The sequence below is a fragment of the Pantherophis guttatus genome, chromosome 6 (assembly GCF_059756535.1).
Source record: "Pantherophis guttatus breed Tessera chromosome 6, ASM5975653v1, whole genome shotgun sequence".
Taxonomy (NCBI): domain Eukaryota; kingdom Metazoa; phylum Chordata; class Lepidosauria; order Squamata; family Colubridae; genus Pantherophis; species Pantherophis guttatus.
The window spans coordinates 105,547,600-105,619,688 of record NC_142068.1 but is presented as its reverse complement, the minus strand read 5'-3'; the positions used below and the strand labels follow the sequence as shown (position 1 = coordinate 105,619,688).

Sequence of the window (72,089 nt, the reverse complement as noted above, 5' to 3'; positions counted from 1 at the left end):
GGCATAAAAAGGAGTCGGCTGCAGTTCCAGAAGATACGGCTTCAAGACTACCAAGGAAACCACATCCCTGTGGAAGGAGTGGGCACGTTCCAGGTCATGTATGGCTAATACCGGAAGGAGATACCCCTCACCATGATCAGCACAACCCTACCAAGCCTCCTGGGCCTGGACTGGTTCAAGGCCCTAGGAATGGGATTCACTGGCATCCACAGAGCGAGCGGCAGCACCCTGAAGGATGACCTGATGCAGGAGTTCCAGGATGTGTTTGACGACCGGCTGGGCAAGTACGTGGGGACCCCTATCTCCTTTAACCTAGACCCTAATGTAGCTCCGATCAGGCTGAAGGCTAGACTAGTGCCCTTTGCGCTCAAGCCTAAAATTGACTTGGGACTGGACAAACTGATTAAGCAAGGGGTGTTAGTTCCAGTAGATCACGCCAAGTGGGAGGCCCCTATAGTAACCCCGGTTAAGCCAGACAGGTCTGTGTGAATCTGTGCCGACTACAAATGCATGATAAATAAGGCTCTACAGCAGAGCCCTTACCCCATCCCAATCGTGCATCATTTACTCCATTCGCTAGGCCCTGGCAAGATCTTTGCAAAACTTGATCTTGCGCAGACGTACCAGCAACTGCTGGTAGATGGCACTACTGCAGAGGCACAGACCATAGTAACTCACAGAGGTGCCTTCAAGTGTACTAGGCTGCAATTTGGAGTCAGCATAGCCCCAGGACTATTCCAAAGCACTATGGAGCGTCTGTTACAAGGACTGACAGGGGTGGTGCCCTATTTTGATGATGTCCTCATTAACACAACAGATGAGAAACAACTAGGGGACAGACTCAGACTAGTGTTGGAGAAATTCAGGGGTGCTGGCCTCCGCGTAAAAAGGAAGAAGTGCATGATTGCAGTGCCCTCTGTGGAGGTTTGGGGTACCAGGTGGACAGAACGGTTATACACCCCACTGAGAGCAAGATAAGGGCTATCCAAAATGCACCTACTCCACAAAACAAATCGGAGCTATAGGCTTTCTTGAGTCTCCTTAACTTTTATGCCATATTCCTGAGAGACAAGGCAACGGTCGCTGAACCCATACACTGGCTGTTGGCCAAGAATGCACCCTGGATCTGGGGAAGGGTGAAGCTGCTGCCTTCAATGCAGTGAAAAATCTTTTGTCCATGGACAGTTTCTTAATTCAATACAATGTGACGCTACCACTTGTTCTAGTCTGCAACGCATCTCCCTTAGGTGTAGGAGCTGTCTTGGGCCATAGACTGCTGAATGGCCTAGAGGCGCCCATCGCATACTACTCCCAAACCCTGTCCAGTGCAGAACGGAATTACAGCCAGCTGGACAGGGAGGCCCTCACAGCTGTTTTGGGGGTCAAGAAATTCCGTGAGTACCTCTTTGGGTGGAATTTTGAACTCGTCACCGACCATCGACCACTTTTGGGCCTCCTGGCTGGGGATTGGCCAACCCTGGCTGCCTTGTCTCCACGCATGACACGGTGGACCATTTTCCTGGTAGCTTACTCCTACCGGCTTGTCCACCGACCGGGACAGAACTTGGGGCACGCCGATGCTCTCAGTTGCTGCCTGTTACCGGACCTCCTTGAGGACCCAACCCCAGAGGCACCAGTCCTCCTTATTGATGTTTTGGACTCAGGGCCTCTCACTTCGATCGAAGTGGTGAGAGCCTCAGCTAAGGATCACGTGCTGAGAACTGTCATGAGTTGGGTCATGAGGGGTTGGCTGGCTAAGATTGAGGGCGGGAAATTCAAAGCATTTTCAAACAAAAAGAATGAACTGTCCATGCAAGGGGGTTGTTTGTTGTGGGGAGACTGTGTTATTGTACCCTTATGCTTAAGGGAAAAAGTTTTTAAAATGTTGCATGATGGGCACCCCGGGATTGTAAGGATGAAGGGGCTGGCCAGGAGCTACATCTGGTGGCCCCAGATGGACAATGACATTACCGAGTGATTGGGAAAGTGAAACCCCTGTCAGGAATCCAGACCAGATCCCCCAAAGCACCAGTCAGAGAATAGGAAAGACCCAAAGGGTCCTGGACTAGAATCCACATAGACTTCACAGGCCCCTTTCATGGCCAAATGTTCCTGGTAATCGTTGACGCCTATTCCAAATAGCTTGAGATTGCCCTGATGCAATCCACGACCACCGAAGAGGTAATCAGAGTGCTTCAGAAACTCTTCACCACCCACGGCCTACCCAATACCCTCATATCAGACAAGGGCCCCCAATTCACGGCCACCAATTCGAGGGGTATCTAGCAGAACTGGGAATCAGGCATGCCCTTTATGCACCCTTTCATCCAGCCAGTAACGGGCTGGCTGAGAGATTCGTGAGAACAGCCAAAGAGGCACTCTCACGGCTGGACGCGGGAGATTGGCAGGCCCAAGTAGATAAGTTCCTAGCAGTCCAGCATGCTCACCATGTACTGCCACTGGGCAGAAAGCTTAGGTGTATCCTAGACCTATTACACCCCAACTATTCCCTGAAGGATTCAATGGGGGCAAACAGAAGTTGAGGGAATTCCAGATAGGGACACCAGTGTTCGCCAGGAATTATGTGGGTGGACCCCTATGGGTAGCCGGGACAATTTCAGACATCAAGGGCCCAAAATCATACACAGTAGATTTGGGCGATGGGAGGATCTGGCATAGGCACATTGACCAACCCAGGAAAAGATTGGCCACGGAACCAGAACTGTACTCAGAAATGCCAAGCTACCAAAGTTTTCCCACAACAGCTAACTCAAGCCCGAGAAGGTCGGAAGACTTATCTGGAGATCTGGGGAAGCAGCACCGCCCCAGCGAGACGCCACTCCCAGCCGAGGAGATCAACGCCCCCGAAGTAATCCAGGAGGTTCCATTGGCGGAGCAGGGAGAAACAAAAGGTCCCTCTGACCGGCTCGATGCCATGCCTCAGACTGAACTACGCAGGTCAACCAGGGTCCGGACAAGCCCTGGTCACCTGTGTGATTTTGTATGTAAATGTATCGACTAAGTGCCTTCTGGGAGGGGAAGGGTGTTATGTATATAGTTTTGGCAGGAGATTTGAACTACAATGGGTCAAATGTGATTGGTCAGCTCCTGGCCCATCAAGGTATATAAAGGGAGATGTGTTCCTGTAACTTTAGCTGAAGTCTCACTCTGAATAAAAGAGCTGTTGTCACTCACTACCTTGCTCCTGACTCTTCATTCCTACGACCCAACAACGAGTCTCTACTTTCTTAAATTGGAAGGAGAGGCAATCATTACAGATGGAGAAGAGGCTGAAGAAGCCAAGCCAAAAGGGGGGGGAGGTCAAATAAAGAGCAAAATTCAGAGCTTTGAGAAGGATGAGAAAGAGGAAAAAGCTCCCAGAATTGCAGAGGGAGGGGGTCTTAAGCCCCTTACCCAGAAAAGGCTACAATGAAGAGGGTCTCCTCAGCTGGGGGCTCTGGAGTGGCCAAGGGGGACCCCTTCATCCTCAGAGTCACAGAGGGTCCCCTCCAGGGTGAGGCTGGCTGTCTTTTCCCCCAGGGCAACCCCGAATCCCCCTCGGAAGACCCAGCCCTGCATGGCTTCTCCCCACAGGAGCCTCTCCTGGAAAGACATGGAGCCCAAGCAGAGCTGAAGAATCCCCAGGGGCTGCATCCCTGTCCCCCCCAACATTCAACCCTGGGACCTATAAACCAGGTTAGTCTCTTCTCAGGAATGCCCCAGATCCCCTCCTCCTTCCTGGCCATTCTGGGCTTTCTCCCTGGGTCTGGTCTTTGCTTTCCCCTGAGTGCCCCATGCATGGAAAGAGGTGGCTGAGCAACATGGGATATGGTCTTCCCCATTTCCAGGACTCAGAAGATGGAACCTGGAGGGGGATTTTGCAGATCTGCTTCCTTTCCCCACCACAAGGCTCCCCAGTTTCCTTCTCCCAAGAGGGGCTCCCCACTCAGCCGGGCAGAGGCCTGTCTGGCATCCCTGCAAGAGCCCCCTTGCCTGGCCTGTGCATGGGAAAGGGTGGCAGGGGAACATGGGACATGGGCTTCTGCATTCCCAGGTCTCTGAAGATAGAAGTTGGATTTTGAAGATCAGCTTTCCATCTGCAACACGAGGGTCCTAAGCTCCCCTTCCCTCCCCTCCCCTCCCCACATGGGGTGAGAGGCAGCCTTCATTTCTCCATCACTTTTCACTTGGTTTTTTTTCTAACGTCGCCCCCCCTCTCTCTTTCTCTCTCTCTCTCTCTCTCTCTCTCTCTCTCCCTCCCCTCTCTCTCAGTCTGATTTATTTTTTAACTCTGCAAAGTTCGAAAAACTAGTTTTTCACTAAAGTTGATTTTGTTCTTAGAGACTGGCTGCACTATTACATCAGCCCTTTTGTGCGATGCCTTTGAGCATTAGCTTTCAAAATAAAGTAAATTTTGGTTCCAACTCAGCTGGCAGCTATTTCAGATCTGTGACATGCTCTGGCATTAACTGTCCCCCCCCCCCGAGTTTTGTCTGTCAGATGTAAATGCCTTATTCCCTAATGTGTAAATAACGTATATATGGGATATCAGGGGTTAACTTATTCTTTGTTTCTTAATGTATTCATAATTCACCACTCCTACTCTTGGCTCCACCCTTTGTATATATAAGGAGCCACCTTCGCCATTTTCCTTTCTTCTATCTGTGAATATTCAGTGAATATAGAATGCCTACTATAATTAAAGAGAAATATATTTGAATCTCTAACTCAAAGTATTATTATTGAGTCTGATCCTAAAAATATTGCAACAAACTGGTAGCAGAGGATGGTTAATTGACTCAATAAATAACTAAAAATGTCTAAGAAAGATAGGCCCAACACCAGGGCCTACAGCAAAGAAATAGAAACTGAACAAGAAATAATCAACGAATCCACAAACGCGATTTCGAGAGAATCCGAAGAATACACCACTGAAGAAGAAGAACTAATAAATGAAAATGATGGCCAGGAAGAAATCGAAATAGAAAATAACGAACTCAGGTCAGAGATACTAAAGATTTTAAAAAGCCAGAAGAATGATGAAAGCCTCATCGCGAACCTCCAAGAAATGCTGAAGAACAGCGGAGCAGTGAGAGAGAAAAACATCGCTAAAGAGAAACCCAAAAGAAAGAAAAGAACAGCCGCCGCCATCAGAACTCCTAAGACCGAGCCAGAGACCGACTCGTCTGAAGAGGAACGGAGCAAGCGAGCTGCAATGGAGAGAACCTTCCACGACGACGTCAAAGAAGAAATGAACAACGCGCATGTGCGAAACTACGTAGACGGTCCGGAAAGACTTGAACTGGCCAGAGAACCGCGCAGACTCGTTGCGAGCATTCCCATGCCGTTTTGCAATTTTCTACACTTGCGAGACCACGGACTGCCTCAGGTTGTAAGTAATGGACAAAATAATGTGGGTAACTTACCCAGTGACTTCCCAAAACTTAGAGTTGATGGCATTAATTTACAAGAATGGTATCAACAGCTCCAGGTTGTCTTTATGAAAGAAAATTTACTATTCTTTATCACTAGTCCCCCAAGAAGACCTTGGACTTTAAAAATAGATTGTTTACACCATAAGGCATTTTTCTTAATAATATCTAGCGTGTCTCCTGCAATGTATCATAGCATCAAACCAAACCTAACTGTTTCAGAAATAATTCAATGCATGTTTAATTTGTTTCACAGCGATAGTGTAGCTACCACCACAAGAATGTCTAAGGACTTCTTTTCTTCCAGAGTAAAACCAGGGGTTTCCATAAGTGAGCATTTAATATCTTTAAACAAAATAAGAGCTGAGCTGCATTTGAGGGGGGAAGTGATTTCAGATCAAACAATGAAAAGTGTTATTATCAACTCACTTGATTCATCATGGGATAGTTTTATGTCACACTTAGACACCATCAATCTAGGATATTTGTCAATAGAAAGTCTATCTAACAAATTGATAGCAGAAGACAATTCAAGAAAAAATCGTTATAGCAATCACACAGAACACAAACCTTTTAGGGAGGTAGCTTTCCAAGAAAAATATAATGAAACCTTTAAATGCCACAATTGTGGGTCCAGAGAACACAATAGAAGAGATTGCCCCAAAATCTCAAAAGAAAGACATAGGTCAGAATATAGGAATAAATACAATTATAGACAGTCTTCCACAGACAGACATAAATATAGAAGCCCACCAAATTACAGAGAAAATAGAGGGGGCAGAGAAAATTCAAAAGAGAGAAAATCTGGTTCACTGAATGGACTAAATAAACAAGATAGCACCAAAACGCAACCAAATGAGAACAATAATTGGCTTATTGATTCTGGAGCAACTAATCACACCACTAATAACAAAAATATATTGTCTTCATTTACAGAAGATAAGTTTGTAATAAAAGTAGCTAACCAAGAAAAAGTTCAAGTACTAGGCAGAGGGAATGTGACCTTGCCTGGTCTAGGAAAAATAGAGGGGGTATTGTTAATACCAGAAATACCTCATAACATACTAAGTGTCATAAAATTAAGCAGAGATTCTGACATCAATATAGTTTTCTCAAAGGGAAAAGCAACTTTAGAGAAGAATAAAACTAATGTAGGCACTGTGATGATTAAAGGAGGCCTACCCTATCTGATAACAAAAGAAAGATGGTTACATAACATTGATTCAAATATGGAAGATTGCATTGAGGCAGATGATGAAAATATTAGTAACAGTGACAATGATGAATGTAAAATATCTCATGGTCACACAGATACACACAATGAGAAGAAACCAAAAATAGGTAAACCAATACATGACGAGTGTGCTCATATCTTACATAGGAAGTTAGGACATGCAAGTTTTCCTGTAGTACAAAAAATGATTGAACACGCAGAAGGTGTCAAAATAAAAAATTGTGAAAATTATTTGGAATGCTCAGTATGTAAATCTACTAAATTAAAAACTAATCCCAGGCCAAAAAAATCCACCAGATCAACTAACAAAATTTTTGACTTAGTACACATGGACTTAGTTGGTCCATTAACTCCATCAATCACTTATAGAAAACGTTACTTCCTAACAATAGTAGACGATTATAGTCGCTATGGTTTTGTTTACACATTAAAACACAAGGATGAAACCTTTCAAAAATTTAAGGAATTTTATAAACGCATAGAAACACAACATAATATCAGAATAAAACAAATTATGACAGATAGGGGATGTGAATTCATGTCTAAGAAATTCTCCCAATGGTTAAAGGATAGAGGAATGTTACATTACACATCTAGTCCATTTTCTGCGTTCCAAAACGGGATTGTAGAGAGAAAGAATTCCACATTACAAACCATGATTAGATGCACATTAGAGGATGCTGGTTTAGGCAAACAATTTTGGTCAGAAGCCCTACATTATTCAAATTACACTCAAAATAGAACCTGGTCCAGTATTGTGAATAAGACACCATATGAGGTGATGTATAATAGGAAACCAAAATTAGCACACATGCACATATTTGGGGTCACTGCAGACGTACACATACCCAAACAATTGAGGAGAAAGGGAGAAAACGTATCCAGAAGATTAAGATTTATGGGATATGAAACTGGCACCAAAGGGTACAGATTCATTGATAATAATAATAAATTTATAGTTTCCAGAACAGCTGTGTTCCATGAACAGGCCAACTGGTCTAAATTACATCTTAATGAAATATTTCCGAATAAATGCAAGGATACCAAATCTCGTGAGGAAGGGACGATAGAAAATCAAAATATTAACAGAAGCAAAAACAAAACCAAAACATGGACAAATAGTAAACACAAAATAAAGACAGACACATTAACAAAAAAGGAAGCAAGATATTTGCATGACTACCATAGCAAACCAGAAAGAACTATTAGGAACAACAGAAATCAAATACCAAATAAATACAAAGATTACATAATGCATATGGATGGTGAACAAATAACACCTAATACATATGAGGAAGTATTAAAACTACCTCGTGAAGAAAAAGAAAAATGGGAACTAGCTATGAAAAAAGAGATGGAGAGCTTACAAGGATTAAATGTATTCACACCTGCGATTGCACCCAAAGATAAAACAATTATTGGTACCAGGTGGATTTATAAAATTAAGAATCTAGAAGGAGGCAATACCTTATACAAAGCTAGATTGGTTGCACAAGGTTATGCACAAAAATATCCGGAGGACTATACTGACACATACTCCCCCACAGTAAGAACAGAGAGTGTTAAAACAGCTCTAGTAGTAGCATCCACACTCAATCTTGATGTATTCCAATATGACATACAGACTGCGTACCTACACGCAAAACTAGATAAGGAGATATACGTAAGAGCACCTCACAGTCAATACACTAATAAAAATGAAATTTGGCTATTGAACAAGAGCTTATACGGATTAAAGCAATCTGGCAAAAGATGGTACGATTGCTTGGTAAAAGTACTTAAAACCATGGATTTCAACGCTACCACTGCTGATAACTGTTTCTTTGTCAAAAAGAGTGATGATCACGTTGAGTTTGTATTGATTTACGTAGATGATATTTTATATATAGGAAAACACACAGAGAGAAGAGAAATCTTTGTAAACAAGTTAAATGAACATTTCTCGTTGAAATCTCTAGGTAAAATAAACAAATACCTTGGTGTACAAATTAACAAAACTAGAAAGGGTTTCAAACTTACTCAGAAAGATAAGATTATTGAACTTCTAAACAAATGTAATTTAAACAATGCCAAACCCTGTGACACTCCTATGCAAACTGATTTCCTTAGAAATACTGATGAATCTTCCCCTGAATTCAAGGATAATACATTCTATAGATCAGTAATAGGTTCACTTCTTTATATATCTAATTGGACCAGACCAGATATTGCATTACCACTCAATTTATTATCAAGGCACGTTAGTAAACCAACAATGTATCACTGGGAAGCTGTCAAAAGAATTTTAAGATATCTGAAAAGTACATTGGACTTTTGTCTAGTATTAGAACCTAGTGATAACAAAGAACCAAGACTTACATGTTACGCAGATGCGGATTGGGCTGGAGATACATCATGCAGAAAAAGTACCTCTGGTTATATTTTTCTGTTAAATGACTGTCCAGTTTACTGGTACACTGGTAAACAAGAATTGGTAGCCACTTCAACCACAGAAGCGGAGTATGTTTGTTTATCCAAAGCTGCAAATAACCTTGTATGGTTTAATGATTTAATTTCAGATGTTTGGAAAAAACCTGCTTTGCCTTTTGTTATGCATGAAGACAATAAAGCGGCCATTGAAATATCTAGATCCGATGCCATTGGACAAAGATCCAGGCATATAGATATAAAATTTAAGCATGTGAGACAATTGTCCCAAGATGGATTTATCAAAGCAGTACATTGCGATACCTCTGAACAATTGGCTGACATATTGACGAAGCCTTTACCTTCTAAACAGCACAAATACTTAACTTCCAGATTGTATGTATTATATTGTCCTGAATCTGAATGTAATTGGTGTTGTATAGCGAACCGGCATTTAGAGGGGGATTTGTCAGATGTAAATGCCTTATTCCCTAATGTGTAAATAATGTATATATGGGATATCAGGGGTTAACTTATTCTTTGTTTCTTAATGTATTCATAATTCACCACTCCTACTCTTGGCTCCACCCTTTGTATATATAAGGAGCCACCTTCGCCATTTTCCTTGCTTCTATCTGTGAATATTCAGTGAATATAGAATGCCTACTATAATTAAAGAGAAATATATTTGAATCTCTAACTCAAAGTATTATTATTGAGTCTGATCCTAAAAATATTGCAACATTGTCTTTCATCACTATGCAAACAAATATCAGATTTATTTGTTATTTCAGCCTCAGGCGCCATGTATTCCCTGCATGGAGCTCCCAAATCTCTCAATTCTAGATTTAATTTAATTTAATTTATTTAATTTAATAGATGGATTTAATTCCATCTCTGCCCCTGTTATTATGAAACACATGAGGATTATTTCCCTTTCATTTCCCTCCAGAGAATTTCCCAACAATCTCCAAGTCCAAGAACTACTTGAATTATCCAGGGATTCCTCCTGAGGGAGAATTATGGTAAAAGTTTCAGCTCTGCTGTTGGTTGAATCCTCCAGAGGAGACTCCAGGCAGAGAAATATGGAGTTTTGGGACAGGCAGGGTCCATCTCTCTCCTTTCCAGATGAAGCTGAGTGTTTCTCTGTGTTGAGAAAAAGCAACTGGATGTTCCACCTTGTGAGAGTCCTTTCATTCTTCGAATTCTTCTTTAGAAACAGGAAAGAGATTCATTGATTCATGCCATGAATTATGGACCTCCTGCTTCTGCTTCTGATGCTGCTTTTGTCCCATCCAGTCTCTGGGAAGCTGAGAATGAAATGCCCGTTGAGTTTGGAGAACCAGGATGGAAAACCATGGAGCTACTACAGACCAGGAGACCATCTAATCAGTATAATCATCACTGGAAAGGAAATATTGCATACAAAGTTCCTTTTCAACGTGGCTCCTTCTCTTCAGTTTGTTTTCCATGATTTGTAAGTCATTCAGGGTGATGGGGTTGCACTCCCTCCATTCTAACACTCTCCTTCTTTTCTGTTTTTTATTTTTCATTTATTCCTATATTGGGGAAAATGTCTAATTTCCTGAATGATTTTGATTTCCATGGCTTTTCTCTTTGGTCTGATTTTGTGAAAGAGACTCAAAAAGGGCCTGAAAAAAAGGTGAAAGGGCTGCAGATTATTTTCCTCCCTCAGTTCAATCCTTAATTTATCACTTGAATAATGAATTTTATTTAAAGTAGTTGTGGAATCAGTTGTAGCTGCCGTATCTCAGCTCATTTCCATATTTGTGTAACTGATCATTGCTTTTGAATCAAAGTTGGTTTAAGGCTCAATAGGCTTCTGGAGGATTATATATATTATATATAACAAAAGTTTTTGTTTGTTGCTGTTGATTATAATAACACCTTTTCTACAATAGGAATTCTTATGGTTTTTTATATGGCTTTCTATTCATGTTCAACATTCAAATGTTGAACAAGGATTCCCATCTCCTGCACAATCTCACACTTGGCTACAACATCCATGACAACTATTGGAGCACTTTCCTCACTTCAGATGCCTTACTGGACATGTTCTCCACTGGAGAAGCCAATGTCCCCAACTACGGCTGTGGAAGGAAGGAGAACCACCCACATAGTGGCTTGCCAATAGAGATTGCTCGGGCCTTTCATCGCCCTGTTCCAGATTAAAGCTCACACATCTTTTCAATTTTGAATCATATTTACAATTATAATTACACCTCCTCTTTCCTTGGGTAATCTCAGTCTCATCATTTGATTCTGGCTGAGGTCCATCATCACTATCAGAAACAGTGACCTGGTTGCTGACATTAGAATCCTCAGCTCTCACAATAGGAGAGTAGTAGGGCAGACCATTAATCTTTAAAACTTCCCCAACTACACTTTTATCATTGGTGACTATAGCAGTACCTTATGTAAACAATACTTCTATCTTTGTGTTTTCACTTATTTTTATGGCGCTAAGCTAGTTGTAATCAATCTCAGGTACATACAGAACACCACTAACCTCCCCAAGCCCGGGGGTGAAAACCTTCCCAATACCAGTGACTCTGGCCCTTATGCCATTGGCAACCTTGACCATAAACTTATGGTCTTTTAATTCAATAAATATTTTTTGGAAACTTACAATATGTTTACTTGCCCCGCTGTCCAACAGCCACAGTTGTTCAAGTTGTTTCTTTGAAAGTTTTGACTCAGCAGTCTCAACCACATCAGCAAAATTATTGGTGAAGTTAAATTTGTCCGTTTTGTCACTTTTCCTTGGCCATCTGTCCCTTCCTTGGCTGGAAGGGTTGTTTTGTGGCTTTCTATGTGGGGTAGGTGATCTCGTTCTGTACCTGTCACCTGAAGGTGCCCTTTGACATGCCCTGGCATTGGCATTACATGGGCAGTCTCTTTTGTAATGGTCCCTGGATCCACAGTTAAAACACTCCCCAACAGAGTTGACCCTGTCAGGGCTATTAGATCTCCTTGATGGCCTCTCCTTCCTGTGGAAGGCTGCCCTGTCCTTCCTCAGATTGTCTTCTGCAATAAGTTTACCAGACAGGACTTCCAGGGACATACCCTCATAGCTGGTATTATCCAATTGGAAAATAAAATTATTCCAGCTAGAGTCTAAATAATTAATTATAATACTGATTAAGCTCTGTTCAGACACAGGCTCCCCCCTTAAAATTAGCTCCTCCCTCATTTTGTTGAGCTCACAAAGATGCTCATTCATATCCACCCCTGCCCTCAATTTAGCAGAACGGAATTCTCTGGAAATCCTGCTGGTTGTATTTGAATTTTTACAATAGAATAAATTAAACATTTTTTCCCAAACTTCACATATACTTAAATTATGTGGAATACTTTGATATAATGCTGGGTCAATTGACAGTAACAATATGCAAAAAGCTTTGTGGTGCAATAAATCAATTTCCAGAGTCCAGGGTTTAGGGGGAGGTTCTAACAATAATGACAGCACATTCTCTTTCATTAGAATCACCTGAACCCCTTTTACCCATTCCTTCAGACTTTTCCCATTAAAGTTTTAAACCCAGACGGCAAAATGCTTGCATTTGCAGGCATTGAAACAGATAGCTGCTGCTGTCCATGGTGCTGTAGGTTTTGAAAAGGGCAACACGGCATCAGTATTGAAGCAGCAGGCTTGAATCCTATTGGCTGGCTGTTTGACAGTTGCCCCTCCCTAGTGGGAGGAGTTGAAACACCGAACTGTGGAAGCGCGCAGCTCATTCTCGTTGGGACACCAAGGAGTGAGGAGCTCCTCTGATGCTTCTCCATAGAAGGTCTCAGGCCTGCCTCTGGGATCTCAGCCTCGGCTGGAGTAGTCCTGGAAATGGCTCTGAAGGCTGGAGACACCACAGGAGAGTCCGCCATGTTGGAAACAGGTAAGGAGCGGCCAGCGGCCATTGAAAGGGTGTCGGGATGGGCCGCTGTCGCACGGTAGGTGGGCAGAAGCTGGAAAGTGGCCCCGAAGGCTGCTGTTAGTGTCTCGATCACATTTGCGATCTCAAGCTCGGTAGGCGAGGTTCTTGACTTTGTTGCTTGGGTCGCCGTGACCGGGAAAGTTGCCTGGACGCGGGCCCATTTGGCCGGTGTAAGTGGCATGTTTGGCACAGTTGGGACCAGCGATGCCGCTGCTGCCAGGGGAGCTAGCCCTTCAATTGGCTGGTCGCTTTGGGTCACCACAGCGATAGGCGCTGGCAAGTGGGTGACCTCGATGCTTACGCCTGCACGTCATTGCGGGCTGTCGGTAGCTGTCAGGGTGAGAGTTGGTGCCATGTTAAATTGGCCATCCTGAATTAGGAGCTGGCCGGGCGCCATGCTATTTGGCGGGAAACTTGAAGATGGCAGTCTGTAGTTTCCCGCCCTCGCCTCACTAGTGGTAAAAGGGATTGCGGGACAGGACTGGGTGGCTCTTACCGATCCAGCGCTGTCCTGGATCTCAGTCCCATCCCTCACCGCTGTCGCCGTGATCGTGATCCGCAGTAGGGCAGTGGGGTCGGCAACCGGGTCTTCGCTTGCTGCCAGCAAATAAAATGCTTGAAGTATTGCTGACCTCATTTCGTCCCTCTCTGCCAGGGTCATGGTCGAGGCTAGAAGGGGCGTCCCTCTGGTCTCAGCTTCTGCAGGCAGAGAGTGTTTGCTCATGGCGGCGAGTAGGTCGTGAACTGGGATACTCGCTTTGGGGTCTGTCATCCCTCTGTACGATTGATGCCTAGGGTGCTTCAGCCAAAGTTGTCCTGGCCTCGGGTTCCATTGGTCAACGTTGGGATGCCATGCGCCTGGTGAAGGCTCGGGTTACGATTCTTGCCTTCCGCGTAGACCTGATTGTTGGCATGTATGTTTAGTATATTGTAATGTGGACAAGGTTTGAACCATCCTCTGCTACCAATTATTATAGAGGGTTTTTATTTAAATAAAACAAAGTCTATTAAAAGAATATCAGTAATCAGTTTCCTTTTGCAGTATCCGGTCAGCTCTTTCTGCAATTGCTCTGTGCGATTGGAGTCAGGGTCTTCCTTCCTCAGAAGCTGGAACCTCCCCAGCAATGCTCCAGATGACCATGTGTCTCAGTCAAACTGGCTGCTTCCGTCTCCTACAAAAGGCTGACAGAAAAGGGAGTCTGGCTTCAGACCATACAGTTAGACTTATCTGCCCCCGGCCATTCAGTGGGGCTAGAGCAACAACAGCACAATAGATACATGTTGTGGCATGACGTTTATAAATTTGGAGAAGACCCTGAGACCATCTAGCCCAACCCCTCCTCTCAGCAGGAATCCCAGTTAAAGCTTCTCTGATTGATGGCTGCTCAGTCTTTGCATTCAGACTATCCATGAAGAGCTCAAACTTTTATCATATATTTTTTCTCTCCTTCAGCTAAAATCTCCTCTCTTGTAACTGAATTCATTTTTCTGTGTCTGACACTCTGGAATAATATTGAGCAGATCTTGTGTTCGTATGTAACATGTGTCAGTGATTGGAAGATGGCTGCATCCTCCCTTCCACAACCAAGAGATTGTATCAATTGGAAAAGGGGCTCCCAGACTACTCCTGATCTTCAGCTCTTCTCCTTGTTCTCTTTCCTCAAGGCTAAGAGCAGCTCCTTTTATCTCTTCCTTGGCTTTCTCCTTCCCTGAAGTTCACACATAGATTTTGTGCAAATTCTCCTCCAAGAGTGGTGCCTGCAAGGGGACCTGGTCCTTGAGTTGGGGTCTCCCCTAACCACAACATTCACTTCCTGAGTTGCATTTGCCTTCTTTCCATGAACATCTCCCTGCTGACTCAGATTCTGTTTCCAGTTAACTACGATTTTGAGATCATTTTCACAAACATAAATATCAAGTTTGGTATCCCTCATCTTTCTTCCAGTCCACCATTCATGTTCTTACAGGAGACTCTATTGTTAGTCAAGTCCTAGTTGCTAAAAATCAGTTATTTTTCTACTGCTTTTTAGTTACGCACCATTCTCTGTGTGCTAATGATAAATATTGTTTCTGGAAACTTGATATTCCTCTCATTAAATTTTATTTTATTCAAAAAGGTAAAATACAAACTTCCAAAATTAAACTATAACAAAGACAAAACAAAATTAGATGAAATATTTTTTAAAAAATTGTGCACTAAAACCAGATAAAACCACATACGCATATATTGTTCCCCAGTTGAAAACTGACAGATGTACATTTCCCCGCCTAACAAAATAGGCCCACAATTATAAACTTCTACTGATATATTTGCAACCACTTGATTTGTCATCTGTCTGCTGTATATAAAAAATGTAGTTAACAGGCAATCAAAAAAAAAAAAATTTCAAAATTTCAAAACTGTCTGTTATCTGCAATTACATTTAATTCTCAGACAATTTGCAGGGGCTTATTATCTACCACAGACCATCACAATCATTATCTCTGATCCATCCTGAATCTGTTCATGATTCAATATCTTTGTTTGATGCTTAATAATATTTCATTTCCTTAAAACTTTAATTAGGATCTTTCCCAGCAACTGCTTTCCATTCCCCAGAGTCACAGGACCTCCTATAAAGTGAAACTCAATGACTCTTAACACTTGTTTTCCAGTTAAATATGACAAGTCCATTCCCCAATCTCCCTCAGCCTTCTTGAAAGAATCCATTTCTTCAGTCATCCGTTCTGCCCACTTTGAGTCTTCACAGTCCATGGCCTCTCCAGCCATCTCCAAGCAGCCTGCCTTCAAACCAGACTCTTTCTTCAGGGATGCCAGAAGCAAATTAACTTCCAGTCCATCCATCCAATCCATCTGATTCAACAATTGTTGCTTGCTTCCGATTATCGGCTTTAAGTTGATTTAAAACCATTGTTATTTTATCAAACTTTTAAAATGAAGTTTCAAATAAGGTTTTTAAGTAGAAAAACTTTATATTCTTTAAATTAAATCACATCAAATTAGCTTATTCTAAGATCTACATCTTAGATCAAATCTTGCATGAAGGGGATTTATCAACCTGACTGTATTAATGATAACATAGAAAAATTGATGTCCAATAGCAAAAAGTTATCCCTAACCTTACAACTGCCAAAACATCTTAGGGAGAGATTTACGCGAGTGAGATTCAAACAGCTGGACGCAATGGTCAGATATGGGAGATTCCACTCTATACCTTATAATGGAGGTCTCTGCATTTGCAGAGTGGCAGAGGCAGAAGACCTGGCTCACATCCTGTTTGATTGCTGCCTGCATAAGAGGGTGAGAGGCAGGTACCTTGGTCCATATACCAAACGAAGGACCCATTGGGAATCCCATATCAAAACCACTCACCTTATCTGCAGCCATAATTTGAAATCAACGTTTAATACAGCTCAGTACTTGAGCAAAATGGCTCGGTTGAGATCGGCATTTGTGGGACAGATTGGGGTACAATGAAGGGGTGATATTGAAATATAATTTTATCATATTTTATTTATCCATATACAGCATTATTGTATTCTATTCCAATCTCATTTTAAATTGTTTTTATTGGATTTTAGTAATAATTTGTGTTTGGAACTCTGCACTTTGATTTGGCCCATGGACTAATCAATCAAGTAAACAAACATAACCTTCAGGTGTCGTAGGAAAAATTTAAAAAGATTAAAAATTATTTGAGTATCATTTTGAAGACAGTTTTTATCCGCTTAGTTATCATACCATCCGCCCCTCAGTTTTCTAATCACATCACACAATTGTTTGTGAGTCCGTTACTGAAATCCAGTGATATCACCAGAGTTCCCATAATCTATTTAGGAAGTGGAATGATGGGTGAGAATGACTTTTGGGATGAGGGGAAGAGAGGCTGCCTAGGGAAGGATCAGAGAAGAGGGGAGAATCCAGGGGTGAAATTCACTTACCTTCCCTAATTCGCAAATGTGTGTGCACTACCACAGAGCCCTCATTAGAGCCTCCCCCAGACTCCAGGACTGGCCCATGTCCCTCCCCAACCTCCTCACTGTCCGAATCTGCTGCCAGCTCCACTGGCCACTGGTGGGCCACAACAGCTATACGGATTCTTGCTTCGGCTTCTGTCAATCCTGTCTCCAGGCGCAGAAAAGCATTTGAGACACAACGTGGCATCTGGAGAATTGATCTGGTGAATTTGGATTGAACTACTTCTAATGATGTAAAACATGAAGCTGACGGTCCGAGCAACGTCCCATAAAGGAGCTGCGCTAGCGACTTGGGCACAAAAAGCTTAATAGCAGCAGGGACATAGTAGCCTCCCTTTGTGCGGAAAGAGTTAATAATGGTGCTGGCTGATCTTTGGCCCAGGGCAGCTGCATGTTTCTTGAACCCTTGGCCTGAATGGCCACCCCCAGGGATTTGAAGGTGCTTCTCTGCTCTATTTTGTGGCCATTTAGATACCATGAATCAAGTTTTGGCCTTTTTGATCTTTGTTTTCTCATCATTTATGCCCAGTTGATTGTAATTACAGTACTGGAGAAGGGCTCGCAAGGCTCTTTTCAGGCCTTCTGGTGTCCTGGAGAGGATCACAGGGGCATCTGCATAGAGCAGGAGGGCGATGCTTTGGTCGCCTATTTTTTGGGGGTGGGGGTGATTTGGTTTGTTTAGACATTTTACCATGCCGGTTATGTAAAAGTTGAAAAGCAGGGGGGCCAAAATGCCCCCGTTTAACCCCCTTTTGAGTTCTAACAGACTTCGAGAGGGACCTCTGCATATCACACCTCACCTCGAGGGATGTTGTAGTATGTAGGGCAGGTAACAGATGAAGAAGCCTGTGGTCAATTGAGGCAGCTTCCAGCTTCTCCCATAGCTTAGTTCTGGGAACTGTATCAAAGGCTGCCTTGAGATCTATGAAGCAGGCGTGGAATGATGCAGGTCTATTTGATATGTATTTTTCAATTAGTTGATGAAGAACTAAGCACTGATCGGTAGTGCCTCTCCCCTCTCTAAACCCGGCTCCCTCTTCAGCGATCCAATTCTCAAGAGCCAGCCACTCTCCATCTGGAGGTATTTTCCATCAGGGTGACCAGGGAGAAGATTAGCTTGACAACTTTCTTCTTGATCAACCCATGCTTTCTGGGAATCAACCTCTTGTTTTCAAAGAGTTTGTGAATCATCTTTTTTTTTCTCTCTTCATTTTATTTGTCATCTGCTCTAGAATGTTTCCTATAATTGATCAATTGTATCAATGATATTTTCTCTCTATTTTGTCAGTATATGATGGACAATTTTTTCTCAAACTTTCTCATTCATTTATGAATATAATGGCCGTATTTCTATCCTATTTAAGCATATTTGGAGATGAGACAATTGTGGAAGAAAGATTCAAAGTGGGATAAGAAACAAAGTTCTCTGTTTTTCAAATTCCTGGATATTCCCATTCTAGTTTCATCCCTTTCTGGAGAAGAATGAATTTTGGAATATTTCCAGCATTAGATTGTACTTGGACCGAAATGGAGAGTTAACAGCAGGTCTGGCCATCAAAATCATCTTGGTTCTCCCCAATGAGGATACCAAGAAAGAGTTTCTGGCATATTCTCTAAAACAGATATTTTCTATCATCCAAGATGCTCTTTCACGGCTAAAGTTGCTCAATAAGGTGGGAGAAATTTTGGTGTCTTTTCTCTGTTTTCCAAAGCCTGAGGTCCCATTTCAAGTGGGCAAAGCAGGGGTGAAATGCTACCAGTTCACTCTTGTTGAATAATGGGTGCAGACAGAGGACACTGCTCGGCATTTAAGCAGTTTATTTAGCTCCCGTACAGCAATGGCAATCCCAGCCGCGGCAGCCCCTTTTAAACGGAGCTGTCCGTGGCTTCAGCCACTGATGTGCCCTCAAGTTTCCCGCTCCCGTATCTCGCTGCTGATTGGTTCCTGTGCTTGTACATTCAATACTTAACAACTCTGGTTTAGGCAAACCGGTAGTGATAAAAACTATCAGTTCGGGCAAACTGGTAGTAAAAAATACTTTTAAAAGGTAAAAAAAGGTTCCAATGATCGCGCAGCACAGCTGTGATCATCGGAACCTTTTTTTAAAAAAACTTTTTAAAGCATTTTTTTACTACCTATTCGCCCGAACTGGTAGTAAAGAAAATGCTTTAAAAAAGTAAAAAAAAAAAGTTGGCCAAGCCCACCCAGTCACATGACCCACCAAGCCACGCCCACCAAACCACGCCCACAGAACCGGTAACAATGAATTTTACATTTCACCACTGGGGCAAAGCCTAGAGTCTCCAGGGTGGTTGGCCTCCCATGCCAGGTGGTGTCATCTCATGGAAGCTCTTCAAGAGACGGGACCTAAGTGGAGTGGCTTTGCCATGTTTTATGGAAACCTTTCAAGATCTTACTGGTCAGAGATTTCTTTCTTCATCACAGTTTTACTCTACATTAAAAAATCTAATGGAATAAAAGCTTCCTAAAATTTTTACAGTAAACTTTGTTCTCAGTTTTAATAAGAATATATCATCATACTTTAAAAAAATCAATTCCATCTCTCTAGACTTTATTAAATAGAAAATTACTTTATTATCATGTTAAATTCTGAAAGCAAAAGGGAGGAACTAAAGGAAGAATGCTAATTGTACCTCCTGCATTTGTTTGGAAGTAATCAGAGGTTTCATATTTACCTCAGTGAAGATCAGAGGCTATTTGTCTCCATCCATTTCTACCTCCATTTTCCATGGACGGAGAGTCCTAACATCTTTTCTTTGGCATTCCTGTTCTTCTGCTCAGTCTCTGCCTCAGTCCAAATGCGTGGAAAGTTGTCATCCTGGATTTGTCAAGAGGGCTCGAGAAGGAGAGCCAGTTTGCTGCTATAATTGCGTTCCTTGTCCAGAGGGGACCTTCTCTACTCAGGAAGGTGGGTCACGCTGAGGAAAATGGGAGGCTTTGTGGAACTGGATCCATCCAGAACCTTTTCATGAAAGTGCAAGTTAAAAGACAGATCGAAGCTCACCTGGATTTTTTATTTATAACCTGCACAATTTCTTATCTAAACGGAAGTAAATCAAAAAGACTTGGAAGGAGGGGCTGGGAAAGAGATGGGAGGAGGAGGTGGCAGACTGGACAAGCTTTACTAACAGCAGAGGAAACATCTCTTCTGCTTTTTAATTTGGATGTGTGCTGCTAAGTTCACCTTTCTAGGAACATCTGAGTCAGGGGTGAAATGAAATTTTTTTCCGTACCGGTTCTGTGGGCGTGGCTTGGTGGGTGTGGCAGGAGAAGGATATTGCAAAATCTCCATTCCCAACCCACTCAGGGACCAGCCATAGGTGATATTTGCTGGTCCTTCGAACTACTCAAAACTTCCGCTACCGGTTCTCCAGAACCTGCTGGATTTCACCCCTGATCTTAGTTCTTTGAAACTTGATGAATTGTTTTAGGTCCACCTTCTGAAGGATGTTGCAATCCACTGTATATTGGATTCTCCCCTTGAGGATCACTGAGAAGGTGTCAATGGGCCATAATGTGGTGCTGTAGATAGTTATGGGGGGAACTCATTACACAAATATTTTGCCAGTCATGTAGATCAATCAATCAATCAATCAATCAATCAATCAATCAATCAATCAGAATAGAACAGAGCTGGAAGGGACCTTGGAGGTCTTCTAGTCCTACCCCCTGCTCAAGCAGGAGAACCTAGACCATTTAAGACAAGTGACTGTCCAGTCTCTTCTTAAAAACCTTCAGTGTTGAAGAACCAAAAACTCTGGAGGCCAGCTCTTTCCACTGGTTAATTATTCTCAATGATAGGTAGTTTCTCCTTAATTCCATTTTGCTTCCAGATGTTACAAGATACTGTAGGTATCCTCCAAGTCCAGGATATTAAGTGCCATGTGGCAGGACTCAGGATGTTTGCCTAAAACGATTATATGATTCATTATTTACCTATAATAATGTAGGTTCCTAAGAAGATTCTACACATTACACTGGAAATAATTAACACCGTAGAATTTCGCTCAATTTAATATATCTGGCTACATTTTTTAAAAAAATCCTTCTTATACTCTTTTTAATGAAATCTTTAATAAATACTTCTTGGAAAATGCCGCTGGTATCAGCTGTTGTCCAAAAAAGGCATTTCTTGTAAGATAATTTTTTTTTCTTCATTTTATTAGATTTCTATACCGCCCTACTCCCGAAGGACTCAGGGCAGTGCACAGCCAAACAATAAAAACACATACAATACAAAATTTAAAAAATAGAATAAAATCAAATTAAATAATTTTGGCCCCGACAAATTTAAAACCCCAAACTTTTAAAACCAATTTAAAATTGAATATATAAAATACTAAAAGATATTTAAAATTTTAAAAATCTTTTATAAAAGAGGGAGAAAATTAGGCCAGGCCGGCCTGGTGAAATAGTAAGGTCTTTAAGGCGCGGCGGAAGGTGCGCAGATCCGGGATCCTCCGTATCTCTGGGGGGAGCTCGTTCCAGATAGTAGGTGCCCCCACAGAGAAGGCTCTCCCCCTGGGGGCCGCCAGTCGGCATTGTTTGGCTGACGGCACCCGGAGGAGCCCCTCTCTATGGGAGCGTACCGGCCGGTGGGAGGCTATTGGTGGTAGTAGGCGGTCCCGCAAGTACCCGGGTCCTAAGCCATGGAGCGCTTTAAAGGTGGTAACCAGAATCTTGAAGCGCACCCGGAAGACCACCGGGAGCCAGTGCAGCTCGCGCAGGAGGGGTGTTACATGGGAATGCCATGTCGCTCCCATTACCACCCGCGCGGCCGCACTCTGCGCCAGTTGGAGCCTCCGGGTGCTCCTCAAGGGGAGCCCCATGTAGAGAGCGTTGCAATAGTCCAGGCGGGAAGTGACAAGGGCATGAGTGACTGTGCGTAACGAGTCCTGATCCAGAAAGGGACGCAACTGGCGAATCAGGCGAACCTGATGAAAAATCCTCCCGGTCATGGCCATCAAGTGCTCTTCTAAAGACAGCCGTGAATCCAGGAGGACGCCCAAGTTACGAGCCCTCTCCGTGGGGGCCAATGATTCGTCCCCAATAGTCAGTGATGGCGTCAACTGACTATATCGGGACGTCGGAAACCACAGCCACTCAGTCTTGGATGGGTTGAGCCTGAGCCTGTTCCTCCCCATCCAGATCCGTACGGCCCCCAGGCACCGGGACATCACTTCAAGGGCATCGTTGGGGTGATCCGGGGTGGAGATGTACAGCTGGGTGTCGTCAGCATATTGATGGTACTCCACCCCGAAACTACAGATGATCTCGCCCAGCGGCTTCACATAAATGTTGAACAGGAGAAACGAGAGGACTGACCCTTGCGGCACCCCACATATGAGGGGCCTCAGGGTCGACCTCTGTCCCCCTGTCAACACAGACTGCGACCGGTCAGAGAGAAAGGAGGAGAACCACCGCAACACAGTGCCTCCCACCCCCAACTCTTCCAACCAGTGCAGCATGATACCATGGTCGATGGTATCAAAAGCCGCTGAGAGATCTAACAGGACCAGGACAGAGGAGCACCCCCTGTCCCGAGCCCTCCAGAGATCATCAACCAACGCGACCAATGCCGTTTCCGTGCTGTACCCGGGCCTGAAGCCCAACTGGAACGGATCCAGATACGTCGTTTCATCCAGGTGCTGGGGGAGCTGTTGCGCAACCGCACTCTCAACAACCTTCGCAACAAAGCGAAGGTTGGAGACTGGACGATAATTTACCAATATTGCCGGGTCCAGGGAAGCTTCTTGAGGAGAGGCCACACCACCGCCTCTTTCAAGGCGGCGGGAAAGTCACCCTCACTCAGCGAAGCATTTATAATCCCCTGGAGCCAGCCTCGTGTCACTTCCCGGGAAGCCAGTACTAACCAGGAAGGACACTGGTCCAATAAACAAGTGGTCGTGTTCAATCTACCCAGAATCCTGTCCACGTCCTCAGGGGTCACAGGATCAAACTCATCCCAGATAACTTTCTCAAGACCTGCCCCTGTCTCTCCCCCTGAGACTACCCAGTCGGAGTCCAAATCTTCCTGAATCTGAGTGATTTTGTCATACAGATACTGAACAAAATCCTCAGCTCTACCCTCCAAGGGGTCCTCCCACGCTTCCTGGTGGAGCAGGGAGCGGGTCACCCTAAAGAGGGCGGCCGGGCGATTTTATTTTATTTTTTATTTTATATTGGATTTCTATACCGCCCTTCTCCCTAAGGACTCAGGGCGGTGTACAGCCAGATTAAAAAAAAACATGCAGAACAAATATTAAAAACAATTAAAAGATATATTATTTGATGACGCAATAAGAGCAGCAAAATAACTACATTTTGCTGCTTTTATCGCCACTAAGTAATTCCTAATGTGGGATCTTACTAGTGTCCGGTCAGATTCAGAAAGACTGGCCCTCCAACTACTCTCTAGGCGTCTTTTCCAGTGCTTCAATTCCCTCAGCTCCTCAGTAAACCAAGGAGCCAATTGAGATCGGCGCCGGGTCAGAGGCCGCAAAGGCACGACCAGAGCACCAGCAGCCACCCTATCCCAGGCGGCCACCAGGTCTCCAGTCGAGGTGTGTGCCAGAACCTCAGGAAATGGCCCAAGCTCCGTCTGGAATCTGTCAGGTTCCATCAGGCGCCTGGGGCGGAACCATCTTACCGGCTCCGCCTCCCTGTGGCGGGGTGCAGAGGTTCGAAAGTCGAGATGAAGGAGAGAGTGATCTGACCATGACAAGGGTTCAGTAACTATATCCCCTATATCAAGATCCCTCAACCACTGTCCAGAGACAAAAACCAGATCCAGCGTGTTTCCCCCTGTGTGGGTAGGCCCATGAATTAACTGGGTCAGGTCCATAGCTGTCATGGAAGCCATGAACTCCCGAGCCATCTCTGACATCTCACCCACGGATGGCAGGTTGAAATCCCCCATGACCATAAGCTTAGGGGTATCAACCGCCACCGCGGCGATGACGTTGAGTAGCTCGGGCAGGGCTGTTGCCACGTGGCAGGGAGCCAGGTACGTGATCAGCAAACCCATCTGAACCCCATGACCCCATTTCACAAAAAGGGATTCACAAAAGGACAAAATATTAATGAAAGTTGCTTTTTTGTTTTCTCAGATACAAAAAAATGCACCAAGTGCCCAGATGATAAATATCCAAATGAGGACAGAGTCCAATGTATCCCCAAAGTTATAACCTTCCTGTTTTATGAAGAGCTTCTGGGCATCATCCTGGTCTCTTTTGCCCTACTCTTCTTCCTAACAACAGGCCTTGTTTTAATCATCTTCATTAAATACCGAGAAACTCCCATTGTCAAAGCCAACAACCGGGACCTCTCCTACATCCTCCTAGTCTCCCTCCTGCTTTGTTTCTTGTCTCCTTCTCTCTTCATTGGTCAACCAAGGAAAGCCACCTGCCTTCTCCGACAAACGGTTTTCAGCATCATCTTCTCAGTTGCTGTTTCTTCTCTCTTGGCCAAAACCATCACGGTGGTGCTGGCTTTCCTGGCCACAAAACCAGGAAACCGAGCTAAGAGATGGTTGGGGAAGAGCTTGGCCAACTCCATCATCCTGTCTTGTTCCGCTGTCCAAATTATCATCTGCTCCATCTGGTTGGGAGTTTCTCTCCCCTTCCCTGACTCTGACCTCCACTCCCAGCCTGGAGAGATCATCCTGCAATGCAACGAAGGGGCCGTTGTCATGTTCTACGTCACCCTCAGCTACATGGGCTTCCTGGCTGCCATCTGCTTCACGGTGGCTTTCCTGGCCAGGAATCTGCCTGGGGCCTTCAACGAAGCCAAGCTGATCACCTTCAGCATGCTGGTCTTCTGCAGTGTCTGGGTGACTTTTGTGCCTACCTACCTGAGCACCAAAGGGAAATCCATGGTGGCTGTGCAGGTCTTCTCCATCCTGGCCTCCAGTGCTGGTCTGCTGGTCTGCATCTTCATCCCCAAGTGCTAAATTATCCTCATGAGGCCAGACCTGAACACAAAGGAGCATCTTACAGCCGGAATCACTGTGAAAGCATGAGATGTAATCTATTAGAATATTTAAAGAATAGTAAAAGTTCCTTTTATTTGAAAGAAGGCAGTGATTATCTCCACTTAAATAGTATGTTTTGAAATGGGAAATGGTTGAATGACTGGAATTATTGCATTATTCATCCCAATAAATCTGACTAAAGAGAAATCTGTGAAAGTCATTCAGAGGAATTTAATATTTTGTAGCTCCCAAGAACCAGACATCTTATACTTTGAGCAAATATTCCTATAGTCAGTGGCTGAAAATATAGATGTGTAGAGTGAGAAAGTAGGAAAAGAGGTAAGATGGAACCTGTAGGATCTATCCTCCAAGAGTTATATGATCATCTTCATGAGAACAGACCATGTGGGATAGGAAACAAACTTTTCTGCTTTTAAAATTCCTGGATGTTCCCACTCTAGTTCCATCCTTTCCTGGAGAAGAATGAGTTTCACAATATTACCGCCACAAAACTCTATGTGGACCAAAATGGAGAACTAACAGCGGATCTGGTCTTTTGGGGCTTAATCTTTCTCCCCAAGGAGGATCCCAGGGAAGAGGTTCTGGGTTTTTTTGAAAGGCGGAGACTTAATATGGTGGCACGACAACTACCCTGATACCTGGATGATGTTGTCTATTTGGATCCGTACCAGTCGGGCTTCAGGCCACGATACAGCACAGAAACGGCATTGGTCGCATTGGTTGATGATCTCTGGAGGGCTCGGGACAGAGGTTGTTCCTCTGTCCTGGTCCTATTAGATCTCTCAGTGGCTTTTGATACCATCGACCATGGTATCTTACTGCACCGGCTGGAGGGGTTAGGAATAGGGGGCACCATGCTTCCGTGGTTCTCCTCCTTCCTCTCTGACTGTTCACAGTTTGTGTTGGCAGGGGGGCAGAGGTCGACCTCAAGGCACCTTATTTGTGGGGTGCCTCAAGGGTCAATTCTCTCACCCCTTCTGTTCAACATTTATGTAAAACCGCTAGGCGAAATCATCCGTAGTTTTGGGGTGAGTGTTCATCAGTATGCTGATGACACGCAGCTATACATCTCCACCCCGGACCACCCCAAAGATGCCCTTGCTGTGATGTCCCATTGCCTGGAGGCCGTGCGGATCTGGATGGGGAGAAACAAGCTCAGACTCAACCCCTCCAAGACCGAGTGGCTGTGGCTTCCGGCATCCCGGTATAGTCAGCTGGTACCATCACTGACAATTGGGGATGAGACCTTACACCCCACAGAGTGGGCTCGCAACTTGGGTGTCCTCCTGGATTCACGGCTATCTTTAGAAGAGCACATGACGGCTGTGGCCAGGGGGATCTTTTATCAGGTTCGCCTGATCCACCAGTTGCATCCCTTTCTGGATCGGGACGCCTTGTGCACAGTCACTCATGCCCTAGTCACCTCCTGTATGGACTACTGTAATGCTCTCTACATGGGGTTCCCCTTGAAGAGCACCTAGAGGCTCCAGCTGGTCCAGAATGTAGCCGCGTGGGTGATTATGGGCGCAACTCATTATGCCCATGTAACACCTCTCCTGCGCGAGCTGCACTGGCTCCCGGTGGTCTTCCAGGTGTGATTCAAGGTGTTAGTCATCACCTTTAAAGCGCTCCATGGCTTAGGACCTGGGTACTTACAAGACCGTCTTTTGCCACCAATAGCCTCCCACCGACCAGTTCGTTCTCACAGGGAGGGACTACTCAGGGTACCGTCAGTCAAATTATGCCGACTGCCGACTCACAGGGGGAGAGCCTTCTCTGTGAGGGCTCCAACCCTTTGGAATGAACTGCCCCCGAAGATACGGAATATCCCTGATCTCCGTGCTTTCCGCCGTGCCCTCAAGACCCTGATGTTCCAACAGGTGGGGCTAAACATATGAACATGTGAATGATTTTTTAAAATGTTATATAATTCTGGGTTTTATTTAATTGGCCAAACTAAGTAATAATTTTAATTAGCAATTTTATGATGTCTGTATGTCTATATTTTTCTTGGTTGTATACCGCCTTGAGTCCTATGGGAGAAAGGCGGTATAGAAATATTATAAATAAATAAATAAATAAATAAATAAGAAAAAAAATGCCCTTTCACGGCTAAAGTTGCTCAACAAGGTGGGGGAAAGTGGTGGGTTTTGTATCAAGGATAATTGGTGTCTTCTAATTGTAATTCCTCAACAAGAAAGGACCTTTTCTGGGATACTAATCTGGGCCTTAGAAATATCCCTTTGGGACACAGGCTTCATTCTCATGTCCCATGGGCTCTACTGACCTACCCAGTTTGAGGGACACATTCTCCAGTCCTCCCCTCCACCTCACCTCACTCCAGTTCTAGAAACTAGGCAGTCAGTTTCAGTCTCAGTTCAAATCAGTTGAAGAAATGAATACACAAATCAAGAAAAACATCTCTTTTCAAGTTGATAGTCCTAATTTGTACATAATTTTTTTCTTTGTACCTCAATGGAGAGACGGCTTTGGGCTCCTTTCAAAGGGGAGCAGCTTTGTAATGTTTTATGTAGTCCAGAAGAAAATGTTCCACATCCTACCGGTTTGAGGTTCTTCACACTTTTATTCTGTTTTAGGGAGCGTGGCAGCCTATGGTTAAGATGCTGGGCTTCTCAACCAGAAGGTCAGCAGTTTGAGACCCAAGCACCACATGATGGGGTGAGATCCCATTGCTTGCCCCAGCTCCTGCCAACCTAGCAGCTTGAAAGCATGAAAATGCCAGTAGAGAAATAGGTACCACTTTGGTGGGAAAGTAACATTGTGGCCTACAGGCCTTCTGGCCACATGATCACAGAAGCCTTGTCTTGGACAATGCTGGCTCCCTTGGCTAAGAAACAGAGATGATGAACACCCCCTCCCCCGCCCAGAGTTGGACATGACTGGATAGAGGAAATCTTTACCTTTTTAATAGCAGAATAACAGAGTTGGGAGGGACCTTGGAGTTCTTCTAGTCCTGCCCCCGGCTCACGTAGGAGACCCTATGCCAGTGATGGCTAACCTGCTGAAAGTGCAGGCACGTGACAGTGTGCGTGTGTGCCAACACCCATAATGCAATGAGCCCCCCGTGCATGTGTGCATGACCCCCCATGCTTCTCCCTGCTCATGCGCATGTGACCCCCCCCCACTCCCCCGGCCCTCTGCGTATGTGTGCGTGACCCCCCTGCCCCCCGTTTTGGGCCTAACAGGCCTCCCTGCAGCCTCCTGGGCCCAAATACGGGCTGTGGAGGGCACACCGCACCCCCCCACACACACTCCGCCCCATCCCCCGTACATGCATGCATGACCCCATCCGCCACGCATGCATGCGACCCTCTGCGCATCCCCAAAATCAGCTGGCTAGCAGGACACATACATGCATGCATGGTGGAGCTGAGCTGAGCAATGGCTCGCATGCCCGCAGAGAGGGCTCTACACGCCAGCTGTGGCACGCATGCCATAGGTTCGCCATCACGGCCCTATACTATTCCAGACAAGTGGCTGTCCGTCTCTTCTTAAACACCTCCAGTGATGGAGCATTCACAACCTCTGAAGGCAAGCAGAGCCACTGGTTAATTGTTCTCACTGTCAGGAAATGTCTCCTTCGTTCTAAGTTGCTTCTCTCCTTGATTAGTTTTCATCCTTTCATTCGTGTCCTGCCTTCTGGTGCTTTGGAAAATAAGTTGATCCCCTCTTCTTTATGGCAGCCCCTCAAATATTGAAACATTGCTATCATTTCACCCATTCAATTTCATTTTTATTTTTTTTTGATTGGGTATTGAACTCTGGCAATTCCTTGGTGCTTCAGGATTTTTGACAGATGTGTTTCAATGTCTGCCAGCTCCTTCAGAACCCTGGGATAGAGTCTGTCAGGTCCCAGGGATTTGAACTCGTCTAGAGCGGACAGGTGTTCTCTCACCATTTTCTTGCTTATTTTAATTTGAATTCCTAGTCTGTCTTTTACAGTTCTGTTTTTGGTAGGTTGGGTGGTTTTTTCTTTTTGTGTGAAAACAGATGCAAAGAAAGGATTAAGCATTTCTGCTTTCTCCCTGCTGACTGTCACTTCCTTGTCATCTTCTCCCATTAGTGGACCGATTGTTTCCTTGACTTTTTTCTTGTTTTTTTATGTTGGAAGAAACTCTTTTTAAAATTATTTTTGCCTTTTCCCCCTCCCAAGTCTTAGTTCAGAACTAAGTCATTCTGACTTTGTCTTTGCGGATTTGGGCTATTTGCTGGTATTCTGCCTTAATTATGTGTCCCTCTTTCCAATTTTTATACTTATCCTTTTTATCTTTTGATTTATCAGAGAGTTCATTGTGCATTTATACTGGTTTCTTCTTGGATTTGTTATTTTTCTTTTCCAGTGATATTGTGCTGGACTGGGCTTTTATGATTGTATTTTTCAGAGTTTCCCAAGCTTCTTGAATTATTTTTCCCTTGATTTTCATCCATGGAATCCTTCTAAAGCTGTCTTTATGTTTGTTGAAATAGTCTTAAGACACTGGTTGGATTATGTTCTATTGCTGGTTTCTGCATGATGTTTAATTCTAATATGACATGGTCCCTCTCCCCCAAAGTTCCTGGAACTCCAACCTCCTCTGTCATTTTTCCTCTGTTAGTAAGCATTAGATGAGTATAGCTGTCCCTCTCGATCCCTCCTCTACCTTTTGGATGACAAAGTAGTTAGCTCGGTCGGTCACGAACCTGATTGACCTCTCAATTGATGCAGAGTTTGTCTCCCAGTTGATGTTAGGATAGTTAAGTCTCCCATTACTGCTGTGGTGTGTTTCCTACATACATTTGCTTAACTGGTTAGCAGAAAGTCCATCCCTTTCTTCTGCTTGGTTAGGTGGCCTTTACTGTACACCTATGGCAAATTTATACCCCTAAACCAAATTCAACTAGCCATAAACAGAAAGATCTTCTTGAAGGATCTTGGAGGGAGAGGTTCAAATGTATGCTCAAATGTAGGTCTGTCCTTCCACGCCTGTTGCTGTCGCCTAGTTCTAGTTCTCCAACCGAAAATACCTTGTCTTGGATAACCTGGTGGGGGTTAGAAACATCCCTTTCTGACACAGGGCTCGCGGCCTCCTACTCGCCTCTCACCTCCTGCAGCAAAAGACATTTGACTTTGGGTTTGAGGGAGGGTTGCTGCAACTCTGTGTAGGCATCAAAGCATTCCTATGCCCCAAAGGGATTGATTTGTAGATGTATGCTGGAGATTGTTGCAGATGGGCTGACGTGCACACCTCCCAACAACAGCCACAGAACTGCCTCTGAAAGACACACACATAGTTTCACTGAGGTGCATTGATGCAGAAGTTTAACATTAACCGTTGCCTTTTCCGAGGGACCCCTTCTCATGGCCTCACCTCCACCTCCTCTCACTACAGTCTGAGAAACGAGGCAGCCGGTTTGAGTCACGGTTCACTAACATAGCAGCCATATAAATTGAATGAATGAATGAATGAATGAATGAATGAATGAGAGAAAGAGAAAGAGAAAGAAAGGAAGGAAGGAAGGAAGGAAGGAAGAAAGAAAGAAAGAAAGAAAGAAAGAAAGAAAGAAAGAAAGAAAGAAAGAAAGGAGTTCTTTCAAAAAGGATGAGTGGCTTTCCAATCTTGTATGAACCCCAGATGAAACCTTTGCTGATTCTACTACTCGGAGGTTTCATTCTTAATCATAATTATTCTCTATTTTCATAAATCTGATACACTAAAACTTTACTAAATCTGAAATTCCAAAATTTAATATGAATAAACCATAATATTTTAAAATGGTGGAAATATGAAGGATGGAGGAATGCATGTGAATAGGGCTATGAGGAGGAACCAACCAGTTGTCATTGAATAATGAATCTTTTTTCAATCCCATTCCTCCAGACTTTATTAAATAGAAAAGCCCTTTTTTGGTGATGTGATATGCCAAAAGCAAAAGGCAGAAAACTAAAGGAAGATCTGCAGGGGTGAGTTCTACTACCGGTTCTGTGGGCGTGGCTTATTTTGTGGGCGTAGGTTGATGGTCATGTGACTGGGTAGGTGTGGCCAACTCAATGTCACTCACATCAAGCGGTGCCTCGCCTGACCCCTCCCCTCCCAGCCATTCCTTGTCACACCCAGCCTCAACGTATCTCTAGTTCTGTAAAAACGTTGTTCACCTTTTTTTCAACTTTATTATCTACATACTATAGATGCACTTTCCTGGACCACTGAAAGGAGGAAAAGGCTCACATGCTTTGCCCAAGAGCGTGATAGGCAGCAGGCTTTTAAGGGGCTGCCAGACAGAATGTTAGGTGTTTTGTGCCAGCCATGGCAGTCTCTTCAAAGGCCATCAGATGGGGGCAAAGAGGCACCTTTGATCCCACTGGTGGGTCAAGGGGCTCCGGCCCCTGCAGCCCCATTGGGGAAAGTTAATGGCCCTCCGGCCCCCTCACACACCTTTTAAAGGAGGGGCCAGGGGCCCCTATAAGAACCCCTGCACAGGGGCTGCTCTTCCCTTTTTTTGCCCCCTTTTACTCTTTCCCTTTTGCCTGCTCTTGTTCTAGTCTCCTATGGGACTGACCCACGGGCTCAATCCAGGCATGGATGCCTCCATGCCTGGGACCTTATTTTACTCCACTTTTACTTCTAAATAAAGACTTAATTTGATTGCATCCTTGCGTGCTGACCTTTTCTTGGAAATGCCCTCAATGAACCATCATTCTTCGTGAGATCCCTCACAAAGTGGTAGCTGAGGATGGTTTGAGGCAATGCTTCCAAGCCAGCAGAAGCAAGATGCCAGGAGGTTCCAGCAAGAACCCCCAAGAGATGGATGGCAGGACTTCCCCGGTCATGACCAGGAGTCTCCAAGCAAGGTTGGCAGCCCTGCATCCAGTCCCTGATGCAAGCTTCGATCCAGAGGAGGGTACAGATGATCTCTATGCCCCCAAAGGACCCAGCGGAATGCAAGGGACCCCTTCGCATGCTTCCTCGCAGCTGCAAGCCACAGAGGAAGGCATGGAAGACCAGCAGTCCACCCAGGACTACCAGGACACCGGGGATGCGGCCAGGGACCAGGCCACCCCCAGCGTAGACCAGCTCACTGGTGAGGAATGCAGAGAGCTGCTAAGATTGCTCCTAGCAACCCGAGGGATGCCAAGAGCCCAGCCACGTGGGACACCAGCGCAGGGGGCCTCTGGACACCGGGTAAGTCCTTCCCCAGTGCCCAGGAGGCTCCCCAACATGGCACCGGCCACCCTGGGGGCCCCTGGGGCCCCGGAGCTTTTGGTGGGAAAATTCCTGCCAAATCGTGACCTGCAGCTTCCGGGGCCAACCAGAAGCAACATGGCGGCCCCCAGGCCACCTACTCCAGCGAGGCTTGGTAGGCCTCAGCTAGGCCACGAGGTCCAGCAATGGATGGCAGCCAGGCAAAGCAGCATGCAAACTGCTCACCCCCACCCCCCCACAGGCAAGCCTCAAAGTCTGCCCAGCCGCTCCTGCTGCAGCGGGCATCAGGGCTGCAATCCAAGTCCTGGTCGCAGCCCTGGAGGCCACGATGACTGAGGCCTCAACCTCGGGGGCAGCCAGCCTCCCTCAACACCCCCAGGGGACCAGCGAGGGGGGCGTGTCCAGTCCGGAGCCCCCCAGCCAGGGCCCAGGCCTCTAGAGAGCCCCAGAAGAACCCCTGGGGACTCCAGCCTTTCCAACACCCCCACCGAGGCAACGGAGGACTCACCTTGATGACTTCAGGAGGCCTCCAGCCGAGCCTCCCACCTCCCAAGATGGATGCCTCCTCTGGAGTCTTCAGGGCCAGCGGTGGGCCCCTCCAGGCGATCCTCAGCATTTTCAGGCTTTTCCAGCCCCATCCTGCAGCCTTCGCCCCCTGGTAAGTGTTCCAGTACCAGGGGGGCTTCCAGAAGACTCTTCAGAGCCCCACAGGCCTGGGCCCAGGCCTGGCTCTGAAGCACAAAGGGAGAGGTCCGCCCCCATCGGCTCCTGGGCTGGAATGAGTTCTGAGCACGCTCAGTTGGCCCCATCTGAAAAGGAGAAAAATAATCAGAGAAAAATACCTACACTGGCCAGCAGAGGGATCCCTCTCTCATTTACTTCAATGGAGCCAAAGCAAAGATACCTTGGACAGCAAAATATTTCAGCATTTTCTGCCCCAGCTGTGTCTGTTCTCCCAAATAATTTCCAGAAATTACATTTAGCAGGGGAAAATTATAATATATGGAACAAAGAGATTCAGGTATGTCTCTTAAAAGAGAGGACCCTAGAAATGGTTTTAGACCCCCCACCTTTCCCTTGGGGACCTCAAGAAGAGTGGTACCACAGGAGAGCCTATACCACTCTACTGAGCTCACTGGATGCTAGATTGTACCCTAGTATTCCAGATGGGCTCACAGCTGGTGAAATTTGGGGGTTGTTATATAGCCCATTTAATAGTGATAGCTTGGGCTCCACCACAAGGCACTCAGGGCAGAACTGGTGCTCAGGGACTACCCCGTGACTGAGGCCAACATGATCGCTGTCATTCTGGCATCCCTGGACAAAAGTTGGGGCAATTTTATTGTCTCACTAGAGGGAACCAGAAAGGAAGCCATGACTCTGTCCTACCTCACAGGGAGGCTCAATGAGGAAGACAGGAGGCGTAGAGATGCGGGAGAGTACACCAGGGCCACAACTCATCGTGTCAACAGAAGGCACCAGAGTTCAGAGCAGGTTAATGCTCTAGCCAAGTGTTTCATCTGTGGCTCTGAGGAGCATCTGAAGAAGGACTGCCCCCATTACCAGCAAGGACCTAAGCATGGCTCCAATCAAGGAAGGGGCAGGGGGCAGAGAAGGGGGCCTGGCAGGGGCAAAGGTGGTGCTAAGGGCAATTTTGTGAATACTAGCTATTTCACCCCCGCCACAAAGGCTGATGGCCCTACTGGCCTCTGGTTACTGGACCCTGGGGCTTCATCTCACATTGCTAACTTGAGGCAAGCTTTAAGAGGTTAAGGAGAATTAACTCCTCTGTTAAGGTTGCAAATGGTAACAATGCTTTGGTTGTTGGGGAGGGCACTGTCTCTGTACCAGGGCTGGGCAATGTCGAAGGTGTATTACACGCTCCCTCTATAGCCAATAACCTGTTAAGCATAACCAAGCTATGTGATGATGGCAGGGTGGAGGTATTGTTTCGCAAAGGGGGAGGTCATGTCACTCGAGACAAAAGGGTCATTGGGAATGTTACCATTATAAATGGTTTGCCATATTTCTCCCCCGAGTACCCAGCCACAGGAGACAGCTCACAGGGTGCCACCCCAGGAGGGGCCTGTGCGCAGAGAGAGAGAAAGGCTCCACAGCCAGCTCCCAGGCTGTCAAAGATGCACAAGACTGAGGCAGTTGTGCCTACGCCGCCTCAACCATGGCCTTCCAAGGCCAATGCGGGCAAGAAACCCGAGCCTCAGCAGGCACCTAAGGCAGGTAAGCCCAAAGAAGGGCCTAAGGTGCCAGCACCGCCCAAGGCAACCAGAGCCAAGGGGGTGTCAGTGGGAAAGCCGCTGCATACTAAATGTGCCCACCTCTTACATCGGAGGTTAGGCCATGCGAGCTTCCCAGTGGTTAAAAAGATGGGGGAATTTGTTGAGGGGGTTCACCTCCAGGACTGTGAGGTGTTTCTGGACTGCACCATCTGTAAGAGGGCAAAGAGGAAGGCCGCCCCAATACCTAAGGTGTCACTGCGTAAAACTCAATACCCATATCAATTAATACATGTTGATTTGGTTGGGCCATTTACACCGTCCCTAGGAAAAAGGCAGTATTTCCTCACTGCCGTCGATGATTTCTCGAGGTATGGCCATGTGTATACCCTCACAGAAAAGTCTGAAGCCTTTGATGCCATAAAATCATTGTACAACTATGTGGAAACTCAGTACAAGACAAAGATCGTGCAGCTGCACAGCGACCGTGGGGCTGAGTTCATGTCCCGAAAATTCCAGGACTGGATAAGGCACAAGGGCATACACCATTTTCATACAGCGCCTTTTACACCTGCGCAGAACGGTGTGTCAGAAAAACGCAATGGCATTCTGCAGACCATGGTGCGCAGCCTGATTGCGGATGCTGGGGTTGCAGAATTGTACTGGGCAGAGGCGGTACACTATGCCAACTACACCCTGAACCGCACCTGGAGCAGCGTTGTGAACCAGACCCCATATTTTCTGGTCCACGGTAGGAAGCCAAATTTGGGACACTTGCATGTGTTTGGCTCCTATGTTTGGGTGCACATCTCCAAGCAGCTGCGAAAGAAGGGGAGATCCGTCTCCCAGAGACTGAGGTTCTTGGGCTATGCCCCTGGCTCCAAGGCCTACCGATTCCTGGGAGAAGGGGGCAGGATTGTGACCTCCCAATCTGCGTCCTTCGAAGAGGACTCCAATTGGACCCAGATCCACTCAAATGATCTGGGTCCATACATTAACCGGCCCAGCAAAGCTGCACCAACCATGACACCGCCTGAGACAACCACAGATCCTGCCACCGACGAGAGCGAGGAACAGGATGAAGAGGTCAGCCTACCTGGTCCAGATGAGGAGGATGAGCCGTCCAGTCCTGAGGGGGAAGACACGCCATCTTCACCTGACTCTTCACCTCCAGCAACGCTCCAGAGGCCCATGATGCCCAACACCTGGGACTGAGGGCCTCCACATCCCGGTTGTGAACAGCCAGTTGGTGAGGAACCTGCAGAGGAAAAGGGTGGTGAGTGGCAGGAGGTCAGAAGGTCAAAGCAGTCCAACAAGGGGGTCCCACCTAAGAGAACTGACATTGGGCACGTTGCATCCGTCAACAGCGTTGTGGTCACCCCAAAGACTTTCTCTGACATCCAGGAGCTGCCCGTTGAAGAACAGGAGAAGCGGCAGCTTGCGATGGAACAGGAGATGGAGAGCCTGAGAAAACTCAAGGTCTTCACCCCCCGGGCAACCACCCAAGGAGAAGAAGGTCATTGGCACAAGGTGGGTTTTCAAGGCCAAACCACTTGCCAATGGCCGCTACCTTTACAAGGCCCGCTTGGTAGCACAGGGGTTCGCCCAACACTACATGGAGGACTACATTGAGACCTACTCTCCAACTGTCCGGGCAGAAAGTGTCAAGGCTGCCCTCGTAACTGCAGCCGCTCTGGGGAAGGAAGTCTACCAATTCGACATCCAGACGGCCTACCTCCACGCCAACTTGGACCGGCAGATTTACATGAGGGCCCCTCCTGGTTACCAGCAGGAGGGGGGAAACACATGGCTACTCCAAAAGGGATTATATGGCCTCAAGCAGTCGGGAAAACTCTGGTACGACTGCCTCAAAAAGGGTTTAGAGCGAATTGGCTTCAGGGCATCCCATGCTGATGAGTGCATTTTTACACGTGACACCAAAGGTGATATAGAATGGGTGTTGGTTTACGTGGATGACCTCCTATACGTAGGGCCTGGCAAGGATAGGTGTGACGAATTTGCCAAGGCCCTGGGGGAAAAGTTTACCCTGAAGTTCTTGGGGCGGGTTGACAGGTACCTGGGTGTACATATCTTGGCCACTAAAAAGGGATTTTCATTATCCCAGAAAGAAAAAATTGAGGAATTGTTGGCCAAATTTAAAATGGTGGAGTCTAACCCAACGCGTAGCCCCATGCAAAGTGATTACTACGGCCAAAATCACAAAGACAGCCCTGACTTCACAGACAACTAATTATATACATCTGTGATTGGCTCCTTGCTATACATTAGCAATTGGAGCAGGCCTGACATAGCTTTAGCTGTAAATCTATTGTCCAGGCACATGGAAAACACAAAGGAATTCCACTGGAATGCTGTCAAGAGGGTACTCAGGTACCTCAGGGGCACGGCCGATGCCCTCCTTATGCTGGAGCCAGAGAAGGGGAAGGCAGCCCAGCTCTCCGCTTACTTGGACGCAGATTGGGCTGGTGACACTAAGAGTAGACGGAGCACCTCTGGTTTCCTCATACTGCTAAATGGCTGTCCTATCCATTGGCATGTTAGGCAGCAAAAATTTGTTTCTTGCTCCACGGCCGAGGCAGAATATGCCAGCCTATCGGACGCTGCAAATGACTTAATTTGGTTCAATGCTCTGGTAACAAGCATCTGGGCACCTCCTACTCTGCCCATCCAAATTCAGGAAGACAATACGGCCACAATTGGAATCTCCGGGGCATACGCGGTGGGCTCTAGGTCCCGCCACATAGACATCCGCTACAAGAATGTCAGGCAGCTTGCCAGAATGGGGTTTGTACAAATCAAACATTGTAACACTACCGACCAGTTAGCTGACCTGTTTACAAAACCTGTGCCTATTGACCGACACAACCTTCTGTGCAAGCGTTTGTGTTTGATCCTGTAAACAATGCATCTGTATTTCTATGACACCTGCTCGCCCTCTCACACACATTCACCGTCACCTGTCATTGGCTGGCAAGAAGGGGAATTGTTAGGTGTTTTGTGCCAGCCATGGCAGTCTCTTCAAAGGTCACCAGATGGGGGCAAAGAGGCACCTTTGATCCCACTGGTGGGTCAAGGGGCTCCGGCCCCTGCAGCCCCATTGGGGAAAGTTAATGGCCCTCTGGCCCCCTCACACACCTTATAAGGGGCCCCTATAAGAACCCCTGCACAGGGGCTGCTCCCTCCTTTTTTTGTCCCTTTTGCTTTTACCCTTTTGCATTTCCCTTTTTCCCTGCTCTTGTTCTAGTATCCTATGGGACTGACCCATGGGCTCAATCCAGGCATGGATGCCTCCATGCCTGGGACCTTATGTTACTCTACTTTTACTTCTAAATAAAAACTTAATTTGATTGCATCCTTGTGTGCTGACCTTTTCTTGGAAGCGCCCTCAACGAACCATCATTCTTCGTGAGATCCCTCACACAGAATGTATTTTCCAAAGCACCAGAAGGCAAAACAAGAAGCAACGGATGGAGACTGAACAAAGAGAGAAGCAACCTAAAACTAAGGAGAAACTTCCTGACAGTGAGAACCAATAGAGGTGCAGAAATATTTCAGTCATAATTTCACATATAAACTAGCCATTTGTGTAATGCAACCTGCCTATTCAAAACAGTCATTGCTATTATGGCTGATGTTTGACAGCAAGCCTAAAAGTCAAAGATCACAAGAGTGGTTCTTTCTCTGTATGTATACAAAACATCACATACCAGGAATAGCATATTAAGATGGAGTGGTGGATTTCAATCTTTTTAACTACTGGTTCTGTGGATGTGGCTTGGTGGGTGTGGTGTGACAGGGGAAGGTCATTGCAAAATCCCCATTCCCTCCCCACCCCACTAACCTGCTTTGGGAAGGAATCAAACTCCCCCCCTCTTCATTTCCCCAAATAAAATGTTACTCATAAGAAAAGGAAGGAAAAATCAAGCTGCTAAGAAGGAACCTGCCTGATCCTCATTCCACATTCCTGCCAGCTGCATAAAGGAAACTTTGTACGAAGAAAACAGCTACCGGTGCTTAGAGATAATAGAAAGTGGAAGCTGGAAGTTCAGCTCCATTTACAAGCAGGCAGAAAACTCATTCAAGATAGGATATTTCACAATTGAAATTGCCCAAACCTTTTTAGAAATACAAAGCCCATGTTGCACAAACCCCAAAACTTCAAAAACATAGAACCATATAAGAATCCCTCCTCCTTATCCAGTTTGTTGTTCAGCTGACCCAGAAATGAACTGCTGAATGTTACTTCGCTTCTGCAAGCAAAAACTTCCCTCCAGCAGCTGCTTCTTGGTTTGTCAATTTAAAGCAACGGCATCTTGATTTTTTTTTCTCTTCTTTCTCAAGTGAGCCCTGATTTTTTCCTTCTAGCCGATCAGCTGGGAGTCAGGAGGCAGCGACTAGATTGGGGGCGGGGCCAGGCAGAGGTGGTATTTACCAGTTCTCCGAACTACTCAAAATTTTCACTACCGGTTCTTGTGAACTGAGAACCGGTAGCAATCCACCACTGCAGTGGAGGCATCGGACCTCCTCCCAGCCCTGGGACACAGCGGGTTTCTCTGTTTCTTTGGGAAAGATTCCTTCCCCAATCAGAGTCCGCCTGAGCCCCATCATCCACTTCCCTCCCTGTCTAGGATCAGCTGAGTTCCTCCATTCAGACAATAGGAAAAAGGGAGTTTGCACAGAACCTCTGGGTCAGCCTCCATTCTACAACAGAGGCAAATTCCCCCTCAGTTCCTGGATACCTCCAGACATCACTCGGCTGAGCTCACAGCAGGGCCAGGGCGGCTGAGAAATTGGGACGGAAGGGACCACAAACCTTTCCAGCCACAAGAGACACTTGGACACAGACTGTGGTCTGACAGAAGCTCCTACAGTGTGCCTTTATGTGGCAGTGGGAAGGGTTATGGGATCAATCTCACAACACTCACCCTGTAGGGCTGCCCCATCTGTTGTCCCTGGTGGCAGATGGAAGATGGTGAATCCCACTCCTGACACCAGTTTCTGTGGAATCAAACACAGGAGCCAAAAACTCCAATAATCCAGGCTCACTGCAGTTGTTATTTATTCAGTGTCCACTGGAGGAATTTCTCCCCAGAAAATAGTGGGAGGAAATCTTTCAGACAGAAGGATGCACTCATATTTATACATTCCAGGAAAGGAGGAGAAAAGGACAATCGTACATATGCATATTTTATTTAATAGATGATGTGAGCATGAATATTCAGAATTAGCAAGACTCAAGTTACCTCCCCAGCCTTCTATTGTTGCTACCCTCAAGAAAGAGTTATTGTGTAAACAAAAAGAAATGTCTCAGTTGCGTTGCCACAGCAGTTTGGGTGAAATGTACTGAGAAATGAGGGCATCAACGTTGCTCCATACATTCCTTCTATATTTCTGTCTTGCTAACATGCTCTGATTTCTCCAAGAAATTTGTCTCCTCACAATCTTCCACACACCCTTTATTTATTTCAAGAAAAATAGTTGGCCCACTCATGCATGGAGAACAGCTTGGACCATTTTCTATGTTTGGACTGTGGAACATGTTAAAAGTTGAAATTCCTCAGTCTCACATTTACACATTTCTTCTGGCTGTAAGCTGCTCTTTTGTGAAGAATTCAATAATTTCCAAATTTGAAAAATATACATATGATTTTGACTCCTTTATACTATCTAAATGGAAAAAATATCTTCTTTCAAATAAAAGAAACTTTTAACAATTCTTCCAATATCATAATGGTGTTATATCTCATGTTTTTACATTTGTTCTGGCTGTGAGCTGCTCCTTTGTGTTGAGGTCAGGCCTCAGAAGGATAATGTAGCACTTGGGGATGAAGATGCAGACCAGCAGACCAGCACTGGAGGCCAGGATGGAGAAGACCTGCACAGCCACCATGGATTTCCCTTTGGTGCTCAGGTAGGTGGGCACAAAAGTCACCCAGACACTGCAGAAGACCAGCATGCTGAAGGTGATCAGCTTGGCTTCGTTGAAGGCCCCAGGCAGATTCCTGGCCAGGAAAGCCACCGTGAAGCAGATGGCAGCCAGGAAGCCCATGTAGCTGAGGGTGACGTAGAACATGACAACGGCCCCTTCGTTGCATTGCAGGATGATCTCTCCAGGCTGGGAGTGGAGGTCAGAGTCAGGGAAGGGGGGAGAAACTCCCAACCAGATGGAGCAGATGATAATTTGGACAGCAGAACAAGACAGGATGATGGAGTTGGCCAAGCTCTTCCCCAACCATCTCTTCACACAGTTTCCTGGTTTTGTGGCCAGGAAGGCCAGCACCACCGTGATGGTTTTGGCCAAGAGAGAAGAAACGGCAACTGAGAAGATGAGGCTGAAAACCATTTGTCGGAGAAGGCAGGTGGCTTTCCTTGGTTGACCAATGAAGAGAAGAGGAGATAAGAAGCAAAGCAGGAGAGAGACCAGGAGGATGTAGGAGAGGTCCCGGTTGTTGGCTTTGACAATGGGAGTTTCTCGGTATTTAATAAAGATGATTAAAACAAGGCCTGAGTTTAGGAAGAAGAGTAGAGCAAAAGAAACCAGGATGATGCCCAGATGTTCTTCATAAGACAGGAAGGTTATGACTTTGGAGATACATTGGACTCTGGCTTCATTTGGATATTTATCATCTGGACACTTGATGCATTTTTCTGTATCTGAGATAGCAAAAAAGCAATATTTCTTTAATATTCTGTCCTTTTCTCTTGCAAGAAAAACCTTCTTTGGATAACAGCTGATACCACAGACATTTCCCAAGAAGAATTTCTTTACTATTTCATTAAAAAGAGCATAAGAAGGATTTTTTTAAATTAAAAAATATAGCTAGTTATATGAAGTTGAGGGAAGTCCTAGGATGTTAATTATTTGTGTAATGTGTAGACTCTTCATAGGAAACTACATTATTAGAAGTAAATATTGAATCATATAATCGTTTTAGGCAAACATCCTGAGTCCTGCCACACGGCAGTTAATATCCTGGACTTGGAGGATACCTACAGTATCTTGTAACATCTGGAAGCAACCTGGAATTAAGGAGAAACTTATGAGTGAGAGCAATTAACCAGTGGAACAGCTGGCCTCCAGAAGTTGTGGGTGCTTCAACATTGGAGGTTTTTAAGAAGAGACTGGACAGTCACTTGTCTGAAATGGTTTAGGGTCTCCTGCTTGAACAGGGGGTAGGACTAGAAGACCTCTCAGGTTCCTTCTAGCTCTATTCTGATTGATTGATTGATCTATATGATTGGAAGATTATTTGTGTAATGAGTTCCCCCTATAACTATCCACAGCATCAGATTATGGACCAGTGACACCTTCTCAGTGATCCTCAAGGGGAGGATCCAATATACAGTGGATTGAAAGGTCTTTCAGAAGGTGGACCTGAAACAATTCATCTAGTTTCAAAGAACTCAGATGTTCCTAGAAAGGTAAACTTAGCAGCACACATCCAAACTAAAAAGCAGAAGAGATATTTCCTCTGCTGTTAGTAAAGCTTACCCAGTCTGCCACCCCCTCCTCCCATCTCTTCCAAGCTCCTCCTTCCAAGTCTTCTTGATTTACATCCGTTTAGATAAGAAATCGTGCAGGTTAAAAATAAAAAAAACAGGTGAGCTTCAATCTGTTTTTGAATTTGGTTCCAGTTCCACAAAGCCTCCCATTTTCCTCAGTGTGACCCACCTTCCTGAGTGGAGAAGGTCCCCTCCGGACAAGGAACACAGTCATAGCAGCAAACTGGCTCACCTTCTCGAGCCCTCTTGACAAATCCAGGATGACAACTTTCCACACATTTGGACTGTGGCAGGGACTGAGCAGAAGAAAAGGAATGCCAAAGAAAAGATGTTAGGACTCTCTGTCCATGGAAAATGGAGGTAGAAATGGATGGAGACAAGTAGCCTCTGGTCTTCACAGAGGTAAATACGAAACCTCTGACAGATGCAAGAGGTACAATTAGCAGATTCTTCATTTATTTCCTCACTTTTGCTTTTGGAATTTAACATTATAATAAGATACTTTTCTATTTAATGTAGTCCAGAGGGATGGAGGTGAAAAAATTCCATCAGCCGAGGGCCCAGGGGAGGGGCGGGGGGTGGCGGTTATTATTAACGAAGGTCTTAGTCGAGGGAGACCACTGTGCCACAGATTGCCGGATGTGAATCCCTCTTTGTGAGATGGGGTCATGGGGTTCAGATGGGCTTGTTGCTTGCGTACCTGGCTCCCTGCCGTGCAGCAATGGCCCTGCCCGAGCTCCTCGACGTAATAGCCATGGTGGCAGTTGATACACCCAGGCTTATGGTCATGGGTGATTTCAACTTGCCGTCCATCGGTGAAACGTCTGAGACGGCTCGGGAGTTCATGGCTTCCATGACGGCCATGGACCTGACCCAACTAGTTCATGGCCCCACCCACAGGGGGGGACACACTCTGGACTTGATTTTTGTCTCTGGCCAGTGGTTGAGTGATCTTATTATAGGGGATATAGACATGGAACCCTTGTCATGGTCAGATCACTTGCTCCTTCGCCTGGACCTTCGAACCGCTACACCCCGCTGCAGGGAGGCGGAGCCAATAAGATGGGTCCGCCCCAGGTGCCTGATGGATCCTGATAGGTTCCAGATGGAGCTTGGGCCATTTCCTGAGGATCTAGCACATGACTCAGCTGAGGACCTGGTAGCCGCCTGGGATCGGGCGGCTGGTGGGGCCTTGGACCGAGTCATGCCTTTGCAGCCTCTGACCCGGTGCCGATCCCGCGCAGCTCCTTGGTTTACTGAGGAGCTGAGGGAAATGAAGCACCAGAAAAGACGCCTGGAGAGCGGTTGGAGGGCCAGTCTCGCTGAATCTGATCGAACACTGGTAAGGTCGCATATTAAGACCTACCTAGTGGCGATAAAGATGGCAAAGTTTAATTACTTTTCCGCCTCTATTGCATCATCAGGGAATCGTCCGGCCGCCCTGTTTAGGGTGACCTGCTCCCTGCTCCATCCGGGAGTGCGGGAGGATCCCCTGGAAGGCAGGGCGGAGGATTTCGGACAATACCTGTATGACAAAATCATTCAGATCTGGGGGGATTTGGACTCTGACTGGGTAGATCAGGGCAGGGTGACGAGGAATAGTCTTGAGAATGTTATTTGGGAGGAGTTTGATGCTGTGACTCCCGATGATGTGGACAGGATTTTGGGGAGACTTAGTACGGCCACATGTTTACTGGACCCGTGTCCCTCCTGGTTGGTACTGGCTTCCCGGGAGGTTACACGAGGCTGGCTCCAGGGTGTTATCAACGCTTCGTTGAGTGAGGGTTACTTCCCCACTGCCTTGAAAGAGGCGGTGGTGAGGCCTCTCCTCAAGAAGCCGTCCCTGGATCCGGCAATATTGGCCAACTATCGTCCTGTCTCCAACCTTCGCTTCATGGCGAAGGTTGTTGAGAGTGTGGTCGCACGACAGTTTCCACAATTCCTGGAGGAAACATCTTATCTAGATCCGTTCCAGTCGGGTTTCAGGTCTGGGCACAGCACGGAAACGGCATTGGTCGCGTTGGTTGATGATCTCTGGAGGGCTCAGGACAGGGGTTGCTCCTCTGTTCTGGTCCTGTTAGACCTCTCAGCGGCTTTTGATACCATTGACCATGGTATCATGCTGCACCGGCTGGAAGAGTTGGGGGTGGGAGGCACCGTATTGCGGTGGTTCTCCTCCTTTCTCTCCGACCGGTTGCAGTTTGTGTTGGCAGGGGGGCAGAGGTCGACCTCGAGGCCTCTCGTCTGTGGAGTGCCGCAGGGATCGGTCCTCTCGCCCCTTCTGTTCAACATTTATGTGAAGCCGCTGGGCGAGATCATCCGTGGCTTCGGGGTGAGATACCATCAGTACGCTGATGACACCCAGCTGTACATCTCCATCCCAGGCCACCCCAACGATGCCCTTGAAGTGATGTCTCAGTGCCTGGGGGCTGTGCGGATCTGGATGGGGAGGAACAGGCTCAAGCTCAACCCTTCCAAGACTGAGTGGCTGTGGCTCCCGGCATCCCAATATAGTCAGTTGACTCCATCACTGACTATTGGGGGCGAGTCCTTGGCCCCCACAGAAAGGGCTCGCAATCTGGGAGTCCTCCTGGATATGCAGCTGTCCTTGGAGGAACATCTGATGGCTGTAACCAGGGGGACCTTTTGTCAGGTTCGCCTGATTCGCCAGTTGCGGCCCTTTCTTGATCGGGATTCCCTGTGCACAGTCACTCACGCCCTCGTCACCTCTCGCCTTGACTACTGCAATGCTCTCTACATGAGGCTCCCCTTGAGGGGCACCCGGAGGCTCCAGGTGGTCCAGAACGCAGCAGCGCTGGTAGTGATGGGAGCAGCATGGTGCTCCCATGTAACACCGCTCCTGCGCGAGCTGCACTGGCTCCCGGTGGTCTTCCGAGTGCGCTTCAAGGTGTTGGTTATCACCTTTAAAGCGCTCCATGGCATAGGGCCTAGCTATCTTCGAGACCGCCTGCTCCTACCAACGACCTCCCAGCGACCCGTGCGCTCCCACAGAGAGGGCCTCCTCAGGGTGCCATCAGCCAAACAATGTAGGCTGGTGACCCCCCAGGGGGAGAGCCTTCTCTGTGGGGGCACCTACCCTCTGGAATCAGCTGCCCCCAGAGATAAGGAGAATCCAAGACCTCAGTGCCTTCCGCCGTGCCCTTAAAACCCACTTTTTCCAGCAAGCTGGGCTGGCTTAGGAAGAAATTTTTTAAAATTTTTAAATGTTTAATTGGTTTGTGGTTTTTTAAATTTTGGGCCAAATTTATATAGATTTTAATTGTTTTTAATATTTGTATTTCATGTTTTTAATTCTGGCTGTGCACCGCCCTGAGTCCTCAGGGAGAAGGGCGGTATATAAATTGAAAAAAAAAATAAAAAAATAAAAAAAGTTTAAATATGATGATATATTCTTATTAAAACTGATAATAAAGTTTACTGTAAAAGATTTAGGAAATGTTGTTCTATTAGGTTTTTTAATATGAAATTAAACTGTGATGAAGAAAGAAACCTCTGACCAATAAGATCTTGAAAGATTTTCCTAAAACATTGCAAAGCCATTCCACTTAGGTCCCGTCTGTTGAAGAGCTTCCATTAGATGACACCACCTGGCATGGGAGGCCAACCACCCTGGAGACTCGAGGCTTGGCCCACTTGAAATGGGACCTCAGGCTTTGGAAAACAGAGAAAAGACACCAACATTTCTCTCACCTTATTGAGCAACTTTAGCAGTGAAAGAGTATCTTGGTCAATAAAAAGTCTCTGTCTTACAAAATACGCCAGAGTCTCTATCCTGGGAGACTTCTTGGGGAGAACCAAGAAACTGTCAATCATCAGATCTGCCGTTATCTCTCCATTTTGGTCCAAGTACAGTTTAATGCTGGAAATATTGCAAAACTCGTTCTTCTCCACAAAGGGATGAAACTAGAATGAGAACATCCAGGAATTTGAAAAACAGAAAACTTTCTTATTCCACATTGAATCTTTCTTCTACAATTGTCTAAACTCCAAATATGCTTAAATAGGATACAAATACTGCCATTATCTTCATAAGTGAATGAAAAAGTTTGAGAAAGATTTGTCAATCATATACTGACAAAATATAGAGATAATTGACACAATTGGTCAATTATAGGGAACATTCTAGAGCAGATGACAAATAAAATGATCAGAGAGAAAAGTAGTTGATTCATAAACTCTTTGAAAACAATAGGTTGATTCCCAGAAAGCATGGGATTATCCAGAAGAAAGTTGTCAGGCTAATCTTCTCCCTGGTCATCCTGATGGAAAACACCTCCAGATGTGCTAATTCTAATTAATTGTAATGCAACATTAACAAAATTTTGCAGATCTGAAAGAACAAATCTCCCACCAACTCTTTTCTCAGCCTGAAAAGTTAGCCAGGATCCTTTCTGAATTTCTTTCTCTCCCATTATGCAGCTGCAGGATTCTCCCCTCTTCTCTGATCCTTCCCTAGGCAGCCTCTCTTCCCCTCATCCCAAAAGTCATTCTCACACATCATTGCACTTCCTAAATAGATTATGGGAACTCTGGTGATATCACTGGATTTCAGTAAAGGACTCACAAACAATTGTGTGATGTGATTAGAAAACTGAGGGGCGGATGGTATCATAACTAAGCGGATAAAAACTCTCTTCAAAATGATACTCAAATAGTTTTTAATACTTTTTAATCTTTCCTGTGAAACCTGAAGGTGATGGATAACAATTTGCCTTTGGTCATCAATTTTTCTATGTTGACATTAATACAGTAATTAATACGATCTTAGAGTAAGCTAATTTGATGTGATTTAAAGAATATAAAGTCTTTCAACTTACAAGCCTTATTTGAAACTTCATTTAAAAAATTTGATAAAAGTTTATCAAAGGCGATAATCAGAAGCAAGCTACAATTGTTGAATCGGATGGATTGGATGGTTGGATGGACTGGAACTGAATTTGCTGCTGGCATCCCTGAAGGAGGAGTCTGGTTTGAAGGCAGGCTGCTTGGAGATGGCTGGAGAGGCCATGGACCCTGAAGACTCAAAGTGGGCAGAACGGATGACTGATGAAATGGATTATTTCAAGAAGATTGAGGGAGATTGTGGAATGGACTTGTCATACTTAACTGGAAAAAGAAGTCTTAAGAGTCTTTGTGTTTCAATTTACAGGAGGTCCTGTGACTTTGGGGAATGGAAAGCAGTTGTTGGGAAAGATCCTAATTAAAATGTTTAAGGAAATGCATTATTATTAAGAATCAAACAATGATGTTTAAACCTGGACAGATTCTGGATGGATCAGAGATGATGATTGTGGTGGTCTGTGGTAGATAAGAAGCTCCTGTAAATTTTCTGTGAGTTAAATAGAATAGCAGATAACAGATAATTTTGAAGTTTTGAAATGTAACTTTATTGTTGGATTGCCTGTTAACTACGTTTTTTATATACAGCAGATAGATGACAAGTCAAGTAGTTGCAAATAGATGTGTAGTTTATAACTGTGGGCCTATTTTGCAATGGGGAGAAACTATTATTGCTGTATTGTATTCAACTGGGGGGACAATATGCATGTTTTTGTCTGTTTTTAATGCACAATTTAAAAAAATGTTTCATCTAATTTTGTTTTGTCTTTGTAATACTTTTATTTTTTGAAGCTTATATTTTACCTTTTTGAATAAAATAAAATTTAATAAGAGGAATATCAAGTTTCCAGAAACAATATTTATGATTAGGACACAGAGAAGGGTACATGAGTAAAAAACAGTAGAAAAAATCTGATTTTTAGCAACTAAGACTTGAGTAACAATAGAGTCTCATATAAGAACATGAATGGTGGACTGGAAGAAAGATGAGGGATACCAAACTTGATATTTATGTTTGTGGAAATGATCTCAAAATTGTAGTTAACTGGAAACAGAATCTGAGTCAGCAGGGAAATGTTCATGGAAAGAAGGCAAATGCAGCCATAAGAATCTCAGGAAGTGAACACTCGGGTTTGGGGAGACCCCAACTCAAGGACCACGTCCCCTTGCAGGCACCACTCTTGGAGGAGAATTTGCAAAAAATCTATGTGAACTTCAGGGAAGGACAATGAATCTAAGGAAGAGATCAAAGGAGCTGCTCTTAGCCTTGAGGAAAGAGAACAAGGAGAAGAGCTGAAGATCAGGAGGAGTCTGGGAGCCCCTTTTCTAACTGACACAATCTCTCAGTTGGAGAAGAGAGGATGCAGCCCTCTTCCAATCACTGACACACGTTACACACAAGCATAAGATCTGCTCACTATTATTCCAGAGTGTCAAACACAGAAAAATGAATTCAGTTACAAGAGAAGAGATTTTGGCTGAAGGAGAGAAAAAAATATGATAAAAGTTTGAGCTGTTTTAGAGCTGAGCTGGTAAAGCAGAAAAGTTCAGTCTCTTCTTCATGGATTGTCTGAATGCAAAGACTGAGCAGCCATCAGTCAGAGAAGCTTTAACTGGGATTCGTGCAGAGAGGAGGGGTTGGGCTAGATGGTCTCAGTGTCCCCTTCAAATTTATAAAGGTTGTCATGCCACAACATGTATCTATTGTGCTGTTGTTGCTCTAGCCCCACCTAGTGGCCGGGGGCAGATAAGCTTAACTTCTTATCTCTCTTTTCTGTCAGCCTTTGGAGGAGACGGAAGCAGCAGGTTTGACCGAGACACATGGTCATCCGGAGGCCTCTGTCCCTCACACGGAGCATCCCTGGAGAGGTTCCAGCTGCTTCTTTGTTGGCTGTTAGTTAATGCTGCCTATCTCCTATTTATCTTTGATTCTCACTCTTTGCATCTCCTCAGTTTCTCCGTGCCCTTTTCTCCCAATGAAACACCCAGATCCACCCCAGGCTCCCTTTCACTGGAGGAGAATAGGGGGGTTTAGCTGCCTGTTGAGCTGCACACAAACCCACCTGCAGTGGGGACGGAACAAAGGGGAAATTCCACCATGCTCATCACAAACCCACAAATACGGGAATTCATTTAAAAAAAATACAGCATTTTCAAATTAGCAGAGTTTAATATTAAAATGCCATGGTATCTACTCTTTGGAACCATTAATCCCTGAGTAATTGAATTGGACAGATCTGTTGAGTTGGTTCCCCTCCTTCTCCTCTGGATTCCTCCTCCAAAGGATCTAAGATTAATGGATCCATATCAGGACCCCCATACCTGCCATGGCTGCAGCCTTGGAAACCCCAAAGTCTTTTCACTCTCCTTCCTTCTCCTCCTCGATCTGGAGGAATAAGCGGCATTCAAGGCCTGGGCCAGAGTCTTCATCATACTGTAAAAGTGATCGTCATTTGGTATCCTTTTTCTGTTCCTTTTCTTCTGGGTCTCCAGTGGGGTTTTCTGGGTGCATCTTCTGCGGCCTTTGACAGAAAAGATGTTCTTTGAAAGAGAACAGAGAAAATAAAAATCTTGAAACTTTTCTTCCACAAAAAAATAGGGTTCAAAGGCAGAATCTTCTGGCCTATTTTTAAACACATAACCAAAGTTCCAAATACTATGGATGTATTTGAGAAGTCTGCGCTTTTTTAGTGTATACAATATAAAATTTGTGAGGATCCAGACTTTCCCTTCAATGGGTCTTGGCAGACGCATAAACGTTAAATGGAAAGGAATAATTCTGTCCCAAATGGAATCAAGTTCCATGAAATGAACAAAGACATTGACTTGTCTCCACTTAGAGAGGGCCTCCCTGGGGGCTGTTTTGTATCCAGTTGTTGAGAACAGTTGTGATATAACCACACAAATTCCACTCCTGACAAGCATAGGAGTAAAAATCCTCATGAAATTCTCTCCCTTCTCTGTGTTTGAAGCAAAGAGGCCAATCAGGGTCCATCTGAAATGGAGGAGCAGGTGAACAAGTGCTGGGTAGTTGAATCCTTCTTTGGGATTCATCTGGTGGAAAAAGGGTAATTTCCTTTTATCACTCAGAGCCTCTGAAACAATTGTATGACTGATCTGAAAAAGCAATGAAGAATGCCGTTATATTTGGGGTCAGATCAAGTCCAAAATATTAGATTTTAATAAATCCAACCTGGTTCTCATGAATGTATTAGAATAGTTTGTTAATCAGACATTGTTTAAAATATTAAAGTTTGTCTTAACTTTTAATAAAATATTAAGATTTGTCAATTGCATAATCCAAGTTTGGTCTTTAATTGAAGTTTTGTCTGTTCCAAGAGCCACAATTTTCAGAGTCTGTCAGTTTCCCTAGATTAAATTTTATGCCAATGCCCATATTTTCTGAATTTAGACAAAGGAGAAATTGTGTAAATTCCCAAATCAGCTCTGAGGGCAGCAGCTGGAGTCCTTTTACCCACCCCAAGATCCTCCTCAGAGGCTGAGATTGGGTTGGTTCTGCTGGTGGTTTCTCTCTGAAGCCCCAAACATCAGATTGATGGAAGAACATGGGGGAAAACTGGGCCTCTGATACTTTAATCATTGGGGCTGAGGAAGCTGGAGAGCTGTGAGGTTTTCATTTAAGCCCCACTTTCACTCCTGCCCTTTCTCTAACTGAGCTCCTTTTAAATTGGCTTTTAAATTGGGTTTTAAATGTTTTTTAGATAAATTGGATGTCTTAATTTGTTCTTTGAGCCTAAATTATTTAATCTGTTTTTAATAGTTTTTTAGCTTTTGTATGTCTTTGTATTTTATTTTGGCTGTTCACCGCCCTGAGTCCTTCGGGAGTAGGGCGGTATACAAATATGATAAAATAAAATAAAAAATAAATAAATGATGAGGGAGCCAAGATTCAGTCTCAGAGAAAACAACCCCAGGTAAGGAAAGGTGTTACTTGCTCTATTGGCTGACCATTTATGGCTATTATGTCATTTCCCAAAGACCATAACTTTTGAACTTGATTTTGTCAGATGTAAATGCCTTATTCCCTAATGTGTAAATAATGTATATATGGGATATCAGGGGTTAACTTATTCTTTGTTTCTTAATGTATTCATAATTCACCACTCCTACTCTTGGCTCCACCCTTTGTATATATAAGGAGCCACCTTCGCCATTTTCCTTGCTTCTATCTGTGAATATTCAGTGAATATAGAATGCCTACTATAATTAAAGAGAAATATATTTGAATCTCTAACTCTAAATATTATTATTGAGTCTGATCCTAAAAATATTGCAACAAACTGGTAGCAGAGGATGGTTTATTGACTCAATAAATAACTAAAAATGTCTAAGAAAGATAGGCCCAACACCAGGGCCTACAACAAAGAAATAGAAACTGAACAAGAAATAATCAACGAATCCACAAACGCGATTTCGAGAGAATCCGAAGAATACACCACTGAAGAAGAAGAACTAATAAATGAAAATGATGGCCAGGAAGAAATCGAAATAGAAAATAACGAACTCAGGTCAGAGATACTAAAGATTTTAAAAAGCCAGAAGAATGATGAAAGCCTCATCGCGAACCTCCTAGAAATGCTGAAGAACAGCGGAGCAGCGAGAGAGAAAAACATCGCTAAAGAGAAACCCAAAGACCAAAAAACTGTGAGTGATGTGACTACAGAGAAAGTCGTTATGAAAAAGAAAAGATGTGATCCCGCGCGAAATTTTGAATGGCAGCCATCTTGGTTTCAACAAGCCTCCAAAGTGAGCGAAGCAGAGCCAATCAAAATGCTCAGTTCAAAATTTCTGGCGCCAAAAACGTTATCAGACAACGAAAGTGAAAAGGAGGATTCAAACTCTTCGGAAGAGCCAGAATCAGAAAATGAAAACGACTTAACGAAATCCCAAGTAAAGTCAGCAATGAAGACGCTTTTTGCCGCATTCGGGCCAAAATTAAAAATTTCCAAAGCGCCAACGAAGAAGCAAGCGAACAAGCCGATGCTTCAAGACCTGCACGCTCCCATCCTGACTTCGAGAACGACGACGCCCGAGCCCAGAGAGCCATGTCGATTCCGCCCTACACCGCAGACCGAAGCAAGTGCCAATGCACCCAAAAGAAAGAAAAGAACAGCCGCCGCCATCAGAACTCCTAAGACCGAGCCAGAAACCGACTCGTCTGAAGAGGAACGGAGCGAGCGAGCTGCAATGGAGAGAACCTTCCACGACGACGTCAAAGAAGAAATGAACAACGCGCATGTGCGAAACTACGTAGACGGTCCGGAAAGACTTGAACTGGCCAGAGAACCGCGCAGACTCGTTGCGAGCATTCCCATGCCGTTTTGCAATTTTCTACACTTGCGAGACCACGGACTGCCTCAGGTTGTAAGTAATGGACAAAATAATGTGGGTAACTTACCCAGTGACTTCCCAAAACTTAGAGTTGATGGCATTAATTTACAAGAATGGTATCAACAGCTCCAGGTTGTATTTATGAAAGAAAATTTACTATTCTTTATCACTAGTCCCCCAAGAAGACCTTGGACTTTAAAAATAGATTGTTTACACCATAAGGCATTTTTCTTAATAATATCTAGTGTGTCCCCTGCAATGTATCATAGCATCAAACCAAACCTAACTGTTTCAGAAATAATTCAATGCATGTTTAATTTGTTTCACAGCAATAGTGTAGCTACCACCACAAGAATGTCTAAGGACTTCTTTTCTTCCAGAGTAAAACCAGGGGTTTCCATAAGTGAGCATTTAATATCTTTAAACAAAATAAGAGCTGAGCTGCATTTGAGGGGGGAAGTGATTTCAGATCAAACAATGAAAAGTGTTATTATCAACTCACTTGATTCATCATGGGATAGTTTTATGTCACACTTAGACACCATCAATCTAGGATATTTGTCAATAGAAAGTCTATCTAACAAATTGATAGCAGAAGACAATTCAAGAAAAAATCGTTATAGCAATCACACAGAACACAAACCTTTTAGGAAGGTAGCTTTCCAAGAAAAATATAATGAAACCTTTAAATGCCACAATTGTGGGTCCAGAGAACACAATAGAAGAGATTGCCCCAAAATCTCAAAAGAAAGACATAGGTCAGAATATAGGAATAAATACAATTATAGACAGTCTTCCACAGACAGACATAAATATAGAAGCCCACCAAATTACAGAGAAAATAGAGGGGGCAGAGAAAATTCAAAAGAGAGAAAATCTGGTTCACTGAATGGACTAAATAAACAAGATAGCACCAAAACGCAACCAAATGAGAACAATAATTGGCTTGTTGATTCTGGAGCAACTAATCACACCACTAATAACAAAAATATATTGTCTTCATTTACAGAAGATAAGTTTGTAATAAAAGTAGCTAACCAAGAAAAAGTTCAAGTACTAGGCAGAGGGAATGTGACCTTGCCTGGTCTAGGAAAAATAGAGGGGGTATTGTTAATACCAGAAATACCTCATAACATACTAAGTGTCATAAAATTAAGCAGAGATTCTGACATCAATATAATTTTCTCAAAGGGAAAAGCAACTTTAGAGAAGAATAAAACTAATGTAGGCACTGTGATGATTAAAGGAGGCCTACCCTATCTGATAACAAAAGAAAGATGGTTACATAACATTGATTCAAATATGGAAGATTGCATTGAGGCAGATGATGAAAATATTAGTAACAGTGACAATGATGAATGTAAAATATCTCATGATCACACAGATACACACAATGAGAAGAAACCAAAAATAGGTAAACCAATACATGACGAGTGTGCTCATATCTTACATAGGAAGTTAGGACATGCAAGTTTTCCTGTAGTACAAAAAATGATTGAACACGCAGAAGGTGTCAAAATAAAAAATTGTGAAAATTATTTGGAATGCTCAGTATGTAAATCTACTAAATTAAAAACTAGTCCCAGGCCAAAAAAATCCACCAGATCAACTAACAAAATTTTTGACTTAGTACACATGGACTTAGTTGGTCCATTAACTCCATCAATCACTTATAGAAAACGTTACTTCCTAACAATAGTAGACGATTATAGTCGCTATGGTTTTGTTTACACATTAAAACACAAGGATGAAACCTTTCAAAAATTTAAGGAATTTTATAAACGCATAGAAACACAACATAATATCAGAATAAAACAAATTATGACAGATAGGGGATGTGAATTCATGTCTAAGGAATTCTCCCAATGGTTAAAGGATAGAGGAATGTTACATTACACATCTAGTCCATTTTCTGCGTTCCAAAACGGGATTGCAGAGAGAAAGAATTCCACATTACAAACCATGATTAGATGCACATTAGAGGATGCTGGTTTAGGCAAACAATTTTGGTCAGAAGCCCTACATTATTCAAATTACACTCAAAATAGAACCTGGTCCAGTATTGTGAATAAGACACCATATGAGGTGATGTATAATAGGAAACCAAAATTAGCACACATGCACATATTTGGGGTCACTGCAGACGTACACATACCCAAACAATTGAGGAGAAAGGGAGAAAACGTATCCAGAAGATTAAGATTTATGGGATATGAAACTGGCACCAAAGGGTACAGATTCATTGATAATAATAATAAATTTATAGTTTCCAGAACAGCTGTGTTCCATGAACAGGCCAACTGGTCTAAATTACATCTTAATGAAATATTTCCGAATAAGTGCAAGGATACCAAATCTCGTGAGGAAGGGACGATAGAAAATCAAAATATTAACAGAAGCAAAAACAAAACCAAAACATGGACAAATAGTAAACACAAAATAAAGACAGACACATTAACAAAAAAGGAAGCAAGATATTTGCATGACTACCATAGCAAACCAGAAAGAACTATTAGGAACAACAGAAATCAAATACCAAATAAATACAAAGATTACATAATGCATATGGATGGTGAACAAATAACACCTAATACATATGAGGAAGTATTAAAACTACCTCGTGAAGAAAAAGAAAAATGGGAACTAGCTATGAAAAAAGAGATGGAGAGCTTACAAGGATTAAATGTATTCACACCTGCGATTGCACCCAAAGATAAAACAATTATTGGTACCAGGTGGATTTATAAAATTAAGAATCTAGAAGGAGGCAATACCTTATACAAAGCTAGATTGGTTGCACAAGGTTATGCACAAAAATATCCGGAGGACTATACTGACACATACTCCCCCACAGTAAGAACAGAGAGTGTTAAAACAGCTCTAGTAGTAGCATCCACACTCAATCTTGATGTATTCCAATATGACATACAGACTGCGTACCTACACGCAAAACTAGATAAGGAGATATACGTAAGAGCACCTCACAGTCAATACACTAATAAAAATGAAATTTGGCTATTGAACAAGAGCTTATACGGATTAAAGCAATCTGGCAAAAGATGGTACGATTGCTTGGTAAAAGTACTTAAAACCATGGATTTCAACGCTACCACTGCTGATAACTGTTTCTTTGTCAAAAAGAGTGATGATCACGTTGAGTTTGTATTGATTTACGTAGATGATATTTTATATATAGGAAAACACAGAGAGAGAAGAGAAATCTTTGTAAACAAGTTAAATGAACATTTCTCGTTGAAATCTCTAGGTAAAATAAACAAATACCTTGGTGTACAAATTAACAAAACTAGAAAGGGTTTCAAACTTACTCAGAAAGATAAGATTATTGAACTTCTAAACAAATGTAATTTAAACAATGCCAAACCCTGTGACACTCCTATGCAAACTGATTTCCTTAGAAATACTGATGAATCTTCCCCTGAATTCAAGGATAATACATTCTATAGATCAGTAATAGGTTCACTTCTTTATATATCTAATTGGACCAGACCAGATATTGCATTACCACTCAATTTATTATCAAGGCACGTTAGTAAACCAACAATGTATCACTGGGAAGCTGTCAAAAGAATTTTAAGATATCTGAAAAGTACATTGGACTTTTGTCTAGTATTAGAACCTAGTGATAACAAAGAACCAAGACTTACATGTTACGCAGATGCGGATTGGGCTGGAGATACATCATGCAGAAAAAGTACCTCTGGTTATATTTTTCTGTTAAATGACTGTCCAGTTTACTGGTACACTGGTAAACAAGAATTGGTAGCCACTTCAACCACAGAAGCGGAGTATGTTTGTTTATCCAAAGCTGCAAATAACCTTGTATGGTTTAATGATTTAATTTCAGATGTTTGGAAAAAACCTGCTTTGCCTTTTGTTATGCATGAAGACAATAAAGCGGCCATTGAAATATCTAGATCCGATGCCATTGGACAAAGATCCAGGCATATAGATATAAAATTTAAGCATGTGAGACAATTGTCCCAAGATGGATTTATCAAAGCAGTACATTGCGATACCTCTGAACAATTGGCTGACATATTGACGAAGCCTTTACCTTCTAAACAGCACAAATACTTAACTTCCAGATTGTATGTATTATATTGTCCTGAATCTGAATGTAATTGGTGTTGTATAGCGAACCGGCATTTAGAGGGGGATTTGTCAGATGTAAATGCCTTATTCCCTAATGTGTAAATAATGTATATATGGGATATCAGGGGTTAACTTATTCTTTGTTTCTTAATGTATTCATAATTCACCACTCCTACTCTTGGCTCCACCCTTTGTATATATAAGGAGCCACCTTCGCCATTTTCCTTGCTTCTATCTGTGAATATTCAGTGAATATAGAATGCCTACTATAATTAAAGAGAAATATATTTGAATCTCTAACTCTAAATATTATTATTGAGTCTGATCCTAAAAATATTGCAACAGATTTATTAATTATCAGATAATTATTATGACAAAACAATTCAAGTCTTCTTCACAGGGTATACAATCCAATGTGTAAGTATGATAATATCACATTATCAGTGTAAATCAGTGTATTCCAATAGGAATTTAGCAGGCTAAACATGCGTACCTATAACAGAACTTATAACAAAATAAAAGGGTTGGAAGGGACCTTGGAGGTCTTCCAGTCCAACCCCCTGTTCAAGCAGTAAACCAGGCATAATAGCAGTAACTGTGAGAGGGATCCTGGAGTCTTAGCGGACAACCAATTAAATATGAGTCAAGAGTGTGCAGCAGCAGCCAAAAAAGCCAATGCAATCCTAAATCTCATTAACAGAGGGATATTAGTTAATTAATTAATAGAGGGATATTAATAGAGGGATATGTAGCGGACAAAAAAGCTCTACAGAAAATCATTAAAACTGCCCAGAATATTATCGGACCAGCTACCAGCCCTGGACAACATCTTCGAATCTCGCTGTTTGAGGAAGTTGCATAACATTCTCAGAGCCTCTTCCCATCCTGCTTACAATCTTTTTGGACTGTTGCCTTCTGGCAGAAGGTACAGAACAATTAAAACTCAGACCACACGTTTTCTGAATAGTTTTTATCCCAGAGCTATAATTGCACTCAACAATGAACAATGAGTTGTTGGACAGTATTACTTAGTCTGTTGTGTAGATGTTTGGGTGGTTTGGGGGGGGAATAGTGGTGGGTGGGACCTGGTCTTTGGGTGTCAAGTAAATTTCGTTGTATGTGTATACTGTGTATACACAAAACATGACAATAAAGTTTATTTATTTATTTTTTATTTTATATAATCAAGATTAAGAGAGGTATTAATTCCACCCTCTAAAGCCTTAGTAAGACCACACCTAGAATCCTGCATCCAGTTTTGGTCACCACACTATAAAAAAGATGTTGAGACTCTAGAAAAACTGCAGAGAAGAGCAACCAAGAGGATTAGGGGACTGGAGGCTAAAACATACAATGAATGTTTGCAGGAACTGGGCATGGCTAGTCTATTGAAGAGAAGGATCAGGGGAGACATGATAGCAGTCTTCCAATATTTGAGGGGCTGCCACAGAGAGGAGGGGGTCAAGCTATTTTCCAAAGCACCCAAAGACTGGGCAAAGGCCGGACAAAGGCCAGACAAAGGCCGGACAAGGGATAATGGATGGAAACTGAACAAGGAGAGATTCAACCTGGAAATAAAGAGATAAAGTTGCCTTCAGAAGTTGTGGGAGCTTCATCACTGGAAGCTTTCAAGAAGAGACTGGACCGTCATCTGTCAGAAATGGTATAGGGTCTTCTTGGATTAGATGACCTACAAGGTCCCTTCCAACTCTGTTAATGCGTATCTATCTATACTATTCCAGACAAGTGGCTGTCCAGTCTCTTCTTCAAAGCCTCCAGTGATGGACCACCCACAATTTCTGAAGGGTAGAAGTTCCATTCCTCACCATTAGGAAATTTCTCCTTAGTTCTAGGTTGTTTTTCTCCTTGATTAGTTTCCATCCATTATTTCTTCTTGCCTTCTAATACTTTGGAAAATAGGTGGACCTCCTTTTCTCAGTGGCAGCCCCCCAAATATTGGTACATTGCTATGATGTCACCCCTTGTCTTTTTCACTAGACTAGACATACTGAATTCCTGCAACTGTTCCTCATATGTTTTAGTCTCCAGGCCCTTAATCATCTTTTCTGCACTCTTTCCAAAGTCTCTACATCATTTTTAAAATATGAAGACTAAAACTGGATGCACTATTCCAAGTTTGGTCTTGCCAAGGCATTATAAAGCAGTACCAATAATTCATGTAATCTTGATTTTATCCCTGTTAATGCAATTTAGGACTGAATTAGCTTTTTTTAGCTGCTGACACAGATTGCTGGCTCATATTTAAGTGATTGTCCACTAGGACTCCAAGTTCCTCTCACAGTTACTGCTATGGAGCCAGGTTTCACCTCATCTGTAAGTGGACATTTGGTTTTTCTAGCCTAAGTATAAAACCTTACTTTTCTCTTCATTAAATTTCATTTTGTTAGATAGCCCCCGGGTTCAAGTCTATCTAGATCCATCTGGATCTTCAGCCTATCTTCTGGGCTGTTGGCTATTCCTGCCGCTTTAGTGTTGTCTTCAAATTTGATGATTTCCCCATTTCTCCCCTCATCCAAATCATTGATGAAGGTGTTGAAGAGAACTGGGCCTAAAATGGAGCCTTGGGGTCCCCCACTGCTTGTTTCCCTCCATGCAGATGTAGTTCCATTGAGGACCACAGGCTGAGCCCATCTGGATGTGATGCTGTCTATCCCACATATTTTCAGCTTCCTGAGAAATAGGTTGTGGTTTCCTTTGTCAAAGCCTTTCTGAAATCCAAGTACTGTATACTACATGCACTGCATTTCATTGGTCCACTAATTTAGTCATTTTTGTCAAAGAATGAAATAAAGTTTATTTATGATCTGTTTTTTGACCCTGCATTAGTCCTAGTAAGTCATTCATATCTCGACTGAAGAACAAGGGTTCAAATATGCATCTTTCCCTTCCCCCTTGGTAAGCATAGATCCTTCTTCTCATGGCTTCATTGAGCCCAAACCTCCCTCTCAAACAAGGGCTTGGATCAGGGCCAACAGGCTGAGCTCCATTTTGAGGGCCATCCATTTTCTCCATCAGATTTCTTTGTTTATTGAGTCAAATGTTGCACTAACATCTAGAAAGCAGCATATCTTGTTTTACTTCACATATAGATTAGATATTTCAGGACAAATTTGTTGCCAATATTAGATTATTAATTTATGCATTCAAATTTGAAATTTGAAATTGGTTTTAAATTGAAATGTTTTAAATTATGGGCCAAATTATTTAATTATTTTAAATCTATTTTAACTTTTGTGTGTAAAGTGTTTTACTTTGGCTGTTCACTGCCCTGAGTCTGAAAGGAGAAGGGCGGTATAGAAATCTGAAAAATAAATAAATGCATAATTTCTTATAATATCTATATTGCTTTTAATTCTACCTAAAATCTTCTGTTTCTTCTGCAAGGAATGCATTTTTCTCAAGTTTAACTAAGAGGATCATGGCATAAATTTTAGCCACAATATCTGCTAGTCTATTTGTCCTATAATTGCTTGAATAATTTTCATTCCACATTTTAACTAGATAAAATGCTACTATTGCAAACTTCAATCCAACTGGATAGGGCAGGCATTATTTATCTGTGAAAATGAAGATGTCAATAGAGGCCCCAACAACCAGGGATATTTTTTGATCAGTTAAATAGTTGGTAGAATATCTTCTCCAGGTAATGTATTGCTTGCATTTCAGGCCTTTTATGATTAATCTCAACATGAACATAATGGGGTAAAATATTGACATTTTTGCTAATATGGAGAAAAGCAGCTCTTGAATTCCATGGAGAAGACATGATTGCATCTATTGCTGACACACCACCACCCACCCCTCACTTTACCAGAAGGAGAAAAACACACACAAACCTGTGGGACTTTGTAGGTGTCTCCTAATGTTGACATTTGGATGGAGATCTCCCTCTTGGTTCCATCAAGAAGAGCCAGGAGGTTCTCCTTCCTTCCACAGCTGTAGTTGGGGACATTGGCTTCTCCAGTGGAGAGCATGTCCAGCAAGGCATCTGAAGTGTAGAAAGTGCTCAAATAGTTGTTATGGATGTTGTAGCCCAGTGTGAGATTGTGCAAGAGATGGGAATTCTTGTTGGCCAGTTGAATGTTGAAAATGAATACTAAGCAAAAAAAAGAAGTCCTATTGAAAAAAAAGTTATTATAATCAACAGCCACAACAAATAGTTTTGTTATATATAATATATATAATCCTCCAGAAGCCTACTGAGCCTTAAACTAGCATTGATCCAAAAGCAATGATCAGTTCCACATATATGGAAATGGGCTGAGGTACAGCAACTACAACTGATTCCACCACTACTTTAAATAAAATCCATTATCCAAGTGATAAATTAAAGACTGAACAGAGAGAGGAAAATAATCTGCAGCCTTTTCAGCTTTTTTTCAGACCCCTTTTTGGGTCTCTTTCACAAAATCAGACCGAAGAGAGAAGCCATGGAAATCAAAATCATTCAGGAAATTACACATATTCCCCAATATAGGAATAAATGAAAAATAAAAAAACAGAAAAGAAGGAGAGTGTTAGAATGGAGAGACTGCAATTCCATCACCCTGAATGACTTACGAATCATAGAAAGCAAACTGAAGAGAAGGAGCCACGTTGAAAGGCAACTTTGTATGCAATATTTCATTTCCACTGATGACTATACTGATTAGATGGTCTCCTGGTCTGTAGTAGCTCCATGGTTTCCCATCCTGGTTCTCCAAACTCAATGGGCATTTCATTCTCAGCTTCCCAGAGACTGAATGGGACAAAAGCAGCATCAGAAGCAGAAGCAGGAGGTCCATAATTGATGGTGTGAATCAATGAATCCCTTTCCTGTTTCTAAAGAAGAATTAGAAGAATCAAAGGACTCTCACAAGGTGGAACATCCAGTTGCTTTTTCTCAACACAAAGAAACACTCAGCTTCACCTGGAAAGGAGAGAGATGTAGATTCAAGAGCACAGACTCTGCCTGTCCCAAACCTCCATATTTCTCTGCCCAAAGTCTCCCCTGGAGGATTCGGCCAAACAGCAGAGCTGAAACTTTTATCATAATTCTCCCTCTCAGGAGGGATCCCTGGGTAATTCAAGTAGTTCTTGCAGTCAAAGATTGTTTGGAAATTCTCTGGAGGGAAATGAAAGAGAAATAATCCCCATGTGATTCAAAATAACAGGGGCAGAGATGGAATTAAATTGGTCATCTAGAATTGAGAGTTTTGGGGGCTCCATGTAGGGAATACATGGTACCTGTGGCTGAAGAAATAAATAAATCTGATATTTGTTCGTATAGTGATGAAAGACAAAACTCTGTGGGCCAGTTAATGCCAGAGCCTGCCACAGATCTGAAATAGCTGCCAGCTGAGTTGGAGCCAAAATTTACTTTATTTTGAAAGCTAATGCTCAAGGGCACTGCACAAAAGGGCTGATGCAATAGTGCAGCCAATCTCTAAGACCCACAGAGAAATCCCAGGATGGCCAGGGAAGAGGAGGAGATCTGGGGCATTCCTGGGAAGATACTAACCTGGTTTCTAGGTCCCAGGGTTGAATGTTGGGGGGATGCAGCCCCCAGGGTTTCTCCAGCCTCACTTGGGCTCCGTGTCTTTCCAGGAAAGGCTCCTGTGGGGGAGTAGCCATGCAGGGCTGGGTCTTCCAAGGGGGATCCGGAGTTGCCCGGGAGGAAAAGACAGCCAGCCTCACCCTGGAGGGGACCCTCCATGACTCTGAGGAAGATGGGGGTCCCCCGTCACCCCTCCAGTGTCCCCTGCTGAGGAGGCCCTCTTCATAGCAGCCTTTTCTGGGGAAGGGGCTTAAGCCCCCCTCCCTCTGCAATTCTGGGAGCTTTTGCCCCTTTCTCATCCCCTCCCCCCCTTTGGCTTGGCGTCTTCAGCCTCTTCTCCATCAGGCTGAAGGCAGGGAAGCTCCCAGGCAACCGTCTCTTCCCCCTCTTTGATTGGCTACAGGGTTGTCATGATGAAGGGGGCAGGCAAGGAATAGAAGCAGCCAGTAGAGAGAAAGAGAGGCGGGACTTTTGTTGTTCCTGAGAACTGGAGGATTTGAATGCAAAATCTGCTTTCTTTTAGGAAACCCTTTATATTATTATAGAAAAGTAAAAAGTTGAGATTCGATTTTAATGCTTTATATTACTGCAACAGAGGAAGTCTGAAGTCAGCACTTTTTTTCTTTTCTCCCTCCCCCCTCACTTCTCTTTCCTCCCCCCCCCCAATTTCTTCCTCTTTGGTTTCTTTTTGATTTTGTTTTTTGTATTTTATTCTATAATCTAATAAAGTGTTTTTTGTTTTTTTTAAAAAAAGAACTGGAGGATTTGAATGCAAAATCTGCTTGGACAGATTGTTGGACAATCTGGTCATTCAAGGCTTTCCAGGACTAATGAAGGATCCTGAAGGAATCAGGTCCAAAGAGCCATTCAATTCAAATTAATTCAATTCAATTAAACTCAACATTTATTATGGTCACATGCCAAAAGCATTAAAGAGAAGAAGAAAAATTAAAATACTGACAGTTTGTGCCCCCAAGAATTAACAATTAAAAAACAACAACAAATCTCTTAGGATTAAAACCGAGGCACATTAAAAAGCAGGAACCAATAGCAGAATTGAAGGAATTAAAAAAAGATCTTGAGGGGTATTCCAAATCCAGATCTCTATTTACATCACAAAATAAATTTCAAAGGATCAAATTGACTTTACAAAAGCATTTCCTCTTCAGCCCTTCAGTTCTTTCCTCTTTGCACCTTCTTACAAGTTATCCAGCAGCAGAAGAATGAGGGAGGGTCTCCTAGGGCCTACAGACCCTCTGGAAGTTTTGTGAGGGGACTATGATCCTGTAAAGGACCTCCAAAAGTCATGGAAAAAATGGGGGGCACTTTTTGCCTGGTTCTCAGAGGCTTTTCAGGGTTGCCTGGATGTGGTGGAGATGGACTTCCGGTGGCATCGTAGGCGCTGAAGATGCTCCTTTTGTGAGCGCCGGCCCCGGGATCACATTAAGCTGCTAGAACAGCGTAAATCAACTGTCTAGCGGCTTGAAAACTTTCTCCCTAGGAAAAAGGGAGGAAGAGAGCAGACGGGTGCAGGTAGAGCTCCCCAAGAAGCCCCAGGAACAATTCTGGGGCTTGAAGGGTGAGAGCTCCCTGGAAGCCCGACAGAGCTCCGGATCCGGGACGTTTCTGCTTTAAGCAGAAGAAGACACCACGACCACCTCTGCAAACAATGCTTGGAATAAAACATTATTCGGAAGCAGGCTGAGCAAACTCAGGAGACATCAGATTTGCAAGTACTAAACTTTAACTCCAAATGTGTATTACTTCCTTCTGATTTATTAAGAGGAGAAAGTGAAACCAAGATGGCGATTGAGCTTTAATGGGGCGTGAAAGTGAAAGTTAAAAAGGAAAGTTTCGTTTAGCGCTGGCAGCCCCGGTCTAAAATTAGAGATCTTTGCTTGAAAAGAAAGAAGATTAAAGGTTAAAAAGACTATAGCAATGTTTTTTTTAAAAAAAGGATTGATATCATTTAAAGACTGGAAATTTCTGGATTTGGTGGATTTGTTGTTCTGGTTGCTGAATAAATTTAAATTGGAAACTAAAAATGGCTTCAAAACAAATAATGACTATTGTTCCTAAAAGTGCTGGGAGCTCACCAGCTCAAACGTCCAAATTGCAATATCTCTCTCTTCCAACGGAACTACCAATATTAACACTTGAAATGTTGCAGGAAGCCCTTAAAACACAAGCCTCTGTTATAGAAAAAAAAATTACTTCGGTGTTTGAGGATAAAATTCGAGATGTTGCTGAGGAGACAGCTCAAATTAAAGAGTTCATTCAAAAACGAAATCAGGAAATTAGAGAAGATATTATCATGGCAGTCCAAGGTCTGGCAGGCCATATTGAGGCAATAGATGAAAAAGTGGAAGAAATTAAGCAGTCTAATGAGAATCTGGAAAATAAAATGGGAGATGTCCAGAATAAGATGGAAAGAGCTGAGGCCGAGGTGATAATGATACAATATAGAGATATGGAATTTGCTTTGAGAATAAGAGGCCTCAAAGAAAATAAGCAAGAGAATGTGAGAGAGATTTTTTCAGAAGCATTTGCACAGATAATGGGAGATCAAAAAGCAAATCTTGAATGGCAAATTGACAAAATTTACCATGTCAATTCATGGGTGGCCAGACAGAAACATCTACCAAGAGACATTGTAGTTTATTTTACAACAAGGAGAATACGTAGTGTAATCCTACAAGTCACCTTTAAAAATAAACTTCAAGTGCAGGGGCAGGAGGTTTTAATACTGAAAGAAATCCCCCCCCCAATGTTGAGAGCCAGAAGGGATTATGCCTTTCTGGTGGAAGAACTGAGAAACCGTCAGATACAGTACAGATGTGAGGTTCCAGCTGGACTAGTGGTGAACTATTCAGGAGAGAGATATCGTCTTAACTCAGTGTGGAAGGCAAGAGATTTTTACACCAATGTACTAAAGGCTGGATGCCCACAGTCCCCAGAAGCTAGAAGGAAGACGGAAGCAGAGGGGCAAGAAAGGGGGAGAAAGAATTGTTGGCACAGGCCCAAAGGGGAGCTTTGATTACTCAAGAAGATTTAATACAACTTTTGACTACTGTTCAAGCCTTGGAGATAGAAGAACCTAAGGATCAAAGACAGACCCGAGCGGCAGCCAAGCGTCAAGAAGAATTAAGAGTGCAGCAACTTCAGATGATTCAAGAAACTACAAAAACAGAAGCAGTGGGAGGAGCAAGGTCAAAAAGTAAAATGCATGGAGATTTCCAGCAGATGCTCCAAAAGCTTCAGGGGGCCAAGAATGGAAACTAGATTTCTGACTTGGAATGTTAATGGCTTAAATTCACCACAAAAGAGGAGAAAAATATTTCATTATTTGAAACAGTTTAAAAATGATGTAATCTGTTTACAAGAGACTCATTAGAAGCAAAGATCAAAAATATTTAATAAATGCAAAGTTAGGTATACATTTTGTTGCATCTGCTCCCAAGAAGAAGAATGGTAGTTATATACCTAAAAAAAGACTTAATTGCCAAATTAATTGAAGCAGATGATCAAGGAAGATTTATAGCAATTAAACTTTTAATAAAAGGAAAAAAAATACTTTTAATTGGAGTATATGCACCGAACCAACAGCAGGAAAATTTTTATAAGCTTTAACATTCCAAATTACTACAATGGGATTATAAACCATGCATTTTATTAGGCGATTGGAATGGAGTGAACAGAGAATACAAAAAATAGAATCCAAGGTGGAACAACAAGAGAAAGATCTAGAGACAGTAGATCAAAAATTAATGGCCCAGAACAGAGACTTGGAGGATTCGATCACGCAGTTGGAAATGGATAGGGCCTCTTTCTATCTGCATTTCCAAAACGTTACAGAAGACAAGGATGAAAATTTAGGCCAAGTAATGGCTGAATTAATAGCGGAGGTGCTCCAACAGGATACAGACGATATAATAAAAGAATTGGACGAGGTGTACAGAGTACAGACGAACTACGCTAGACGGAATAAACTACCCAGAGAGGTACATATAAGGTTCGCAAGAAAGAAAGTTAAGGATATTTTTTATAAAATGGTAAAAGAAGAACCGATCAATTATAAGGAAAAGGAGGTGGTTGTCCTGAAGCAAGTGCCGAGGAGGGTGAGAGAACAACGAAGAGACTACAGATTCCTTGCCACACAGCTGAACAAAAGGAATATACTTTTCAGATGGACCTTGCCGGAGGGCATGCTGATTACTTGGCAAGGGAGGAGAATTAAAATAAACAGTTTGGTGGAGGCTCAAGAATTCCTTGACCAATTGAGAGGGTCAGAAGATGAAAAAAGTAGCAAAGAGGAATTAGAAGCTGTGACCACGGAAGAGGAACTCACCCAAAGAAGATCCCAAGAAGAGGTCCCGACGGGGAAAGAGAGCTCAGAGGAGAAAGAAAAGGAAGAGAAAGAAAGTAGAGAAGCAGGGAAGAAACAAAGACCTCAAAGAGCAGTCCGAGCAAACACCAACCTCAAATTTAAGTAAATTAACACAAGGCAAAAAGGATGGATGATTGGAAAATCCTATCGATTAATGTAAATGGACTTAATGATCATAAAAAAAGAAAAACCTTCTTTAACAAATTAGTCACACAAAATGCAGACATAGTCTGTCTTCAGGAGGTACACATTAAACAAGAACACAAAAAATATTTAGAATATAAAAAATTAGGGAATCTTTATACCTCCTTAGCCATGAAGAAAAAGAGAGGGGTGGCATTATATATCAAAAAAGAAATAAAGACAGAACTGAAATATGCAGACCCCAAAGGTAGATTACTAATTGTTGAAATTGAGAGGGGCAATTTGGCAATATTAATAGCAGCGATTTATGCACCAAATAAAAATCTGAAAGAGTTTTTCAACAAAACACGAGAAATAATAAGAGGATTAGATAACAATAATATTTGCATCATTGGGGATTTCAACGGAGTGGTTGACGCAAACAAAGATCACAAAAGACCCAGAGGCCAAAAGAAAAAAAGGAAAAATTTACCAAAAACCTTCTTCGACTTGGTGGATGAACTAAACCTTGTAGATATTTGGCGAATTCTACACCCCAATAAAAGACAATACACATTTTATTCTAACCCCAATAAATCATGGTCTAGAATAGACATGATGTGGATAAGCAGGAACTTGGGTATGGACATTGTATCAGCAGAAATCTTACCCAATACCTGGGCAGACCACAGTCCATTGGAAATCGGATGGAAAAGCAGATATAAGAGAAAGAATACAAGATGGAGAATGAATACACAATTTTTGAGAGACAAAAAAAATATTGACAAAGTCAGGGGAGAGTTAGCAATCTTTTTTGAAGAAAATGAAAAAGAATGAATGGACCGGGGAATAATCTGGGATACGATGAAGGCCTATTTAAGAGGCCTAATGATATCATACGGAGCATATAAAAATAAAGAGAGGAGAGAAGCTCAAAGAATATTGCTAGAAGAACTGGCAAAGGCAGAGAAAGAGGCGCAACAAAACCCTGACAATGAAATAATAAAAGAAAATTGGATGAATATTCGTCATAAATTTTAATTTATTGTTGTTTTAATTTACGGCCAGAATATCTAATTATTTTAATACTGTTTTTTAAATTTTGTATGCTTTGTTTTTACTTAGGCTGTGCACCGCCCTGAGTCCTATTTGGAGAAGGGCGGTATAGAAATTTAAACAAATAAATAAAATAAATAAATAAAATTAAACATAATAGAACAAGAAAAATTAGCATACAATATTAAGAGAACAAAACAATATTATTTCGAGAACGCCAATAAGCCAGGAAGGTGGTTATCCTACAGAATTAAAAAAGAGAGAGAGAAAGGAATTATTCTCCAATTAGAAGACACTGAAGGCCATATCACAACTAAGGAAGAAGAAAAACAGGAAATAGCACGTGAATTCTATGCGTCTTTATATAAAGAAGAAGACATACCCAAAGAGAAAGTAAAACAATATTTATTGGAAGAGGGAATGCCACAGATCGGAGAGGAGGAAAAAGAGATGTTGAACAAAGAGATCACATTAACAGAGTTAAAGATTGCAATTGCCAAATTGAAAAAGAATAAATCTCTGGGCCCGGATGGATTCCCAGGGGAATTATACAAAAATTTAGAATTAGAAGACATTTTACTCCCAAGAATGCTCCAAATTTTTAATGAGGCCTTAATGAAAAATAAAATACCAGAATCTTGGAGAGAGGCCTATATTACACTCTTACCAAAAGAAGGATCGGATACCAAATTGATACAGAATTATAGGCCCATTTCCCTTCTCAATATTGATTATAAAATATACATGAACATATTAGCGGAAAGACTAAAAAGAATCCTCAATAAGATAATACATAGCGATCAGAATGGATTCCTCCCAGGGAGGCAATTTAGGAATAACACAAGGACGATTCTGGACGTGATAGAATATTATGAGGAACACCCGGAAAAAGAGGTGGCAGTAGTATTTTTAGATGCACAGAAGGCCTTCGACAATTTGAACTGGGAGTTTATAAAGCAACAACTGAATATAATGGGATTTGGACAAAATTTTACAAATACAATAAACACGATTTACGAGAAGCAAAGGGCCAATATTTTAGTAAACGGTGAACTTACCAAAACATTTCAGATCAGCAAAGGAGTAAGACAGGGATGCCCAATGTCACCACTTTTGTACATATTGGCACTAGAGGTGCTACTGAAGAAGATTAGAGAGAGTGATCAAATTAAAGGGCTTAAAATTAGGAAAGAAACATATAAAGTTCAAGCATTCGCGGACGATGTCGTTTTAATTATGGAAGAACCGGTGGAAACAGGCATACAAATATTGGAAACACTCGATAAATATGGAGAAGTAGCGGGGCTCAAATTAAATAAATCTAAAACCAAAATGCTCACCAAAAATATGACGAAAAATCAGAAGGAAACATTGGAGAAATCTATGGGAATCCAAATTGTGAAAAAAGTTAAATATCTGGGAGTATGGATCTCAACAAAGTACCTGGCCCTCAAAGAGGATAATTATGTCCCCTTGGTAAAAAGCATAAAACAAGATTTAGAGAAGTGGGGGAAGTTGCAAATTTCCTTCCTCGGGAGGATACGACAATCAAAGTGAGCATTCTACCCAAGCTGTTGTATCTGTTCCAAACAGCGCCAATTAAATTAGATAAAAATTTTTTTAGCGAATTGAATGCCACTATTAGGAAATTTATTTGGGGAGGAAAGAAACCAAGAATAGCAATCAGGAGTTTACAAGACAAAAAAAATAGAGGAGGGCTCGGATTACCTATATGGGAAACATATTACAAAGCAGCAATCCTTGTATGGCTAAAAGAATGGGCGACTTTAGCGAACAAAAGAATTCTAACGCTAGAAGGGCATGATCTCCAAATGGGTTGGCATGCCTACTTATGGGAAACGGGGAAAAAAACCAAAACACATTTCAACAAACATAAATTGAGGGACATATTGAAGTCAACGTGGGAAGAAATAAGACAAAAACACTACACTAAAATTCCCAGTTGGCTCTCAACCATGGAGGCGATAATTTACCCAAACGTCTTAGATCATGGTAAAACCGTAAAATATAAAGAAATCCTAGATGAGGCAGGGAACCTCAAAACAATAGAACAATTAAAAGATCAAGGCACTTTTGTTGAATGGTGGACATACGCACAGATAAAATCAAGATATAAAAAAGATAAAGAACAATATGGCATAGAAATGGGTAGCAAAGATTTTGATAAGATTTGGATGAGTACAGATAACAAACTATTAGCTAAATTGTACAACTATTTAGTAGAATATGACCTGATGGAAGAAGTGGTTAAAGGCCCAATGCTAGCATGGGCCAAAAATATTGGGAAAAATATAAATCTGGAAGAATGGGATCAAATATGGAACAACAATATAAAACTTACCAAGGCAACCACTTACAAGGAGAACCAGTATAAGATGATTTATAGGTGGCACCTAGCACCAGCTAGGATTGCCAAGATTTATCCCAACTCAAACCCAAAGTGCTGGAAGTGTGGACACCAGCAAGGTACTTTTTACCACTGCTGGTGGACCTGCTCTCAAGCAAAAAAATATTGGAAGATGATTTGCAATTGGCTTTCAGAAATAATAGGTGAAACCTTTGAATTAGACCCTAAAATACTTCTCCTGGGAATTCTTAAGGCGGAAATGGCAAAAAAGAAGAAATACTTGGCAGTGCATATAATAACAGCAGCAAGAATCGCTTTCGCTCAACAATGGAAAGAGAAAAAAATACCAACTAAGGAACAAGTAATTGGCAAAATAATGGAATGTGCCGAAATGAATAAATTAACATTAGAAATTAATGACAGAGAAGATTCTGATTATTATAGCGTATGGGACAAGTGGTACGGGTGGTTAGAGAAGAGGAAATTGAAATAAAAATGAAAGAGACCAGAACAAGTACAAGAAATAGTAAAATGAAATAGAAAGAGAAGATGTACTGTGGATGGTAGGAAATAAAATAAGGCAAGGAAAGGTTACATGGGTAAGCAAAAGACATGACTTATGTATTTACTAATTTATCGTTAAAGATTATTATATATATATACACTAAGAATGATATGAGAACACAATTCTTTATACCATGTAACTGGTCTGCAAAGATTATCTATATATGTACAATATGTAAATTGTATTTATTTCTTTTTCCATATTATGTAACCGGATGGACAAAAATTGTATTATTATAATTTCTTAATAATAAAACATTAAAAAAAAAAGGAATGGAGTTTTGGACACTAAAAAAGATAAGAAGGGACTCTTGCAAAATATCTCAACGCGTGCTAGACTGCCAAAATCTTTTTTTGAAATGATGGATGATATGGAGTTGAGAGATATTTGGAGAGAGAGGAACATTGAAGAAAAAGACTTTACTTTTTTCTCTGATAGACATCAGTCCTTCTCTAGGATTGATTTCATATTAATTACTAATGATCTTTTTTCTAGGGTGAAGAAGACGAAGATCTGCCCAAGAGTTTTAATGGATCATAGTCCAGTTTGGATGGAATTAGAGTATGGAATGGAATCTAAGAGGTCTTGGATGCTAAATGAAAATCTGTTTAGATATGAAGAAAATGTAAAAGAATGCAAATAAATTCTGAAAGAATTTTTTACTATAAATATGCATAAGGGTACATCTATGGAAATGGTTTGGGATGCAAGCAAAGCATATATGAGAGGTACTGTCAGGTATGCTTCCTTCAATATCCAGGAAAGGAAAACCCAAACTCAAACATTTTGAAGAGATTAGTACTTTTACTGAATATGAAATGATCGCAACCCAGGTAAAGCTGGAAGTGAGCAAAACGCACGAAATGCATCTACTAAGTTTCTCCCCCCCGTGTCCATTAATCATCAGCCAATCCAAAGGTCTCCCAAAGGTCAGGTGGCATTACGTCTGGCAGCGTCATTCATCAGGAATGTAGGGCAGTTGGTCAGCCGTCCCCTTTGAAGATTCACTTTCGTTTCTCGGGAAGACACGTCCTACAATGGGAAAAAAACACCTCCTACATCTTCCCCCCCCCTTGCCTCCCCTAACTAATCCCTCCCCCGTTTCTTATGGCAGCTGAAGCAGGCAAAGCTGAGGCTGACATTTGGCCCCTCTTGCAGAAGAGACGTTATTCCTAAATAAGAGGAAAGAAAGGAGAAAGAAACAGAATATATACAATAATTATGGTTTATCTGGGTATTTGGTATAGAATTACTGTATTTTCCTGGGAGCTCAGACATCCCGTTTATTCACCCATTCAGCCTGAGACAAAGGGAAATGTTTCCAGGCAATCAGATATTGGACTTTACCATGGTGTTTTCTAGAGTCCAAGATTTCCTTAACTTCAAAATGTTGCTCCCCCTCTATGAGAATGGGAATTGGAGGGGTGCCTTGGTCAGCCCTTAGGGGAGACAAGTGTTCAGGTTTTAATAAGCTAACATGAAATACAGGATGTATACGTCTCAACGTTCTTGGCAATTCCAATTCAACTGTTACTGGATTAATCAGTCTAATCACACGAAATGGTCGCACATACTTAGGGCCCAGCTTTTTAGACTTCTGGGTAGTCTATAAGTATTTAGTAGATAAATAGACTTTATCACCCACTTTATAAATGTGAGCTGGGGACCTTTTCTTATCGGCTTGCGCCTTATGGGCCCGATGTGCCTCATCTAATGCCTTCCGAGTTACT

General features: G+C 43.1%; 2 protein-coding genes across 6 annotated transcripts; both read right to left on the bottom strand.

The window, feature by feature from the left end:
- Positions 1-23,361: 23,361 nt before the first annotated feature.
- Positions 23,362-35,865, bottom strand: LOC148113247 (uncharacterized). Of its 2 annotated transcripts, XR_015728403.1 has the most exons (5): positions 35,551-35,865; positions 32,729-33,029; positions 28,392-30,291; positions 24,878-25,031; positions 23,362-24,688 (listed from the first exon to the last, which is right to left on the bottom strand). XR_015728403.1 is itself a non-coding variant. In XM_087871957.1 (3 exons), exons 1-2 carry the CDS (start codon positions 35,602-35,604, stop codon positions 32,739-32,741), a joined length of 345 nt encoding a protein of 114 aa, XP_087728083.1. In that variant the 5' UTR covers positions 35,605-35,865; the 3' UTR covers positions 28,748-30,291; positions 32,729-32,738. The 2 variants fall into 2 exon arrangements, 1 of the variants encoding a protein (XP_087728083.1); XM_087871957.1 differs by lacking the exons at positions 23,362-24,688; positions 24,878-25,031 and having other exon boundaries at positions 28,748-30,291.
- Positions 35,866-39,644: 3,779 nt separating this feature from the next.
- On the bottom strand, positions 39,645-62,136 carry LOC132709987 (vomeronasal type-2 receptor 26-like). Of its 4 annotated transcripts, none has more exons than XM_087871955.1 (7): positions 61,825-62,136; positions 60,885-61,233; positions 60,161-60,440; positions 49,161-49,955; positions 45,690-45,902; positions 42,148-42,274; positions 39,645-41,129 (listed from the first exon to the last, which is right to left on the bottom strand). In XM_087871955.1, exons 2-7 carry the CDS (start codon positions 61,106-61,108, stop codon positions 40,219-40,221), a joined length of 2,550 nt encoding a protein of 849 aa, XP_087728081.1. In that variant the 5' UTR covers positions 61,109-61,233; positions 61,825-62,136; the 3' UTR covers positions 39,645-40,218. The 4 variants fall into 4 exon arrangements, with proteins under 4 accessions (XP_087728081.1, XP_060541174.2, XP_087728082.1 ...); XM_060685191.2 differs by having other exon boundaries at positions 49,161-49,379; XM_087871956.1 differs by having other exon boundaries at positions 60,885-61,062.
- Positions 62,137-72,089: the final 9,953 nt, after the last annotated feature.

Excerpts from the sequence above, each read along its gene's own strand:
- LOC132709987 (XM_087871955.1), bottom strand. The coding sequence starts at position 61,108 with ATGGACCTCCTGCTTCTGCTTCTGATGCTGCTTTTGTCCCATTCAGTC. Across the intron at positions 60,441-60,884 it reads CAGTTTGCTTTCTATGATTC|GACTTCTTTTTTTTGCTTAG; the intron begins GTAAGTCATTCA and ends TTTTTTCAATAG. Across the intron at positions 41,130-42,147 it reads GACCTTCTCCACTCAGGAAG|ATACAGAAAAATGCATCAAG; the intron begins GTGGGTCACACT and ends TTGCTATCTCAG.
- LOC148113247 (XM_087871957.1), bottom strand. The coding sequence starts at position 35,604 with ATGGCGTGTCTTCCCCCTCAGGACTGGACGGCTCATCCTCCTCATCTG. Across the intron at positions 33,030-35,550 it reads ATCCTCCTCATCTGGACCAG|ATGGGGCCAACTGAGCGTGC; the intron begins GTAGGCTGACCT and ends TCTCCTTTTCAG.